This window comes from Strix uralensis, chromosome 1, assembly GCF_047716275.1.
Source record: "Strix uralensis isolate ZFMK-TIS-50842 chromosome 1, bStrUra1, whole genome shotgun sequence".
NCBI lineage: Eukaryota > Metazoa > Chordata > Aves > Strigiformes > Strigidae > Strix > Strix uralensis.
Window position 1 is genome coordinate 171,040,320 of NC_133972.1, and position 70,773 is coordinate 171,111,092.

General features: G+C 50.7%; 1 protein-coding gene across 2 annotated transcripts; it reads right to left on the minus strand.

Moving 5' to 3' along the window:
* Positions 1–6,756: 6,756 nt before the first annotated feature.
* On the minus strand, positions 6,757–51,999 carry PTP4A3 (protein tyrosine phosphatase 4A3). Of its 2 annotated transcripts, none has more exons than XM_074888947.1 (6): positions 51,867–51,999; positions 19,349–20,152; positions 17,559–17,651; positions 13,023–13,153; positions 12,296–12,370; positions 6,757–11,586 (listed from the first exon to the last, which is right to left on the minus strand). In XM_074888947.1, the coding sequence occupies exons 2-6, from the start codon at positions 19,451–19,453 to the stop codon at positions 11,469–11,471; spliced, it is 522 nt and encodes a 173-aa protein (XP_074745048.1). In that variant the 5' UTR covers positions 19,454–20,152; positions 51,867–51,999; the 3' UTR covers positions 6,757–11,468. The 2 variants fall into 2 exon arrangements, with proteins under 2 accessions (XP_074745048.1, XP_074745060.1); XM_074888959.1 differs by lacking the exon at positions 51,867–51,999 and adding an exon at positions 20,528–20,622.
* Between the last annotated feature and the right edge of the window lie 18,774 nt (positions 52,000–70,773).

A 70,773-nucleotide genomic window follows, 5' to 3' on the forward strand; every position in this document is an offset into this window, starting at 1 on the left:
GGGCTTTGTGTTTGGTAAATCTGTGTCCCATGATAGAAACACTCTCAATAGAAAACAGATGACAGGTTGAGCAAAGGGTGCATGAGCAAAGGGAAGTGATTTAACTGCTTTAGATGGAGTCTGTAATTGGGTACATCATATAGTTCTGGTATCCACAGAGGAGGATACTGAATTGTCTGTGTGGGGAGCATGCAGTCTGGACATAATTCCCCCTACAGCTATGGACACCTTAACCCTAACAGAAGAAGGTGGAGGAGATGCAGTGTCAGGAGAAGGTGCATGTCCCAAGGGGAGTCTCCCTCTGGAGTCTTTTTCAGTGACACAGTTTTGCACCATATGAGCTATAACATATTATTTTCTTCTCTGGGATCATCATAGGACTACAGGATAATTCAGGCTGGAAGGGACCTCAGGAGGTCTCCTGCTCAAAGTAGAGTCAGCTATGGAGGTCAGCCCAGTTGCTCATGACTTTATCCTGAAACCCTCCCAGGATGGAGACTGCAGATATAACAAGCTGGGGAGCTGTAGCCAGAAGGACTCCACTTCACTTCCCCAGACGTGTCACTTGGCGACAGCTGGGATAGTTACAGACATGTGTGTCTCTGCACTACTGAGCTGTGTCGTGTCCCTCAACCTAGCAGATTTGCAACCCAGAAAGAGCCCCAAGATATTTGGCCCCGGTATTTGGCAGAACCAAGTGAGTTTTCACGATAGCCCTTTATCAGAGCCCTTGTTCTCAGTGCTGAGCAACCATCCACCGAAAACGAGTGCCTTGAACTGGGGCACCCTGAAACCCATCTGGCCATCCTTCTCTGTCACCCGTGGCTGTCTGAGTGCTGCAAAACAAGCTGGTGTTGTTTGCCTTAAAGATCAAAGCTCATTTAAATGCATTGCTTCTCCCTGTCTCCACCTGATAGCCAGACGAGATGCCCTGGCTTAGGTGAGTCAGTCCCCAGCTGAAGTCAGCAGTGCTGCCAGCCTCACAGTTATCTCTGCGAGGCGGAGGCAGCTCTTGCGTTGTGCTTCTCCCAGCGCCAAGCCGTCAGGTCTCTAATCATCTCCCGCCCCCAGTCCTTGGACCGAGCCCCGGCTTGGCCGTGACATGTCCCTGGAGGCTGCCTGGTTGCTGTGGGAGAGCAACGCACCCTCCTCTGCTCTGAGAGCCCCAAGGGAGATGTTGCAACAGAAACCAGCACCTGCAGCCAGGGAAGGGCATTTTCCACAGCCACTGCTTTTGCAGGGAACTCCCTGGCTGTGCGCAGCACAAGTAGCTCTCCGGTGGGATGCGGGAGAGGCTGTCAGATGAGGTTTTTTTTCTTTTTTTATTTATTTTAAGGATGCGCTGACAAAGCTCCAGGTGGCTGTTTGGCAGCCACGCTTTCCCCTTGGCTGCTGATGCCGACAGCAAGTGACTCAACCCTTTCCAGGCTCTGTGCAAGCCTCTTCCCCTCCTGCCACTCAAATGTCTGCTTTCTCCGATGCTTAAAACAAATTCTGCCCCGAGGTCCTGCCCAGTGAGCGGCTCAGGCAGGGTAGCACAGCTCCTTGCTGTGGTCATGGCATGAAGCAGTGATTTGCAGAACCCCCTTTCCGAATCGTGGGGTGGTCGTATGAGTCTGGGAAAAGAGTTTCGCCTTCCCTTCTTTGCTCTGTTTTCAGGGAAAGCTCCCAGGGCAAAACCCACCCCTGGCACTCCGTGTTACTGTACCTTTGCCAAGCAGTGCCTAATTCCCCACTTGACTTTTCAGCTACGTTTATTGTGAACATTTTAATTTTCTTCCCAGCCCAAGCTCTGCCCTACATTTTCATACCTATAAGCATGGGTGTTTCCAGATACCACAGATGCAAGCAGGGCAGCACCTCCCACCCTCCAGTGCCTGGTGCCCAGACCCACAGGGTCCCCCAGATCCTGGGGGGAGGTGAGACCTTCACCCCTGCAGCCTCCCATCACTGCACAGCCTCTCCCTGACGGTGCATGTCTCCCTGGGCACAGAGGGAAGTTGGAAGACCCCTTTCAGACAGCACAATGTCCTCGTGTGGAGATGTTGCACAAGGATTGATCCCAAGCAGGTTGACAGGAGCAGTAATGAGAGCTGTGCTGTGCCCAAGAGCCAGTGTTGGCTGTGACAGCCAGCAGTGGTCCAAAACAAACAAGAAAAGGTTTCATCATGGCTCAGCACGTAGCAGAGAGGGAGGAAAGCAGCCCTAAAAAAGTATTTTTTATGCAGTCTTGTGAGCCTGGACCATGGCTGGTCTAGACTTTATGGAAGACCCTGCAAGCTTTGCCTCCATGGCTCTGCAGAAAGCTGTCTTTCTGAGATGGATTAGTAACATTGACAGGGTGAGCTCTGAGCCATGGGTCATCTCCCAAGGCTTTGGGTGTCTCTATTTGTCCCTCTGTGGTGGTGGAGCTCTGAAAGAAGTGTCCATGCCAGGATGAGATCGTTCCATCCCAGATCTCCAGTACTGGTGCTGTACTTGATCTCTGGTGACTGGAAAGGGAGCCAGGGATGAGAGCATGTTGTGGACACCCACCTTGAGCTGATGGATCTCACTGCATTGGCAGGACTGAAGGCACTGCAATACATGGCTGTGCTGGGGCTTGCAGGCTGAGAATGGGCTAAGGCACTGCAGACCACAGCACGAGTTGGGAAGAGATCCCAGGACCTGTGAGTGGCAAACTTAAATCTTTCCAGAAAATCCCAATTTGATGGACTTTCATAGTGTTCCTCTTAGGGAGGCTTAAGGTTTCATGTTTTTAAAAACAAGAAGTTTTTTGATGGTTGGACTGGATGATCTTCAAGGTCTTTTCCAATCTAGACAATTCTGTGATTCTGTGGGAGGGCAGGAATGTGTGCATGGAGTGGCAACAGCCCAACACAGAGATTCGAGGTCTCACCTGCAAAGGGGCGCACGTTTTTCGGTGACGGAGAGCAAGGAGGAATGCAGGCAGGTAGGAGACAGCGTGTACAGGCAGGAGTGCGGGCGGGTGTTTCTCCAGCACGCGCGCCCATGTTCAGAAGTCCCCCTGGCCCTCCTGGTTGGGAGGCGAGGCAGCAATTAGGCTGATTTAAGGCCCAGTTGCTTATTGCACAACCGTGGAGGCAGTGCCCCTTGCAGCTGCGTGGTTCAAAGCCTGCGAGGAGATAAGAATCTGCCTTGCAGAGCTCTTGGGGAGTGCTGGGGCGATTCAAGGACAGCTCTGGCCACGCCACCCTGCTGCAGCCCTCCCCTCTTCCAAGCTGGCATCTCAATGAAAAGCCTTCCTGAGCCTACAGCAGCATGAGGGGAGTTTCCTTCCCCCTTCTCCACTTACCTCACCCAACCCCTTGTAATTACTCAGGAGCTCACACAATTAGTGTCATCTTTCCTTTCTTACTGGCCTGTTCATGCAAGCTCCTGCTCCTCAGCCTCCATGGAGACTCTGGTCTTTGCCTTCCTGCCTTGGTCATGGAGGACAGAGTTCAAAACCTGACTGGTTTCATGAGAAAAGGCTGTTTTCATGTCCGATGGGTGGTCTCTGCCAGTGGTGAAGCACTGAGCAGATCTCCAATGGGTGGGGTGTGTGTAATGTCTCCTCTGGGTGGACTCTTGGGTATCTAACCAAGATTAGGCCATGCTCTACTGGACATACCACTTGGATCTTTTACCTGCCACTTTCATTGGTTTTGTAGGAACACGGTGTTGTTGGGAGCTCTCATGCTCTGCAGAGTTAAATCAGTCATTGGATTCAAATTCTTGGGGTAGAGAGGCAGACAAACGGGCCTTACAAGCTCTGTTGCAAATAGTTTAATCATCGAGACTAATACTGAACCATCAAGTCTGGCAGTGGAAGTGTAAGGAAACCTGATCACATTCCTGAATTTGAAGCAGTAACATCCGTGCCCACCTTGCAGAAGCCTTGAATCACAGAATCACAGAATTGTCTAGGTTGGAAAAGACCTTGAAGATCATCTAGTCCAACTATTAACCTCACACTGACCGTTCTCAACTCCACCAGATCCCTCAGCGCTGGGTCAACCCGACTCTTCAACCCCTCCAGGGATGGGGACTCCACCCCTGCCCTGGGCAGCCCATTCCAATGCCCAACAACCCCTTCTGGAAAGAAATGCTTCCTAATATCTAGTCTAACCCTGCCCTGGCACAACTTGAGGCCATTCCCTCTTGTCCTATCACTGGTTACTTGAGGTCTCCCCTCAGCCTCCTCTTTTCCAGACTAAACCCCCCCAGTTCCCTCAGCCGCTCCCCATCAGACCTGTGCTCCAGACCCTGCACCAGCTTCGCTGCCCTTCTCTGGACACGCTCGAGTCATTCAATGGCCTTTTTGGAGTGAGGGGCCCAAAACTGAACACAGTAATCAAGGTGTGGCCTCACCAGTGCCGAGCACAGGGGTGAGATCCCTTCCCTTTCTCTGCTGGCCACACTAGTGCTGATACAAGCCAGGATGCCATTGGCCTTCTTGGCCACCTGGGCACACTGCTGGCTCATGTTCAGCCAGCTGTCAATCAACACCCCCAGGTCCCTCTCTGACCGGCAGCTCTCCAGCCACTCCTCCCCAAGCCTGTAGCGCTGCTGGGGGTTGTTGTGGTTGAAGTGCAGAACCCGGAATTTGGCCTTATTGAAACTGATACAGTTAATAACAGGCCATAGAGCAACCCACTGGCCTGTGCCCCCTGCCCTAACCTGGGGCTGAGCTGGTTGAATGTTTTTCACTGGAAGAGCTTTGCTATGGACAACACTCACTGGAGAGGGTCAAAAGCTCCCCAAGATCTGCTGGCTCTGTTGAGCCATGGTGATTCCCAAGAGCCCACCTCTTCAGCAGCCTGGCTGGTATGTTACAGTGTCTGGTTCCTCCAGGAGTCCCAGCTATAGGGACCGAGGGGTCTGGAGTTGGAACTGGATGGTGAGGGTGGATAAGTAAAACCCATCTCTCATCTTCCAAATCAGACCTCTTTTCCTAGCAGGACATTTCTGCAGAAAACATTGAGTCCAGGTCATTTCAGCCTTCCCCCTCTCCCAGGCAAGGGAAGATATCCCATAGATGATGTGCCAGTTCCTGCAGAAATATTGAGATACCTGCCATGTCTCTGAGTGTCCCATGTCCTGCCTAGGTCAGTTGCCTCCAGAGTTTTAACTTGCTCAGTTGGTTCTGAGCCTGAGGAAGAGCTAGGCTGGACCACAGCTGACCACAAAGCGTTAGTGGGGTTAGGGATAAAAATCATGTTACAGAGGTCATCCTCCCATCCTGACCTTGGCTGGCATAAAACGTCTCTCCTGGTCTCAGAAGTCCTCCAAGGGCCTGAACACCACATCCTCCCGCCAAACGTTCATTTCACCAGCAGAAAGTCTACCCTAATATTCAATGTGGTTTCTCCTTGCTGGTGTGCTGACCAGTCCACCCAGTCTACCTTCCTGGGTGGACTGAGGTCAACATGTCTCATGTTTCTCAACTGGGAGACGGCTGCCCTAAGACCTCAGTCACTGAGCAGCTGCTCCCCACCCAGTTCATTTAGCTGTTAAACTGGTCTATAATAAGAGAAGCAGCAAGGGAGGGAGAAGCAGCCATCAGATCTCCAGCTACAAGATCTTCCTTATCCAGGCATTCCTGGCAGGTGTGTTTGTGCCAGCGGACAATGCATATTTAGGAGCTGGTTCCTCCCATTGCTGCTTCATGCCAGAGCCTGGAGAGGCTGGTCATAGTTGATCCAGGTATTTGGTGTGTTTCTGGCACAAAGGCTGCCCACTGCGTAATTGACCTCAAGTGGTCAGACTCTTGCATGCTATGATTTATTAGCCATGGCCTCTTGAGGACCCAACAGGGATCCTCATTTGGACAGCCTGTCCAACAGCACCCTACAGCCTTGCTATGGGGTCAGCTCTTTCCATGCAGGATAAAAGGCATCTCTGAGCCTTACAACATCTTTTATCCAACTGTATCAGTTGACACATGCTGGACACAGGATCAGGGTGTGTATGGGCTCTGCTTATGCCAATTATTTGATGATGAGGTGGGTACTTAAAAACCATGACACAAATTGGTAAGTGAGCAATGTAATTAGTCAATCTCAGTCAAGGCAAGTCCACTGCTGCAGAACAGCTCCTAGGTCTCCCCGCTGCCAGACCCTCCTCTGGAGAAGACCTTGCTTGGATTGGAAGTAAATGCTGTGATGGTTGGACTCTCTCTAGCAAGGTGCTGGCTCCTGCCCCTGCTGTGATCATGGCGGCTATGCTGGGGGCCTGCTGGAAGTGGAGGCTGTCTGGATCACTGCTGAACACCTGCATGACGTTTTTATAAGGAAGGGCTGGAGATGGAACATGCAGTGATGATGCTGGATGGGACAGAGAGCAGCCCATGGGGAAAATGGAATTATATGAGGACCTGGAGCCCTGGGTGCACCCCTAGCACCTGCCTTGGCACTGGGCAAATCACTTCTCTCTGCCCTGGGCTCTGCTTTAAGCTGGCTGCAACCCATCATCTAATTGCAGTAGGTCCAACCCTTTCCCAGCCATCTCTGTTGCCTGTCCTGGGAGCAACCAGGAAAGGGGAATGAGAGGAGGAAAATAACTTGGGGAACGGCTGGGACACATTTGGGATGGGACGGGAGTGGGCTGAGGTCTCCAGCCAAAGGGAGGCAGCAGGACCCCAACCCCCCCGCAGTGCACCCCTCCACTATCCCTTGGCCAGAGCTCGGCTCTGCCTTTGCCTCCCCCATCTTGGCAACTCCCCCATTAGCAGCACCGCAGCACACAGGGATGTACAAAACAGTGAATGCTTTTTATTTTGCTGCTGGAGTGTAACCACCGTAATTTCATAAAACTCAAAAAAAGAGTGATTACTAAAAGGCATACATTTTTTTTTTCCTTTTTACACAAGACGTAAGTAAACAGACAAGTTTCTTTTTAAAAAGGTTATAAAGTGTCAAGATCCTATACCTCATCTGCATATTCAAAGTGATGCTGTCTGATACAAAAAGCATTGGGTATAATAATTTAGCTATGGCTCAGACCGAAAAAAAAAAAAAAAAAAAGTCATCTGGGCTTAATCTACATACTACTACGATTGCCCATGGAGTTAAAAAGGAAAATATGCAGTTCTTTGTTGCACAGAAAGAAACAGCAGGGAAGTCGAGAGTTCACTGGGAGATCATCGTCTAAAGGGAAGCCGAGCGCGGCGAAATGCACCCCCCCTCCCCGGGAATGTCTGCTAGAGCCTGCGAGCAGGACCACAGCCGGCCCGTGACCCCCCCGCTGCGCAAAGAAACCAGCCACATTTTTCTCCCACCAGACACTATCCCATCCAAATCCACCCGCCAAACTGCACCTACCCAGCCCGCTGGAAGCAAATAAGATATAAGACCCTGGAAACTGCATGGAAGTCACGAATCTCCCTGTGCGCTTTCCCACTGGGACTAATAAAAAACAAACAAACCCAATAAAAAAAAAAAAAAAAAGAAAACTACTCGTTCTATTGTAGATAGAGCAAGATTCTTTGCTTCCTCGGGAAATCTGTTACTCATAAACCTCCTCATCCGAAGCTCTCAGCCCAAGCACCACAGTGTCAGCCTTATTGCAAGACTCACAATGTGAATTTACAAATGTGAAGTCTTTAAATACATGTCACCAGACCTTTCTTATATAAAGAGCTGGCCATTTGTGATGGCTGTGTTGCCCTCCTTCCCACCGCTGCCCCACCACATGCTCCATCCGACTGGCAAACATGGAGAACAGAAGGGACACACGAGCCTCTTAACCGAAATGCAGATAAGAGCACACGTGTGCCACCGGTGAGAGGACACAACTACGAATTCCTGCTCAGATGTATTCCCCCATGTGAGGTTCAGCCATAGTTGATTCCTGGGCAAACCCTACCAGCTCTTGGTTTGATGGTCAGGGCATCTCTGCTTTGCTGTCCCTTGCGTCTCCAAAGCTCTGGCTACCAGTTTGGAGCCCTGTCCCTGCAAACTGTGGAAGGATGGTGGGTTTCCATCGAGTGCGTGAGGGAGGTGGATAGGGAGAGGAGGCATAAAATCCAGTTTGTGCCTTTGCTTCTGCAGAAAAGGGCAGGATGAGGTGGTAAATTTGTAGCCAAAGCCATGGGGGTGTCTGTTCCCCATGACATCTGACAAAACCCAATAGAGAGAAGCAGTAACAAAATTGGCAAATATGTCAGATTTTTAAGGCTCCCCTTTCAACGTCTTGGCATCTGGGGCAAAACAAGGATTAGCGTACAAGGACAGACCCCAAAACCAGCCCAAACCATGAGCCTTTGGTCTCTTAAGCCGCACTCTGGTGCCATGTGTCTACTGAGCTCCAACTTTTCCTCTTCCCCAACTGTCCCAAGATTTTTACAAGGGAACTGCGCTCTTTGTGATTTCTAACCCAAAACCTGGTTGGAAGACCCCTCAATTTCCCCAGCCTGTTATGTTTCTACAATCCTCTCTAGGCTGAAACATCGAGGAGCTGGTACCTCAGAGTTAGGAGCCAAATCCATATCAAAAAAATCCCAAGTATTTGTCAGTCCAACCCAGAGAAACCTTGGAGCAGGTTCAAGTCCTCCATGCAAGGACGGCAGCTCCTGGGCTGCCAAGGTGTCCTGTCCATGGAGCAGCACATCAGAGGTGACAGCAAGTTCCAGGGCAGGGTGGACATATCCATTAAAAAAAAGGAAAAAAGTAGGACAATTAAACCAGCACGGTTTGGGGCTTTTTTTTGCACTGACTCATAAAACTGAAGAGTATTAAGATGCTGCTCTGCCAGCCAGAGGTGCTCAGGATTTGGCCACATGGATTGTACCTGGTCAAGGACCGCTCTTACCCTAGAAGCTCCCTATTTTTAAGGTGGTTGGGTTGATGCTACATAAAGCGAAGGAGCACTGCAAAGCCTGTCCCACTCGTGTTCCCCAAAAACAAGCCCACCAAACTGAGATTTGAGTGTACTCTCATCAGAGGTCAGCACTGAGCACTTCCACCAACCCTGCATGGAGGAGGTGTAGAGTTCTGATGGTGAAAGGAGGCTGAGTTCAAGCCCCTCTGTCCCCATTCTGACCCCAACTCAAAAGCATCATGGCTGAAGCCCTGGACCGCTTGCCCTGGGCAATCTATCATCTGCCATGTGATGCTCCCATGAGCATGGGTGAGGAAAACATTTCTCCTCCTCTTGCCAGGGCAGAAACATCTCCAAGCCTGCAAAGCAACGATTCCCACTGCTTTGTCCTAAACTCTTCCCAAGTCATGGCACAGCCTGTTGTGACCGGGGAGCACATGGGACTGTGAGGTCTCCTAGCTAAGAGGGATTGGGGCTGTCCCCGTCCCAATGCCAAGCCACCTCCCACTGCCCTTGGGGACGAAGCAGCACCTATTTTAGCAGCAGGAGGATGCACCCAGGCAGGAAGGGGATGGTGACCCACCCAGCAGGACTGCTGTAAATACAGGATCAGGCTTTTTTATCAGCCCAATTTCTCACCCTTCCCAACCAATGCAGACCCCTTGAGCATTGCTGCCTTCTCCATGAGACATCGGAATCAACAGCCTGGAATGGGGCAGGAGAAACTCAAGGGACTGAGGGCTGTCCCACAGTGTGGAGGCTTGGACAGGCCAGAGGCGTGCAGTATGACGACTGGAGGGTCCCTACCCCACTCAGCACCACAGCCCATCCCAGAGGATGGCCACCCCTGCCGTGCAGTGGGACTGGCTCCCATGGGGAGAGGAGTGGTGCTGGAAACAGCTCCAAGCTCCTCCTCTGCCCACATTGTGGTGACATGAAGCTGTCCCCTACCCTTCTGCAGGTACCGAAAGTGTCTAACCAGCCATCCTCACCACTTATCCCAAGAGATGAACCCTCTGAAGCAAATCGCTGGAAAATCTACCCTTTGGAAGGCACACAAACCTTTGGAGATGCCCAACACGGGGCACTGAAGGCATCTCAAGTTGGGCAACCTAAAACCACGAGATGCTGGATGACTAGCCCTCTTTGCCCCAACAACTGCAATCCTCTGCATCTGAGGCAGCGAGCAGCAGTGAGCCCAAAGGATCCCTGGAGCATCCCTTGGGCCACACGTATGCCCTGGTGACAGTGGATGGCAGCCAGCTGTGACCCAGTGCCGGGGATCGGTCTGGGGGGACATGGGTCACCTCCCGGGCTCCACTGGGCAGCGATGGGAGAAAGAAAGGCCAGAGGACATGCGGAAGACAAACAGTTTAGTTTTTTTTAAGTTTTTTTTTTTTTCCTTTAATTAGCAAATTTCTTCTTATCCTCATCAAAAGAAAAAACACCCCCATGCCCCCTACGTGCCCACCGCTCCAGCTGCTGCAAGCATTCAAAGGCAGAAAGTTGTGAGATGTTTAATGTCCCAGCTCAGGGGTAGCTCTGAGTCCACCCCACCAGGGCACGCGCCGGGGGGGTTTCAGGGTGCCAGGCGCCATATTACAGATGTGGGAAAGGCAGGTGCAAAATTTGGTGACGTGCTCTTGCCAGGAGCACCCAAAATCCCTAGGAAAGCTGCAGCCCAGCCCCTCAGCCAGCAAATGCAGCGGTGGAGGAGACAGATGTGCCCTGAGATGCACATTGTGTCCCCAGGGCACCGCAGCCAGAATTGGGGTTTGCACCACAGCTCAGTGACGGGGACATGACAGGAAAGAACCCACCACCCTGTGCATTGAAATTGGAAGCTATAAATAAGAGCACCCCACACTTTGGGGGACCCAGTGCAGACCCTGCACCCTGGCAAAGCTGGGTGCCTCAAAGCCCTGCCAAGGTCCTCAGGTTTCCCAGCAAGCCCCCAACACACCCCATCTGCAGCATCCCGGCTGGCATCGAGGCAAAGGGGAGATGGTGAAGTGGCAGAAGGGCCAGGAGAAAGGGAATGGTGTTGGGGGGACTTAGCTCAGCCCTTCCTGTGGCCACAAGGCAGCACCAAGCTATGAGCCCCCTTCACCTCTCCCTGCTATCACCATCTTCCCCACTCCAAGGCCATTGCACCATCCCCACCTCTGTCCCTGCTGCTGCAGCCCTTATTTATAGGGAGGAGGTGGGAAAGGGTTTTTCTGGGGGTGCTCCAGCCCTCCTGCTCCCCATCCCTTCTCAGCTGGCACACCCCTGCCTGCATCACCCCAAACCAAGCACCCTTCGCCCATCCCTCTCAGTGCAACAGGAGGGAAAAGGGAGGAGGAGGAAGGTGATGAAGAACCGTCACGTGAACTCATTGCCTGCTAACGCCAAGAGTCAAAGGGCAGCTCTGCCTTCCCTCTTCGGGGCTGTAGCTGGAGAGAGCAGCCTTTTTCAGGGGTCCGGCAAGACGACCGTGCTGTGGGTGCTGGAACATGTTGGTGGTGCTCCATGTCCCCCCACCCCAGCCCTGGCAGTGGGGCGGCATGTGGGGTGCGTGGGGCTGGGTGAGGAGGTGAGGGGGTGGGATGCGTGCGAGTGCCCGGGTGTCTGTGTGCACGGATTTTGGCAAGAGGTCATTGAGGTTACATGATGCAGCATTTGTTCTTGTGGTTATGAGGGTCCTTAAAACGGAGTCTCTGCTTTGGTCGGTATTTTTCCAAGTACGTCAGCTGCTTGCTGTTGATGGCTCCTCTACGCTTCCTGTCGAGACAGAGAAGGGCCGGCGCAGTCAGCAGTGTGGCCAGAGAAGACTCCCCCCACCATGAACCCAACCCCATTGGGGTGCTGAACCCCCCTGCCTGGAGCAGGAAGGGAATTTGGAGGCTGTGGCTGTGTGCATCCTCCACCCACCCCAGCAGCACTTCCTTCTCATCCGCCCTGCGTGTCTCAGGGCATGGAGCTGGGGAGAAAACATGTGGGGTGGCTGCCAGAAGCAGGGTGCCTGCCAGAAGCCTCCCAGGGATGCTCCCAGCTGCTGGTCCAGCCTCCTGCAGCCCTGATGCAAAGGTACAGGGTGCTTGATGCCAGCCATGCCTGCAACAGGGGAGATTCAGACTGGACATCAAGAAAAAATCTTTCCCAGAAAGAGTGGTCAGACAGTGGAATAGGCTGCCCAGGGAGGGGGTGGAGTCACCATCCCTGGATGTGTTTAAGGGTCGTTTAGACGAGATGTTGGGGGATGTGGGGTAGGGGAGAACTTTGTAGAGTTGGGCTGATGGTTGGACTCGATGATCCCAAGGGTCTTTTCCAACCTGAATGATTCTGTGATTCTGTGATCTCTCTTTTCCTCTGCCAAAGGAGAGAAAAGCAACTCCAATGCCCTCAAAAGACCCCGTGACAAGCCAGATCTCTTCATTCCCTCAGAGCGGGGCAGTCTTCTTCCCCAACACCGAAACGCTGCTCAACTTACTGTCGTATGAACTGGATGGCGTCTTCGTACTTCATCCCGCTCTCAATCAAGGCCAGTGCGACGAGGACGGGAGCGCTGCAAGGCAATGGCAGTGGCTGTCACTCCCCAAGTCATGCAGCCCAGAGGCTGACATCCTGTCCCGGGGCAGGGGACTGTAATGGTGGCATCACGGGCAGTTATCAGCCTTGGCTTTTACGTTTGTAATTTCTTGCCATTTGGCTGCCAGCCACTGCCCCAAGGAGCATTTTGGGGTAAGACCCCTAGGACGGGGCTGGCAGCTGTTTGCTGCTCTTCTAATGAGCATTTGGAGGCAAATCTATCGGAAAAGTGGATGTAAATACACATGCAAAACCTGACCCGTGGCAGGGGGAGCAGCAAAATGCAGCAGCTCTCAGAAAGCGTCAGCTCCCGGTTGTAGCAGGAGGCATTTTGCAATATTTCCACGATGAGCTCTTAGCAAAACAGCCGCAGGGCAGTGGCAGCACAGCACCGAGCAAGGCGGGTGTGTCCCCCCCCACCCCGGTGCCCAGGATTTGGCCATAAGAACTGCGAGGAGAAGCTCAGGCAGCAGAGCCCCCCCTCAACACCTATTCCCACTAAGGTTTTACTGCATGCAAAAACCCTGCTCAAAGGGGGACTGGGGAAGGGAGGGAGGAGAGCCGGCATGGTTTTCTCTCTTCTCCCTTCATGGGCGGGGTGGCAGCTGGGGTGCTGGGCTCCAACTTACCGCCCCAGGCCAGCCACGCAGTGCACGGCCACGCAGCAGCCGGGATCTTCGCAGAACTTGGTCTTCAACAAGTTGAGCCAATCTTCCACTATCTTGCTGGGAGGAGGCGCTCCATCATCGAACGGCCAATCCTGCAAGGCCGGGGCAAGGTCAGGGGAGGGAAAAACTACTCTCAAGATACTGGGGAAAAACTCAGGGGATTGCTTTTTACTCAGGGCAATGGTGTTTGGGACCTTGGCAGCAGGGAGGTGGATGCGTGTGCCAGGAACAGGGCTCACAGAGCAGCTCTGTGAGGGATGTAGGGAGTTTTGTGGCACCATCCAGCATGCAGGAATCCCCTGGCCGCTTTGGCTCAGGGTTTGCAGCTGTACAAGTCTAGGTCTGAGGTCCTCCTGTCTCGTAAGGACAGGCTCAGCCTTCAGGAGCGCCTACAAGATCTGCAACATGGTCCCCATGTCCTCCTGTCTCTGCAGACCAGGGTGGCCATTGCCTGTCCCATTCAGATGACCACACTGAGCTTCAGGGCGATGCAATTCCCATCGTCCCCCCCGCCAGCTCCTGTTCTAAATCCAGTGCTTGGGAGCACAAAGACACTTTGCAGGAAGTTTGAGCAAAGGTGGCTTGGCAATGGCTGAAATCTCAGGGCCCAATGTGGTGATGAAATTCAGCTTGATGCAACACATGGAGGGGAAGGTGAACACACAAGGCCTGAAAAGATGCTCTGGGAACCCCCTAACACAGCCCTAGAGAGAGCTGAAGGGAGGGAAGGAGACAGACCCCTCCAAACGGGGCCGTTTAAGCAGAATCCTTCAGGAAAGGCTCTTAAGGGACAAAAAAAAAAGCCCATCTTCTTCCAAGCTTCATCCTCAAGCTGCAGGGTCTCACCATCAGAGCTCAGTGATGAAATGGGTAAAATGGGTGCTGCATTAAGCACCCCCTGGCCCTGGACTCTGCTACGGGCAAAAAGTGTGTCCCCCCTTGCCTGTGACTGCTGCAGCAGTTTGGGGAAAGGAAGGTCTCTCCCCATGGGCACTGGCAGGCAGTTGAGGCTGCACATCTCTCCCAAAATGGTGATTTCTCTCCCAAAATGGATTTGGCAGGAGGAGCATGGCCACTGGCTACGCAGCAGTGGGAGAGAGGGACAGGCAGGGGAGCATCACTTGGAGGGGATGTGGCGTGGTGAGCCCCGGTGGGTGGGAAGCACAGGGCCATAATCCTCGTGCTTGAGGAGTGAGTCACTAAGCTGCTGTGCTGGAGTCATCCTTGGTGTAAGATGGCAAAAGAAGCTGCTGCACTTCAGTGTCTGAACAGGTAACGTGATTTCAGTTGGGCTTTGCTAGGAAAGGAGCACGCTGGGCATCAGGGTATCCTAATGCTTGACCAGCCCACCCTGCACAGCCTGTTGTGTCCTGCAAGACCATCCCCTCCCCTCCCCGTGGTGCTCGGAAAGCACCACTTCAGCTATGAGCACAGGGCACTGTGCCTGCACTGGGGGTGACACACCATACCATAAAATCATCAATTCATAGAATGGTCTGAGGTGGAAGGGACCTTCAAATATCATCCAGTCCATCCCCCCTGCCATGGGCAGGGACATCTTTCACTAGACCAGGTTGCTCAGAGCCCCGTCCAACATGACCTGGAACACTTTCAATGATGGGGCATCCACAACTTCTCTGGGCAACCTGTTCCAGACTCACCACCCTCATCATAAAAACTTTCTTCCTTATGTCCAATCTAAACCTACCCTCTTTCAGTTTAAAACTGTTACCCCCTGTCTTGTCACTACAGGCCTTGGTAAAAAGTCTTTCACCCTTTCTTATAAGCCCCCTTTCCATATTAAAAGGTTGCAATAAGGTCTCCTCAGAACCTTCTCATCTCCAAGCTGAACAACACCTCTCTCAACCTTTCTCCACAGCAGAGGTGTTCCAGCTCTCCGACCATTTCCATGGCCTCCTCTGGACAGGCTCTAACAGGGCGGTGTCCTTCTTACGTTGGGGCCCCAGATCTGGACACAGCACTGCAGGGGGGTGTCTCACAAGTGCAGAGTTAAGAGGGGGAGAATCCCCTCCCTCGACCTGCTGGCCACACTGCTCTGGATGCAGCCCAGGACACGGTTGGCTTTATGAGCTGCAAGCACACATTGCCAGCTCATGTCCCATTTTTCATCTACCAGTATTCCCAAGTCCTTCTCCGCAGGGCTGCTCTCAATCTATTCATCACCCAGCCTGTACTGATACTGGGGATCACCATGACCCATGTGCAGGACCTTGCACTTGGCCTTCATAAACTTCACAAGGTTTGCACAGGCCCAGTCCTCAGGACTGTCCAGGTCCCTCTGGATGAGATCCTGTCCCTTTAGGGTATCAACTGCACCACTCAGCTTGGTGTCATCTGCCAACTTGCTGAGGGTGCACTCTATCCCACCGTCTACATCACTGATGAAGATATTAAACACTGTTGGTATATCCAATACAGTATATCCATCCTGCACCATAAACCTTCCTACGGTGAAAACCACCCAGTGTCGGCTCTCTGGCAGGATTTCTGCCCCATCTCCGAACTGCTGGAAGAGCTGACAAGCAGATGTCCATGGCACAGGACACCCATGTCTGGCACAACTTAGTAACTGCCATCAGCTTTAGAGATTGCTCGGGATCCCCCGCGGCACACAGAAGAGACGAAAGCAACGGAGGCACCCAAACCACCCAGGGAGCGTGTCCAGGACGGGACCACCGTACGTGTGGGCACTGTGGCTGCAGATGCTGGCACCCAGGCACACACCAGAGTCAGGCCTTGACTAGCTTGTGCCTATTCCCCAAAGAAAGGGATTAGGATATATAGTCTGTATATATAGATATATTTGATACAGGTATACATAGAGATACCTCCCCAGCTGCATGGATACATCGAGGTGCTGGAGCGAGTGCAGAGGAGGGCAATGAAGCTGGGGAAGGGCCTGGAGAATAAAGCCTGTGAGGAGTGATTGAAGGAGCTGGGACTGTTTAGTTTGCGGAGGAGAAGGCTGAGGGGAGACCTCATCACTCTCTACAGCTCCCTGAAAGGACATTGTAGAGAGGTTGGTGGTGGTCTCTTCTCACAGGTGATTAGTGACAGAACAAGGGGGAACGGCTTTAAACTGCAACAGGGGAGGTTTAGACTGAATATTAGGAAAAAATTCTTCACAGAAAGAGTGGTTAGAGAGTGGAATAGGCTGCCCAGGGAGCTGATGGAGTCACCATCCCTGGATGTGTTTAAGGGTTGTTTAGATGAGATGTTGGGGGATATGGTGTAGGGGAGAACTTTGTAGAGTAGGGCTGATGGTTGGACTCGATGATCCCAAGGGGCTTTTCCAACCTGAATGATTCTGTGATTCTGTGATCTATCCATAGATACACCGCATATAGATATCTCTCTATATGATATACCTTATACAGTTTCTATATAGTAATAGAAACTTATTATAGAAGCTATATAGTTTCTGTAGTGTCTTATATAGTTTATATATCTAGGATATTGGTATCTCCCTATGTAAAACATATCCTAGATATAGATATCTCTCTATATAATGTATGTAGAGAGGTATGTATATCCTAGATATAGAAACTCAGATGGGAGGACTCCAGTCAGAAACAGGGTAGAAGGCAGAATGCGATGTGTAAGCAAGCAGATATGATATCCTACATAGACTCTATATGTAAGATACAGCTATCTTTCTTTGTAAGATACATCCTATAGAGACACAGCATCTACATCGAAAGAGATCTGCATCTGGAGGATCTGAATCTAGAGGGAAAGCGGATCTATTACCTACCCATATCGCAGAGGATCTAGGATATAGCTCTCTTTATATATAGGATATACACTATACAGCAAGAGCTACATCGAGAGGACCTAAACACGGAGGACCACCCTAGGAGACACAAGGCACTTCCAAACCCTTTCCTAAATAACGAGCAGAGCCTCACTTTCCAGCTGGAACTGAACTCCCTGGCAGGGCAATCACGCCTGACATCATCTCCAATTACTTATCAGCCAAGATGCAGCCCAGGCAGCTGCCTGCTCTGCCTCCTTGCCTCTTCCTGCTTGCTGCCTCCTCCCTTTCATCCCCCAGAGCTGCACCAGCCAGCTGCTGGAAGAGCAAAAAACCCGAACTCCCCCCCTCAGCTCCCACCCCGGATAAGATAACGCTGGGGGTAACGGGAACCACGCGCATCTTCCACGTGGGATCAGGCGCTCTCATCCCCTGGATACTTTAAAGCCTGAGCGACAGGCAGGGAAGGCAGCTGCCGACTCAACCGTATGAGTCACAGTTTCGGGTGCGTGGGCAGCGCTTTCTTTTTTTAAAGCACCAGCCCCATCTCAGCCCAGGGAGCGGGGAGCTCGCCTGCCTCACCCCGAGGAGGATGTTGGGGTTTAAATCCTGCTCCCGGACAAGCGTGATGCTGCTTTGGCCCATCTGACCTGCACGGTGTGTAGCAGACCCCGGGGACAGGGGTATTTAAGCAGGGGGGGGCCATCCTGCCGCCCACCTACCATGACAGTGATGCCGTCCTTCTCCAGGGGGGTCTTGTCATATGTCACTTCGCACACTCGCACAACCGTGGTGGCACCATATTTCTTCAGGTCCTGGAGAGGGAAGGAGAAGGAGGGGTCTGAAAAAACCCTGCCAGTTGCACCCCAGAAAACTCCAACACATCCGAGCCCTACTACAACCACACAGACCACTATGGACCCTAAAACAGTACCATCCCACATCTCTGGACCCTCAAGCGAACCCCCTGTGGTCCATCCAGCCTGGGAAGCACAAGGAAACATGAAATCTCAGGGCACCAAAGCCGTGTGGCCACAGTAGGATTTTTACTCTCTCTTTTACTGTTTTTTTTAACTCTTTTACACAATAGGATTTACACTCCTTGGAGTCACTAGCGCCATTTATTTTTAAGCCCTGACAGCCACACCAGCAAGGACTTTACACCCCAGGCAAAGAAACATCCCCGACACGGGCACAAGTCCCCTGAAAGGAGAAATTATTTGTGCCCAGCGAGGTTGCAACTCCTGCTGCAGAAATGCACAGAGGCGGCTGGGGGGGGTGTCGTAGCGCATCCTGCCGACCGTGCTCAGCATCTTGCAGATGGCTCAGGGGCTCCTTCTTGACCTCATTGTCGTATCCCATCATCACTCCAACGCGCTGCAGGCCTGGGTGTGGGACTTGGTCTGCTTCCAGCGTGGCTTATCGCCCGCCGCAAGGATTGCTCCCGGATTACATGCCAGCGTACCAGCCCCGTCGAGCACCCTGTGAGATCATCCCCTTCAACGATCCATCTCCTTCGTTCCCCGTGTGCGCCTGCCAGACCATGGCAAACCCCCACACACTTGGCAGTTTGTCCAAAAATTCAAAAGGTTGGAGGAAAGGGGAATTTCTCCCCCTTCCCACTGGTGCTGTCCCCATCACCTCGCACACAGCGTGCAGGGTATGGGGGGTGGCTGTCCCCAGATTGCAATCACCTTCCTGCAGCTCTCCGAGCCGGTGGTGCTCACGTGTTTTTTTGGGTGTGGACTGGGCTGGGGGGGTTTCCTTGAGCTCGGAGGATGCCTCTGATGCCAGCACATTGGACCTCAACGTGGTTTAAGTCTAAGGCAAAAACCCTTTGCCAGGCTCATGCGCAGCCCCAGGTCCACTCGCGAAGGCAGTAACATCCCAAACCAACTCCTTGTAAACAGAAGCCGCTTGTGCTGGCTCGACTGAACCTGCAGGACATGGTGTTTCCCCCAGGCATTGACAAAAAGAGCAAGTAGAAGCCTTTTTCCCCGGACCATGGACACGCATCCATTAATCCCCCACTACCTCCCAGCTGCTGCCAAGGCTGGAGGCAGCGCTCCCACGCAGGGCAGCATTGCTGGCTCATGCAACACAGAGCCCTCCAACTCCTTGTGCACCGCCTAACACACTCCGGGCATTGGAAAGATGCTGGGACCTAATTGAGGTGCAGGGAGATGCGTGCATCCATGTGCATCACTGCAAAGCCCCTTGACGTGATGTGTTGGTGGAGCTGGCAGGGGATGCAACAGCAATGGGGAAACTCTGTTCCATCTCTGCTGTGCCCAAACACCATACTTGGGGTCCTCCAAAACAACCTACCCCAAAAAATTGTCGGTGATTGTACCCACTGCCCTGGGAAGCCACGGGGAGCTGTGGTACCAAAGAGGATGTGCCACTGCCTCAACCGACACAGGACTGATCCCTGTTGCACCTCAACATCATCTTTTAGCCCCAAAACACACATCTGGGTCCCAGTCCCCCACTTCCAGCCTCCCCTCCTTACCTCCAAGAAAGTACTGAGCGTGGCATTGGTGGGGTTGTGGGTGATCAGGAACCTCATGTTTTTGTAGCAGACCTCCACCGGCGCAGGGCGGTTCATCCGGGCCATGGTGGGATGGGAGGAGGGTGAGGTGGTGTTGACAGCAGTGGGGGGAAAAAACCCAAGGAAAGTGTGGTGTGGAGGGGGAAAAAAAACCAACAACAACCCCTCTGCGCTTAAAAAATAAAAATAAAACGGGATCGAGAACTCAATATACAGACTTGTGCAAATAATCCCAGCTCCTGGGAGCGCGCTGGCTTCCTCGACACACCGCAAGCCCCCCGGGGGAAAAAGCCAGATGGGAAAAAATAATATTAATGATAATAATAATAATAATATTAATAATAATAATAATTAAAAAAAAAATCCCTTTGCTGTAGTGTCGGTGTCCTCGGCGTGTGTGCGGCGGCGAGTGGCTGCTGCCTCCGGTGCCGCACGCTCCCTGGCTCTCTAGAAAGGCCTCTGCATATGGGGGGGTGGTGGTGGCGGGAGGGTGACCCCCGTCACGTTACCCCATCGGGGTATGTGGAGTACTTGGGGGCGGCACGGGGGGCCGGGAGCCTACGGGGCGGCGTCGGCGGCGTCCGGCAGCGGTCCCTCGCTGGGGCGATCCATGCACGGGAGCCTTGAATGGTTGAGTCGGAGGGTTGGGATGCCGGGCGAGATGAGACGAGGCGGCCGGGCGCTGCTTCACGGGGCGGGCTGCCGGGGGCTGTGGGGCTCAGAGCTGCTCCTCAGCACCTCCATAAATCCCAGCGGAGAGCGAGGCTGCAGGGGAGGGAAAGGGAAACAGGGCGATGAGGATGGCCTCCTCGCCAGGCTGGTTCAGGGGGGGACACGGTGCCCCCGAATGCACCAGCACTCACTGCTTCTCATACAAACATCCCTGACCACGCTCATCTTCGCAGGAGACTGTAGATTAGAAAGTGAGGTGGTATTTAAAGAAAAAGCTGAAATATCATCCAAAATATTACTGGAAAGCCAGGGGGGCAACTAACATTTACCCCGCAAAAGGAAAACAAACATAGCAGGGAAGGAGTCTGCTGTCATGCCACCCATCATCAGCACCCAGCTGGTGTATTTAAGCTCCCAAGCCACGCCAGCTGACCCTCCTAGCACCCATCCTGTCCCCCCAGACCTCACCTTTGTGTCCTCGAAACACACAGCGAATATTTCTGCCCCAAATGCAGCGCTCTGCCCAAAACCAGCTGCTGCTGCCCCTAATCGGCCACATGCTCCCGGCGCTGCTGGAGCGGCTAATGTTCACCAAATGCACCTCTAATGCTCTTAGGCAAACTAAGCCGCCCGCAAATGAGCTTTCTTGGGGAGGGGGGGAGCAGAGGAGGGGGTTGTGGGTGTGCAGTTTTGCCAGTGTTAGTGATGGATGTGTCTCCCTGCTCGCTCATCTGCGTCCCCATCGCTGCCAGCACATCACTCCCTATGAAGTACCCTGGCCTTGCAACCTGGGGCATCTTTGCAATGGGAAGAATTAAAAAAGAAAATCGATTCCCACTGTGGAAGTGCCAAAACCCAAGAAAGGATGGCCCCGGGGGAAGGCAAGGGTGCTGCCAGCCCCTCTCGGAGATGAGGGAAATGCAGCACTTCCCAGGGTCGTTACCCGCCGGACTCTTGTTTTGAAGCTGGTCCCTTCCCTGGGTCAGCAGCTGCTTAGCGCCACACGGCCGGAGCCTCAAAATAGACCATAAGCACATAAGTAACCCGAGCTGGGCCAGCATGCAACCCCTCACCTCTCCTCCTGATGCCCCAGAGCCCAGAAAATTCCCCCTCCGGGTCGTTTTATCCTGATGCAACAAGACAAGGTGGGAGTAGGGAGGTGCACTGAGCACTGACCAGCTCATCACACCAGCTGGATGCTGTTGCTGGGCTCCTCCATGTTTGAGCAACATTTACAACCCGCTCGCCAGCTCCTGCTTCACCAGCAGTCCCCAAGAATGAAAAAATCAAATAGCAAAAATTCAAATAGCAAAGGGGAAAAAAAGCCAGGCAAGTTGGCAAGGGGATGTGTGGCAAGGGGACATGGGGCCACTCTCTTAAACGTGCCCAGCTTGGCTGCTAAATTCATGGACTTTCCTGCTGGCAGGGCACTAATTATTTATTATTGGCAGCACGTGCGAGTCCTGGTGCACACTGAATCTCCATGCCCGTGGTTTTACAGCCAAGATTGTGGAAAGGAGCTTAGAGGGGGCTAGGTGCTGGAAAAGGGCCAAAACTCAAGGGGATTCCAGCACTGAGCCCTCCCCAGCTCCTCTGCAGACCCTTGTATGTTCCTGTCCCCCTGAGTTGCCCCAAACTCCCTTGCAAATCATGTCTCATCGCTCCTGACTTTTTTTTTTTTTTCCCCCATAAAAACATCAGGTAATGCTACCCCAGAGACCTGCAAGGATGCTCTGCGAAGGGACATCCCAGGGGGGAATTTCCAGCCCTCATTGAGAAAATCAGATTTTACCACCCAATGGAGCCTGGAAGCTTGGCTGAGGGATGGGAGCGAGGCGAGAGCAGCCTCACAGCAGCATTTTGGGTCTGATTCAGAGTAGCTCCGGCCCCAGGTGATGCTGACCCCCCCCCCCCCCCCAGGGCAGCTCACCCTCCCCAGCTGGACCATGGCAGCTGGGACCTTTGCTCAAAGCTTGCAATGTTCCTGCAAGATGGAATGAGAAACCTGCTCTCCCCCTGGGCTTGATATGCTTTTCCAGAGGCGTTCCCACCCACCTCTTTGCTTGTGGGGTCTGCTCACCCCTGAGATGAGCTCACCATGGCTGGGCAACAAATGGTATTCCTGGAGGATAATTTTGGGCTGGTTTTGGCTATGTGGCTCCTACAGGTCCAGCCACTGAGATGCAGGCCAGTATGGCCACGAAAAGAGCAAGCAACCCAGCGAGTGAAAGAAAAACCTGCTAGCAACCTCCTCAGAAAGCTTCTTCCTTCCTTCTTTATTCACTTTAAGGAAAAAAGAGGTTAAAACCCTCTAAAGGGGTGGGAGGTGGGAGGGATGGGCAGCCACACATGCCTGCTCGAAGAGAAGAGCTGTTGGAAAGCAGGTATTGCCTCAAATCATCCCTTTGCAAACCCAATTTCTCTGAAGTGAAGGACCTGAGGATCTTCTGCTTTTAACGACTTCAGCTCTTGGCTTTTTCAGCTTCAACCATGTTTAACGACATCATTCCTTCTGCCCCTTTGGGCTCGACGCACTAGCATGAGAGGTGCTTGCAGTGCACAATGAAAAGCAGCAAAAAATAACTTTTTCCCCTCCAAACAACCTCATACCCCGTTTTAACTGGCCGTAGGGTCATATTAATACAAACTGTGCCCATGTTTAACCATGTCCTGGATTAAAGCCACCCGCTGAGCAACCCTGCGGGACTGTGAGCCACTGTGAGCACCACCACCAGCATCGCACGCCGGGAGCGCTGCTTGCTCCCCATCGTCATCTGACACACGGTTCATGCTCCATTGGCACTTTGGATCCCATATAATTTTTTATTGGCTTGGGTGTGTTCGCTGCCAGTAACGGAGGTTCACTGGGAACTGCCTGTGTACGAGAACAGCGACTTTCCCACAAGGTCTCCTCTGCAGTGGAAGCATTTCAAGTATTTTGGCAATTGCACGTCCCGGCAATTCAGCCCCGAAGCCCATAAATCCCTAATGGATATTCAATCACAAATCATCCCCAGCTTTAGAGGCTGTGATGCTGATCACCATATTAAGCATGGCAGAACAATGTGGAAAAGGGTATTTCGGCTAGTATTAATAACCTGCCAAGTGATAAACATCCTTTTGACTTGAGTGCTACAGGGGATTTGGATGAAGCACCTGAGGACACAGTAGGAAGCCCTGGATGAGGATGCTCAGCAGTGCAGGGCTGGTATTTCAGGCTCAAACCCATCAGGGTGAAGCCTGGTGAAGGAAATCCAGCATGGAAGAGCTGGGTACCCTGCTGCCACCATACCCCTGCCATGCCCAAGGCCAGGGAGGGGTGGGGACCACCTCCCCACAACGTGCCTATCACCACCACCCCAACACCTGCAAGCTCATCTCAAAGCTTCTCCGGCAACACTTGCCTTTGAATTTCCACAAGTATTAATGCAACATTATGAGCTTCTTCCTTGCAAAGCCCCCAAAAGACACACATACCATGCAAGTCACAACGATGTTTTTCACCGTGATTGTGGAAATTTCTGGTTCTTCCACAAGAAGTTTTGCAGCCAAGAGCCCAACAAGGATGCAGGGCGAAGGCACTCTGGTGTGACAAGAGAGTGATGGAGGATGCTAGTCTTGGGGATGGAGACCACCGAGCCATCACCTCCCTGCCTACACTCCAAAGTGGAGGGGATCACGGGGCTCTCCTAATGATTCCTCTGCAGCACGGCAGCTCCGTTACACATACCCTGGCCTCATCCCAGCCGTCCAGGGACAGAGCCTGCAACAGCACGGATGAGGCTACTCTTCCTCCCGGCACATTCATGCAAAATAAAGGCCAGGTCTTCTTCACTGCAGTTAATGAAAGGGCTTGGCTGGAGCAGTGAGCAGATGCCAGACCTGACGGCTATACTGCTGGTACTCGGGCTAGCGGGACGCAGCTTGTGAAGTCAGGTTTTCCTAAACACAGCAGCTCCCAAAGCAAAGGAAAAGGAAGCTTGCAGAGCCAAATTGTCGCTCCATGTGGGCTTTAGCAGCGGGACTTGGAACAAAGGCTCTTACTCACCCAAACAATATGTATCTTACCCGTATATAAATATAGCTATCTCCTGAGTGAGCACATCTCACGTTCAAAGTTCACCTTCAGAAAAATCTAACAAAACAACCATCTGTGTTACATTTGCTTGACCTCTCTCCTGGTTTCAGCCCACGCAGCAAGACACCGGCCAGCTCTTCCCCCTGATGGCTACTCAAGTCCTACTCCCCCTGCTCCCAACCCCACAACAAGTATTTCCATCACCCTGAAAACTAGTAGTCCCAGTTATTACCACGTAGCAGTTGTGCACACACCTACTACCACTGCCATGTCTGACCACAGCAAGCAGGTCCACGAGGCTTGCTTGCACACGTGGGGACGCCCACCAGCACCACCACTGCTGTCACCACTGCCACCAGCACCACTGCCAGGAAGGACAGGTCCCAGGACACAGAGAGCCACAGTGCCATCCCCAGCCTGCGACCGCAGCCAGGACCCGGCCAGAGGAAAGCCAACACACTGAGATTTCCTCCGGCTGCATCCGTGCGGAAGGAAACAGGAAAGGTCCAGGAGAGCGATGGAAACAAAACACACCGCAGGAGCTGGTGTCTGGAGGCGAGAGGTGTAAGCGGCCACCAGCACGTCCTGCTCCAGGTGCAGAGCTGGAAAGAGCAGACAGGGATGCCCTGAAAAAGCCGTGCCGGGTACGGTGGGAGGTGGTGGTGGCTACGGTGTATCTGCTGCTGGGAGCAGAGCAGCGCCCAGTACTGTCTGCTGGGAAGCATTGTAGGGTTTTTCCTCCAAGGGGTTATTTTTTTGTTTGTTTCTTTTGCCGCAGGGGATGTTTTCTGAGCAAAATGTCGAGGAGGATTAAGATTGCATGGGTGCAGAGCAAGAGCAACGGGGAGCTCTCAGCAGACCGCCAAAATGCACCTGCAAGATAAACCAGGTCGTGCATCTTCTGCCACATCCTTTCTGGTGCGTGGTAAACGCTGGCTAACGCATAAATTGGCAGAAAAGAGCCATATGGCCCCTGGTTTTATAGCTCCGGTCAGCTTTAAGGAGTTTGGTGGTATTTGGGCAGTGGGGAAAGACGCTGGCATGATGTTGGCATGGAGATTTGCAAGCAGGAGGCACTCAGGAAAGAGGGAGGAATGGGGGAGATGAGGCAGCCAGAAAGATGGATAGAAAGACAAGTACAGTCTTCCCAGCACTGTGCAAAATGGGAATGCACCGGAGGCCCTGGTAACATGATCGCCCCCTTTTTATCTTTTATTTGTACCTTTTTTCTTTGAAGAGAGGCTGAGGTGCAGTGTGGAAAGTGCCTAAAACAGCCCTGTGGAAGTTGGTTTTCCCTCTTGCCCGCTTTGGTGCCGGTCCACAACCCCGATGGGACATGGACCCTGTGCTGACACAAGGATGCCTGTGATGGCCACTGGTGCCAGGGCTGCCTCTCCGGTCCAGTGCTCGTGGGGCAATGCCGTGGAGGAAATGCAAGATGCTCCAGGCACCCCTTGAACAGCCCTTTAGCTGCAATTTCAGGTCTTCCCCTCATATGCAACCCCCAAGCAGCTCGAATTCAAGGTGTGCACAGATCGCATTTTTTTTTAACCTAACTCCTTCTTGCACTGTAAGAGATTCAGCCACCAGAATAAGCTCATAAAAAACACAAAAAAGCACCAAACGTTCAGCACAGGGAGGAAAAGGACCCTCCCCAGCCAAACACAGTCCCCCACCCATTCCTCCCACCCTGTCCCCAGCAGCAGACAACTCACAGGCAGCCGGCAGCAGCCCCGCTCACAGAGAGATCCTGGTTTTATGATCCGGGATATCCCCTCTGCCGCCTTCCCCCAGCAGCCACAAGGAGCTCGCAGCCGTGGTGCCGACGTCAGAAGCTTTTCCTGGCTTGGATTTGAAGGGAAAGGAGGAAAAAAAAAAAAAAGAGGGGGGTGGAAGAGAGGCCAACTCCACGGGGAGAAATAATAGCAGGCTTTGGGCTGGCTGCCTCCCAAATCTGCAGAGGGTGTGCCCCAGAGGGGGTTTTTTGAGGGGGTGAAAGCCTCGGTCGTTTGGGGACGGCCAGTCCCCACGCTCTGGTGCCCAACGCACAGGGAAGTCAGGCACCCCAAATACTGGGGGTCAGCTCGCCCCTATCCTTCAGGGATTTCTTTTAGCCAGAGGAATCAGGAAAGAAAAGCAATTCTGCATCTGATGGGGCATTTCCAGGCTTCCTGCCTTGCTCAAAAGCATCCTTGGAAAGAATAAAATCCCAAAGCAGCATTCTCACCCCAAAACACACATAGGGGGGTCAACTGAGCCCAGTGGTCCCCCCCAACAACTGCCACCACCACGTGCCTCTCCCACCCCGAATCTCTGGCTCAACCGAACATCTGCTCATCTTTTCTTGTGGTTTCTCGCACCATTTTGAGAGAATTTAATACTCGTGGCAGGTGTCTGAATGGCAAAATGCAGGGCAGGGTGTGGGGGGGGATGCTTCTTATGGGGGATGCACCAGGAGCATGGGCAGTGGCAGCTCCCTGGCAAGGGCATGGTGGGGCTGTTGTCACCTCCCTTTCAAAGTACAGTTTGAGCCTGTGCCGGGGAGGCTATTTCTGGGAGAGGTGCAGCCTGCATTTAGATTTTCCACTGCCTCCCCCAGCACTGGTGTTTTGGCCCCTGGTCTTCAACTGCCCCTTTTTCCACCGGACCTGAACTTTGTTATTTCACATGTCCCCAGTGAGTGGTGGCATCCCGATGTGAAGATGTCCCTATGCCATGGGGTCCTACCTCCTCGTCAAACAAACAGCAGCCCTGACCAAAGGGCACTGCCAGCCTTCTCTGCGTCATCGCCGTGTCTTGCACAACTCCCAACGCCAACTGCCTGCGGTGGCTTTGATGGACAATTGCTGACAAAGAAGGGGGCTCGAGGGGACTCAGTCTATCTAGCGGGTGGATTTCGATCTGCATAGTGTTGAAAGTACTCCCTGCTCCATGACATGCTGGGGATGGCAACACAGGAGAGAAGAAAACATGCTCTGGCTGTGATGAGCTCCATGGAAAGGTCTTCTCTGGTGGCATCAAGCTATATCCAGCATTGATCAGAGAAGCCAAGCTCTGGAGAAAGGCAAGTCTTCCACAGCAATGGCACCAGGTTGAGATGTGGTTTGTGGGTCCCTGAGCTTCCTTCACAATCCACACCCTGAGCTCTGAGGGGCTGTCTTCCCAAACCACCTCACCTTTGCTCCCCAGTATTGGGTCTACACATTTCACCCCATGGAGACAGAGCCACACATATTGTGATGGGCTGCTGGGGTGTGGCAACACCACTGTCCCTCTCCCTCGTAGTAGCCACTGAAGCACTTTTGAAGGCAGCCACCAGCCCATGCTCCTCCTTGTCCTCACCAGCCCTGACCACTGTCACCTCCCATCAGAAAGCACCCCTTGAAAAAGCCCTTCCAGGGCTGTCCCCTTTCCAGCAGGATGGGGCAGAGATGCTGCATGCAGGTAATAAGTGCTCCCCTGGGGCTACTAATAATATGGAAAGACACCAGGGGAAACATGATGGGTGTCAGCCAGGATAATTAAAAGCCGTGGAGCAAGCAAAGGGAGATGGGAAAATGCCCTGCTCCTGCACGGGATGCTGTAAGGTCTGGCAGTGCCCAGCCATGCTGCAGACCCCTGGCATGCCAAGCTCCTGTCTTACCCGAGCCCAGGTCCTGCAGAGGTTTTCCCTGTAACCCCCTTCCAGAAACCTCCTTAGCTCCAGCAAAGTCACAGCAGAGCTCCCTGGTTGCTGTGGGACCACTGCACTGCAAAGGCAGCATGTCAGCAAAATTCTGGGGATAAAAGCAGGTACCTCCAGGCTGCCAGTTTCAGATGCACGGCTTTTGGCACGGCCTGATCCTGTACCCTCTCCTACCCTGTACCTGGTCACTGCCAGCAACAGGGACAAAACCCTTTGGTCTGAGCCGCAGCCACTCTTGCACAAAATCCCAGCACCAAGGGACACTGTGCTGGCAGTTGCCAAGAGGTGTCCCCACCTGCAGGAGCTTGCAGAACAAATAAAGGTGGTTTTCTTTCAAATAAAAGACCAAAGGGGACGGAACGCCAAAAATTGCAGCTGTTCTTGCTGGCAGGGCATCGGTGTCTCTGCTTGCTGTGCAGAGCCTGCCTGTTGCTGAGCCCAGGCATGTAAAGCATTGCCCCTCATCCTTGGCCCAATTTACACCCTATCAACATGGGAGATGGGGGAACAAACTGGAAGGAGAAGGGAAGATTGAGCATCACTTCAGAGAAAGAACATTGAGCCAGTGCAGAGACTTTTTGCTGTGGCCTGTAGTGATAGGACAAGGAGGCAACGGTTTTAAACTAAGAGGGTAAATTTAGATTGGACATAAGGAAGAAATTCTTTAAGGTGAAGGTGATGAGACACTGGAACAGGTTGCTCAGAGAAGCTGTGCCCTCCCTTGGCAGTGTTCAAGGCCAGGTTGGATGGGGCTTTGAGCAACCTGGGCTAGTGGAAGGTGTCCCTGCCCACGGCAGGGGGGTTGGGACTTGATGATCTTTAAGGTCCCTTCCAACCAAACCATTCTGTGATTCTATGATTTCCAGCAGTGGCTTTATAAAAGCCAGAAAACGCCCTGGCATCTCAGAAAGAGAAACTGCAATGATCTGCATCAGCAAAAAACCTGCTCCAAACTGGAGATGTTTGGATGCTGCCATGGGATTCCGCTACTCGCTCCTCTCCCCATCCCAGCAGGGAAAGCAAGGAGATGGTTGTGCAGCACAGCCCAGCTGGCTGCGATGGACCGTGCCCAGGTGATTTTGGAGAGCACTGAAGGAGAAGGACTGTGTCCTCAGGGGAATGGCAGGTAGAGGAGGAAACCCATCCTGCCTACAGTGCTGCTGTGGAGCATCACGTGAACACTGCAACAAGCAGGGATGCCACGTCCCGTGGAACGGTGCACCCAGGAAAAGCAAATCCAACAGTGGGACACTGCAACCTCAAAGCACCTTTCCAGACTGATACTGTTCTTGGAACAATGTGGAGGTGAAGGGGCCATCGCACAGCACTTTTCAGGCTGGAGGAGCCCACAGTCGGCAACGTCATGCTGCTTCTCCCCGGAAACGCCAAAAGGTTTGCAAGAGATTGTCTGACTGCTCAAGAAATGCCCAGGAACACTTACTCATCAGCACACCTTGGTTTTGACTTTCTTTCATCAAGGTATTTGCATAAAAACGGTGCTGCCTTTAGGGAAATGCAAATTCCCTGCAGAAAGGGAAGCATTTGAACGTGCTGGCTGCTCAGACGCGCCGGGCAGGGAAGCAATGCTTTTATCACCTGAAAATTAAATAAAGGCTGAGATGTGAAGCCTCCCCACCCTGCTCAGCAGGAAAACTTCCCCAGCTCCTACAGCCGGATCCAGCAGGGATGGGACAGGCAGGACGCGGCGTTTCATCCGTGCTCTGCACATCCTCCCCGGCCCCAGGGGTAAGCTTTAATGGCCTGGAGACACGCAAGCTGCTCTGGCTCTGCTCAGCTCCCCATCCCCGGGTGGTTTCAGAGGCATTTTGACACCCTGGTGTGGGTGGCATTTCCCGGCCACCCTTGCTGCACTGGTGCAGGCTCTAATCAAGTTGAAAGCAAATGAGTTTCCCTGGATAAATTAAGCTGCAACCCCAAATTCATCATTTATGATGAAGCCAGCAGCCAGCTACTAAAGATAATAAATTTTGGGGGATGCACATGCATATGCTCTGCCTTTCAGTGAGAGGAATGGCAAAGGAGGTGAATGAAAAAGCAACCCTAATAACAAGCAAAAAGCCAAAGCTGCTGTGTAGGGGAAAATCCAGGCTGCCCCACCACCATCCTTACTCCTCTCTGGACCCACTGCACTCACCAGGCACCACCGATCCCTTCCCTGGATTCCTTGCTAAGGCGGCACCGGGCACTCCTGCACGTATGGGCTCTGTAGGGGAGCCATGCGACCTACCCTGGGTGTTCCCGGTCTGCCAGAAACAGAGGTCATCAGGAGCAGCTCAAGTGACTGGGTTAAATACTTGCTTTGAGATCCGGCCAGAGTGGTCCCTGCCTCTCTGCTCCTAGGGGCACACAAGATGGTTTCAGCCTGGGGAGAGACGCTGACAGCCATTCCCAATCCTGCCTGTCACAGGCGTACTCCAAGGGAGAGTTTTTCTCCATCTCCTCTTCATGCTGCTTCCTAAAGAGCCAGGCTGCAGTGAACAGAAAATGCAACATCGAGGGAAATCTATGGAGACCTTGCAGGAGTGCAGAAATTCCCAGTGCTGACTTAGGGCTGGATCAATTCCACCATTACAAGCTCTCGTGGTACAGAGAAGCAGCTAAATGAGGGCATTCCGATTAATATACCTGGCTCCATGCTGAAATCTCTACTATCTTTGCAGAAAAAACACACTACAGTGCCCTACGGGAGGTGTGCACAGAGTACTCACAGCAGCCAGCACACAGGACGTTTTGCTGTTTTACAAATAATTTAAATTTGGCCTCGCACATGGCAACCAACAGCAAACCCAGCCCCAGGACGGGCTGTCTTACTGCAGTCCAGCGCAAGGGAGCAGAGACAAGGGGCACCAAAGATGTCCCCTCTGGCCATGGGGCATAAGGCTCATCTGCTCCAGCGCAGTCAGTGGCCACCCAGCTTGGCTCAGCTCTGCCCGCACGAGGGCATCGAGATGTCAACAGCTGCCTTGGTGAAGACACCTGGGAGCTGATCTCACCTTGGGGGAATTACTAAAAAAAAATAAATTTTTTTTCTGCTTCATCCGTTCCCAGCCCATCTCCCTGAAAACAGGCAGCTGTACTGGCATGGCACTGTGGGCTGCACGGGGACAGGGATGAGCAGCCAAGGGCTGCTAAATGAGCACTGTAATTAAACACCAAGGCATGGTGTGAAACTCCCCTGCACGTTCCCAGGTGGGAATTTCCCCGGTATTTTCTTTTATCAGTTGGTCAATAGAACACCCCCGCCCCATTTCCAGATCTACAGTAAGTGTCATTCATCAAACTGATGGAGGACATCCTCTCCGCTGTCATTAGCACGCCCTGGGCAGGCATTTACTAGAAACACAGCAGAAGGACTTCCCTCCAGCTCTACTTGTGTGCTGTATTTGCTCCAACTGATGGTGGCACCTGAAGGACTTTGGGGACCTCTCCAAGAGGTTTCCCTGCAGGGTCTGGAAACGCTGACCGACCTCTCCGGTGAAGCTGGCCCTGCAGCCACCAGCATCTGGATGGATGCACCCATGATGCCTTCACCTAACTCAACCGCAGAGGGGCACCTGCCCTAAATCTGCTTCCAGGAGACCGGGGCAGTGCCCAAGTCTTGCACAGGGGTAGGAATAGGAGATTTTGGTTAACGCCAGGGAGCTCACCCGCTTCACTGGCACAACTGCAGGCAGGAGCTGGGCAGAAGCATCACTGTGGGCACTGCTGCCTCCAAAGCTGGTGACAGCATAACCAACTCCTCAGCAGCAGCACATCCTGGCCGTCCTCCCGGCTTACAGCCACAGCCCCAAGGACAAGGATGATTCCCAGCAGCTGGGACCATGGGTGCATCCCTTTGATGTCAGGGAGCTGATAAAACCCTGGTCCTTGACCTGTCCACTTCAATAAAACAAACAAGGGCTCAACGAAATCTCCGCTAACTTTAGCAGATGCCAATTTTAGCAGCTCGCGGGAGGAACTGCTGCCCAGCTGTGTGCATGACGCCTCTTCTGCATTTTTATCCCTAGCAGAGCTTCAGGCGTATATTCTTATTTTCTTAATGCCTGAAGACAGTTCTGGGGAATATACAGCCATTTTGAGAAAGAGAAAAGAAATCAGTATTTTAAAGGGAAACAGAGGGAAAAAAGCCTTATTCTGGAACACCATCTGCAACAATCCCCACAGTACTAAGATTTGCTGACAAAAACTGTACCCACATGTGGGACATCCCAATTCTAACCCCCACCCCAAAGCTGTGCCATGAAATAGCAAAGCTGGGCCATGGGCTGCCCCGCTGTCCCCCGTTCACTGCCAGCCTGGGCTTGTTATCTCAGGATGAAATGAGTAAGCTTACATGGATGTCCTGTGCAAAATCTTTCTGCACATTTGCCATGATTGAGATGGGCTTAAAAAGTGGTATTTTTTTCAACTTTCATTTTTGGAAGTGATTTATCATGCCCCTACATTTTAGCAAAGAGCAGTAAAGGGATGGAGGATGCTTGAGAGCAGCTCTGGGATCCACAGCAAGATAACTTCGTGTAAAATTAAGCCAGCTTTTTAAAATACAAAATTTTGAGTCAAACTTTTAGTCTCCAAATCACGCCTTTTTCAATGAGTTCATTTTCAGGAAGCTGTCCCATACACTTGCCTTGAAAAATGTTTGTCTCTGGCTTGCGTCCATTAAACCAGATAATTGGGAGTTTATAAGTTCATAACTTGAACTGAAGTCAGAAAGTTTCGTCTTTCATTTTCCAGAAGTGATTCACAGCCAGCCTGGCCCGAAACGTGGGCTTGCTTCAAGTTCGCTGTCATTTCAGGGTTCATTTGCAGTTTGAAGCAATGCTCTGCTCCTGCCTGAAGTCTCCTGCGCTCTCGTCCCAGCTCAGTACTGGTATGTACCCGCACGGCTTGTATCTGCACTCCCCAGTGCCTGCATGGACCCACCTTGTTGACCTTGATTGAAAGAAATGCCCCTGGATTTGCTTCTTTGCTAGAAATTCAGAGGGATGTCAAACAAAGATTTTGGTCCTATGGCTAGATACTGTGGGCTGCCCCATGCCCAAGCAATCACCCTTGATGCTGAGCGCAGGCAGCAGAGCCGGGGCACACGACTTGGACTTTTATTTTTATCTCTGAAGTGGACATTTGAGCTTTCCCAAATTGAGCTTTTTCCCTCTGCTACACCAGCACAAGAATTCAAGCTTCCTTATTTCACTGAACCCGGCTGTATTTCTGGTCTGCAAAGTCAACAAGAAGAGCAGCCAGCTTTTTGGCTCCCTTGGAAACTTTGCAGTCCAAGAAAATCAGACGAAACATTTGAATACGCTCAAGCTTGTTCGTCAACAGTCTGATTTCTTAGGGACCTGACCCTGCGTTCAGGCCGACCGATGCTGCACCAACAGCAATATTTTTGGGTCCTGTGTGAAATACTCCTGCAATGGCCCTGCTGCCAAGTCTTGCAAAAGTTCCCAGGCTGAGGGGCTGCCACTGAATGTGAGGAAGAAGCATCCATCGCAAGGTTCATGAGTGTTGCTGCAACATCTCAGGTCACCAGGGGAGGGTCAGAAGCGGGGAGAGACATGCACCACGTTAAATACAACTCAATAAAAGCACCAAAATGCATACAGGCGAGTGCCTGACATTTCACATCGACTGTCACAGAAGGGTTGAGGTTGGAAGGGACCACCTTCAACCTCCCCAACTGATCAAGCATCACCACGGGCATCTCACCATTGATGCTTGGCACTTCATGGACACCCTGCAGATGAGACAGTCACCACGCTCACACGTCCCCGACATGCCTTGATGGACAGATGAAATTCCTGGTCCTGGACACTTGGATTGTGCTCCTCTCAGGGAATTTAGCATCTAAAGTACATGTCTAGTATTAAAGGATATAATTTCCTCTCTCTTTGCCTTGCCCAAGGTCACTGAAGGACATGGACCCACACATCCCAGCCCATTCTGGAGACACAGATCTCCCTTCCCAGATGCCCACGCTCAGCTCCAAACAGCACCAAACTCTTCCCTTGGGGTCCTTCACGCAAAGGGAAAAGCACCCATCAACCCCAAAACGTGGTCATCACCCTGAATCCTCCAAGGAGGCTTGTCTGCAAAGCCTGTCCAAGGCGCAGAGCTGGCTGCGGCCTGGGGATGAGGCATCTGGCCGAGCCCGCAAGGTGGAAAGTTCAAGTGGCTGCTGTTTATTTGGCTTTGCAGAGAGCAGTCGCCCAGCCTGAACGTAGGCCAAGCACCTTCCCATCACAGGAAGCGCCGTGGGAGTCTTTAAATAACCACCAGTGGTCAGGGCTTTGGTTTACAGCTTTGCTGGATGGAAAACCATCCCTCACACCATGTCTGCTTCAGCTCTTTCCTGGGTATAAATGGCATTTGCTCACCTAGGTCTTCATGTTCATACCCACCAGGTGCACGTGCCTCATGGAAGCTTGCTAGAAGCAGAAAAATATCTCTGAGCATAGGCATAAAAACACATGCGGGCTTTCCGTCTCTTGTGCAAGATGAATTGCACGTTCTACAGTCAAAGCTCTTCTCTGCTTTCGTGTAAATTAGCGGCTCCTTGGGGTTCTCCTCACCCTCCCCATCTTGCCATTAAGGTCCATATGTAACATCTCATCATGCTTCGGCACTGACCTGCAGCCTTTCAGCACCACCATAAGGTGCTTCTCACCTTCCTGCCACTGGGCTGGTGTGCTGCCAGTTCATATGGTTAAAACCACGAATAAAGAATAAAATCCTTCCCCTGGGTAAGCAGAAAATGCCAAGATCTTCCCCAAAATGCTTTCTCATGTATTTCCCTGAGGGACTTGAAAACAGAAACCTTGCCAAGAACCTGGACTGAATGGGTCACCCAGTAAATCCTGCTTTACCAATGGAAAGTTCCCAAATGCTGTTTGCTGGGAAGCCTGGCTAGTCTGGGATTTTGGCAGTGCAAGCTTGCCAGGAGTCTGGGGGATAGAAATGAGGTTTTTTTACCTATAGCTGTCATTAACAGATTAACCTAAAATGATGGCTGGCAAGAGGAAGCTCCGTAAACAAGCAAAATAGCTTTTTACAGTCGGAAAACAAGACCTTGCCCTGACCTCCTCTTGGGCAGATTCACTGGCGCACAGCAAACCAGTATTTTATTTTAAACTGCGCTTGTAAAAAGTAAAAAAAAGCTGCTTCCTTGACACTTAAGTCAGGTAAGGACACAGCGGGCTATTCTGCCTTATAAATAAGCCTGCTCTTGTATACACATGCGTTTTAAAATAAGCTTTTGAAATGTAAACACACAGGCTTTTACAAAAAATAATTCAGTCTCGCTGAAACCATTTAATCGGGGCTGAGCCAGGCTTCCTTTGCCGCTTCAGAAATCTGTGCAGGGGCTGCTACCTTAGACCCAAAAAACCCCTTAGAGACGGATATAACACTCTCACAAACATGCAATTCCATTTCCAATTTTTGCAGCCCTCCTAGCCCTTGAAGGGGCATTTAAAAAAATGCAAAAAGGAGCAAAATCTGGTATTTTTCCTACACACCACCCCTGGAGCTGCATTTCTGCCTTGGTTTCGAAGCATGACGTTATAGGTAGGAGAGGTTAAGGTGGGAAGGGTTTCTTCCAACCCAGGTGTGAGCACTTTCCATGCTGCCTACCTTCTTTGTACCGTTGAGACTGCTAATTTTAATGTTTGTCCCTGTCCTCTATGCCCCAGGAGAGGAGCCAACCACCAGGAAATCTGGGCTCTAAAAATAAAACACATTCTTGGCTTTGGAGGGGCAGGTGCATGGGGAGAAACTATTTTTAACACCATGCAAGAGGGTATGCTGGGACCCCTCTGAGCAGGGCTTGCCTGAGTTTAGTAGATTTATTTGGAGGCGGTAGAGGGGTCTGACTGGTGGTTAATCCTGGTGCTGGGTGCTCAGGGCCGGGGGAGCGGACATCAAAGCATTCCTGCATGTTCTGGGGAAACGGGAAAGGCGGCAGACAGCGGCTCTGTCTCCTCCCTGCACGGCTGCTGGGGCAACAGGCGGCACAGACCTGACACTTGCAGCTCCCCATGACCCAGGGAAGCTGTTGAGATGTCTGAGCAAACTCCTGGGGCTGGATCTTCCCGCTTGATTTGTTGGGTTTCCATCCTGCCGCAAGCGCAAGCCAGGTAAACCATGAGGAAAGGAGCTGGGGATGCCCAATGGGCAATAATATGACCCCAGTGGAGACCCATCACTGCCACCAGCCAGAGAAGGTGTGTGTGACTTTCTTCCACACCAGCTAGACCCAGACAAGCATCCTTCAGGCTTTGCACTTTGTTCCTTCTTTAATTAACAGAGAGAGAAAGGGCAGTGGGCATGTCTGTGGAGCAAACCAACTTCTGGAGGTATCTCCCCATCCCTTATACTACAGTGGGAGCATGGGGCAGTCATCTCCTTAATTTAAGAGGTATGGTAAGATAACTCCCAGCCTTGGTGTGCATACATCTGTTGCACTGGAAATAGGTTATTTTGATCTGTTTCTGCTGAGACCATTCTTACGCCTTAGGACCTTTCCAAACACCCCTTGGCACCATAGTGTTAAAGTCCTAGCCATGAGGATGGAGGACAGCAACCTTGAAGAACCAGAGCTTTGGCAGGACCCTACCAGCTGAAGGAGACAGGCACAAGGAGCACACCCCAATCATGGAGATGGCAGAGCACTGCAAGCATAGTTTCATCTCAAGTTTGACTGAGTATTGGTTTGGGGCGGATACTGCAAGGCAAATACTCTAATTTGAATAAAAGCTAGAAAATCAGTTTGCACTGAGGGCTGCTTAAAGTCTTCTGCCATTTGTTGGGGACTCTTTGTTCCCCTGTGGCAGGAACACACTGGTAAATGCAACAGCCTGGCCATCACAGACAAACCACCCAGGAGTCAAACAGCTGGTCCATCAGCCCCAGGGGAGATTCAGGAAAGACCAGCTTCCTTGATGGAGGAGGCAAAAAGAAAACTTTAGGTATTTGCCCACCATGATCGAATGCCAAGTGTTGATGCGTCAGGGAAGCTGCAAGATGAGCTCCCAGCAAGCTCACGATACCAGTGGCTGCTCTCCCTGTGTCCATCCTGAGATCCGCAGTAGAGGCTTTTCCTGCTACAGATAGAGGATGATTCAAACCTCTCGCGAGAGGGTTCTGCAGCAATCCAAGAGTTAATATCTGGCCTCGGAGATGAAGAGCAGATGAAGAATTTAGCAGGGCCTGATATCTCATCAAGGGTGGCTAACGTAACTTTCTCAAAGGCTGGCATTCAAGACTTCTTCATCCAAGGAGCCAAATGGCCCCAGGCAGGCTGCTCCGGGGGACTTCTGGGTATACTGAATAAATCTCCAACCTCATTAAAGCTCCGAAGACCACAGAATCCAGCTCCTGACCTTCTCCGGAGCAGAAAACGACAAAACATTTCCTGTTATTTATAGCAGCTGGAGAGCCTGATGGGAAAACCCCACTTGTGAAATGCGGGCTGCTTGCCATGGTTGCTCTGCAGAGAACGGTCAAGCTGCTCCGAACTCCTTCCCGATGGACTGCTCCACCCCTGCGGCCACTTCACCCTGGGCAAGACTGCACTGAGAGGCTGCACAAGAGGAACAGGCATATGGATCTTGCTCCTGTTGGCTCTCCCAGGTCACGTTCACATGGCACAACTTGAATTAGGCAAGGCTGAGCATCCCAGGAGAGGGGGCTTCAAGCTGTGGGGCTACAGAGATGGGGCAACCTTTGAGAAGCACTTTTCACCCGTATGCGGCTCCATCTAAATGTGGCCGACCTTACCTTGGAGGTGATTGTAAACTTCTTAGGGAAACTAAGGAGAGGTTACAGCCCCTTTGCCCAACTCCATTAGGTGCTACCCACCTCCTCAAAAGCATGGTGGGACATGCACTGGCATGTTTGCTACTGGCAGCTGAATTTCCACCACCCTGGCACACACCAAAGGTGCTTTCCAGTGTGCTTAGTCACGCAGGTGCAGGAAACCTTGCAGCCCAAGGCAAACTTGCTGCAACAGGATGGGCTTTGCTGCAGGCTCATCGGGCAAGAGCCTCCCAGTGCCGGCCCCTCTCAAGATGAGCGTTTGCTGTCATGCTGTCGAGGAGGATTCCCATAGCTTCTGTCTTGGGCCAGCGCCAGCGCGGGTTTTCTGCTCCCTTCCAGGCTGAGGGAAGCAAGCTGTTCATCACGCGCTGCCGTGAGATGCTGTGAACAAACTTGCCAGCCGTGATAGAAGCAGCCGGCTCTGGAGCTCGCTGAGCTCGGCTGCCACGATGGTGGTTCCTCTCTGGTTGAAACGCAATAGCACCCAGGGCCACGTACCAATCAACACCCTGCCCCAGTCTAAAATAAGTCACTGGGCTGGGGGAATGGCAGGGAGACAGTGAGCATCTCCCAGAGCAACACACCCATCAGCAGCTGCTGTGATTTAGGACCACGCTGGGAGAAGCACAGGTCACAGTCCTGAATTTCACCTTCACCATGAAGCTGTTGCTCCTGCCCAGGCAATGATGCCATGGGTAGGATTCAGCTTGAGAGCAGAAACCTCAATTTAGGGACCCAGGAATCTCATTACAGTCATCATAGTATCATAGAATGCTTTGGGTTGGAAGGGACTTTGAAGGTTATCTAGTGCAACCCCCCTGCCACGAGCAGGGACATCCAGAGACCACTTCAGCTCACTCTAAAAGAGTCACCCAGTGCCTAGCTTCTTGGTGGGCTCCTCCTGTCCTCTGCTGCAGCTCCACTGTGGTGAATCCCCATGCTCCCATGGCCACTGTGGGAGACTGAGACCCCTACACACCTCATCCTCAGCAACAAAACCCCAAACCAGAGCCATGGCCAAGACCCTAAGTGCATCTCTGAAGAGCCCAGCCAGTTTTTCTCCTAGGGAGATCTCTGCCCTTGTGATGGACAAGCTCCTTCTAAATATCCCCAGGCAGTTTGCCTGCAACTCCAATTAATAACACCGTATTTTGTCAACAAAGTCGGGTCAGCAGCAATTCACAGACTTCACGCTGGTTAACCTTTTTCCACCAAACAAGCCCAGGGATATTTTGACTCCCTGCCCTTGAGAAGTTTATTTGTGTAGGACTCGTCCACTTACCAGCTTCTGGCAATGAAAAGACACACAAGGAGTGTAACTGCTTTCTAATAGCTGGGGAAAGACTTTATGGTTGTGGCCGGGGCTCCCTGGCACTGGAGCTAGGAAAGCAGGTGCTCCCTGCCAAAGCCACCTGAGAGAGTCCAAGAGGCTTGTAACTAGCCAGGGCAAGTGCAACGGCCCAGCCACCACCCCCAGATGCCACGAGATCTGCGGAGAACTTCGAGGGTGTTCTTGGTGGAGGCATAACACATGGACTGGGGTTGTGGAGCTCCGAAAGAAGACCCAACAGAGAAGACACATCAAAGAAAGCCATCCCCACTTCCAGCCTTTTCCACATCTCATCACCCCAGAGATGAGCCAACACCAAGCCAGTTCAAGCCTCCTTAGTGCCCTCCACTGCCCAGGACCACATCTCATCATCTGATGCTCCCAGCACTTTGAAGCAACAGTAGACGCAGAGTGGGATCAAGAAAATGGACTACCTTAGGCTTCACCTAGCAAAGATTTCATACCTTTCAGAAGTAGCAGGACCAAGGAGGAAGATTTCTCCACCTTCCTCCCAAGACGCGTGGGATGCATCTTTCACCCTGGGACCATGGGCTGCCACGGGTCACAGGTGTTTCCACTCCAGGTAACCCAGAAACCTTCACTGTGATTTCAAAGGGTTGGCCAAAAGGGATTCGACTGAGACTCCCACGCTGCCTCGGCTCTCCTGGCAAATGATTTACAGATGCTGCAACTGGCTGGCATGCTCTTCACCCAGACAGAACAAGCATCTGGCAGGCCCATTATTTAAGAGGCATTACTGCCTTGCATGGAGGGTGTGTCCTGGAGATTTATTGTCCAGATATAAAGTGACTGAGCTCTGTCCCAGGAGCATCGAGGGGGAAAAGCAAAGAGTTTCTTCATAAAAGACCCTGCTTATCACAATTGCAATTATTTGCACATGAAGGGGAAGCCAGGAGGGCAAAGGCACCCCAGGGTGACACGGGGAGGTGACACAGGGCTGGCTCCAGAGGGCACTGCCAGCTGGAGGAGGGTGTCTGGTGCGGTAGAGGAATGGCTGTCCCAGAAAGGGGCAGAGAAAGCTGTGCCTTTTAACAGCAGTTGGGATATTTTCTCCGGCACATTCCTCACCCTCCAGTAATCTTGTGGGAGCCTGGAAAGATGTGTTGTGAAACCCAATTCCTCCCCGCTGGCAGCTCTGTGGGGACGCCAGCAGCCAGAGCAGCCTTACATGGGGGCAGAACCAGCATCCATCACATTGCAACTACCAAGACACTGATAATTAAACTGGGTGGTGAGGAGAAAGCCTTTCCCACCACATACCTCCTCCCTGGCCTAGCTTGTCCCTGCAGTAGGGTGGACTTGGGCAGAGCTGCTCAGACTGGGGCAAAGGATACAGAACGCTCAGCGTGATGCAATATTTACCTCTTCTTGAGATTCGGGCGAGGTCACGCATTTGCATCACTTTGGGCTGTATTTGCTCAGGAATAGAAAGTTAAATCCTCCGGGTTTCGGAGTAAATCCCAGTTCAGAGCAGTAGCTGGAAGAAAAGCCCAGTGGGATGCACTGGCTCCTGGGTGGCTCCCTCCAGGCCAAGCGGGGCCTTGCGTGGTGTCTGACATCGTCCATCCCACTGATGGGCAGGACATCAGGTTGCATCTGGCAGCGGTTTGTAAGGACGCTGGTCATAACCACGCGTCAGGCTGAGCTGTGCGTGCCTGCTGGCAGTGCACGTCTGCATGACGTGCCTTCGCCCGCCTCTGGTTTCAATTAAAGCCGCTAATAATTTTAGCAAGAAAACCCTGAACCAAGTGCATTCAGTGGCGGACTCGCTAACGCTGGCCAGATGTGCCACTCCTGGCAGGTGCTGTAGTGGCCACAAGCGTGCAGGTGGCTTTGCAGGGGGAAACTAAGAAAAAAAATAAAGTTATGGGTCACTGCCATCAAACTAAGTCTTCCGGACTCAGGAAGACTGAACCGAGCTGGTGTCCTGGATGCTTTGCGGACAGGGCTTGGGTAAGGCCCTGGGGCTGTAATGGTTTTATTTAGGGTTTGCAATAGCCTTTGGCTCCTATTGTATTTGCGTTTGCCAGAAAGACAGTTGGTCTGGCTGGATTAAAGCTGGTGGTAATTACATGCCAATGCCTCCTCTGTAGCGAGGACAGGCAAAACACAAAAAGAAAACTGTGTGGGTATCTCCTCGCTTGCCACTTTGTGCAGAGACAGCCCCTTGCCCTCCTGTGAGCAAAAATCCAGCTCGTGGCCGGTGTTAGTGCTTTTTAAAGTTATTGACAATGCAGCCCGAAAAGGAGAAGAGATGTGGAAATCGCTCCCGGTGTCAAAACGCATTTCGTAAGCAACAAGCCATATTCCCTGAAGGATACCCTCTGCCTTGCCCAGCCACCAACCCAGCTAGCAGCCTTCCGCACTTCCCCAAACAAATGCGCAAAATTCAAAACAGATGCTCCAGAACGACTGTTCAAAGACATTCCCTTTCATCTAGTAATTGCTGCTTCCGAGGGAGAAGATCTTAAGCAGTCCTCAAACCCTCCTGAATGATCTAGACACCTATTTTTGTCTTTTTGGGGCTTCAGAACATCTTTGACTTTGCAATCTGAGTCACCCTGCTGTTCCTCATCCCCTCTCCCCAGCAGTTAATGGGTGGCCTCAGCCTTCTCGCTGGCATTTGCACCCCTGGGGCTGGTTTACAGTCACCCATTTGTCACCATCCACGTGCAATCCCACTGCAAGGGATGTCATGACGCCACCAAGATGGGCACCACTGCTCCACCAGTGCCAGTCAGGCATGGTGAAGGAAAGCCAGGCTGGGGGGTGCAAAAATTAGATGCAAAAGGCAAAAAAATGATGTTATTTGCAGTAATGGCAGTGCTAACACCTCCATCTAAAACTGCATTAGGAGGAAATCCCCCCACTCCAGCTGCTACTGCTATGCCCACCCCCCAGTTTTGACTTATGCAAGCTTGAATTCAATTGAGGTACATCTGCAGTGAGGATTTCCTCTTGTCCTTTTCAGTCACTGCATTTCTAGCTTTGACAAATAAACAGCCAGTCCTCAAACCTCGGGATCTTTATTGCTTGTGGTTCTTCACCCTTCGTTTCTAAGAAATGAGTAACAGGAGCAGAAGGCTGCAAAACACACACTGACCACCCCGGCTTTAAATACAGTGAGAAATCAAATAAACGGGAAGAAAAGAATGAGGAAGATCAACTAAAGGGAGAAAATGCCCAGCTGCACCCCACCATGAGTGGCTGGAATCCGTGGATGCTAATTTAGGCAGTGAGAAAACATGAAACAAAAAGCAAAACCAGCGATATGAGCGCACGATGCGATACACTCCCATGCTGGAGCTGTGAAGGAGCCCACGGGCTGCTTGGAAAAGACTTGGGGTGGAAAGTTAACGCCTGATGTGATGTACTAAACAACCATGGCCTGAAGAAGAGGAGCTTGGGGTCAAAAAAATCACTTAACGTGGAAAGATGCAATAAGGTCTGGTGATTTCCTCCCAGGAATCTGCTGCTGATCCTCAGTGATGGAGTACCATCGCTCCCCCTGACAGTGGAGATGAGTGTTAGGGGGAATTGAGTTATACCAGCCAAGCAGCTTTGCTGGAAAACACAAGGTATGAGAATAATCCTGCTAGTAACTGCAGAGCCCAGCTCCTCCCCAATGATGCCAATTTACACGTAGCTTAATGAGGGCATGGCATGAAGGAAGGACACTGCAGGGGATTATAAAATCCTGCCTCAAATGGACACACGCTGATGCAGTTTAGATTAGGCAGCATGAAAAAATAAACAAAAATAGGTTCCTAACTAAAGGAAAAATTCAAGGAGGTAAAGAACTGGTGAGTGATGGCACCTGGAGCATCTTTCTTTCCATCAACGGTGCCAACCAAGCTGCACCTGCCAAGGAGAAGGCAGCGGTCCAAATCGGAATGGGCAAACCAGCGTCTCGGCACCACCAGGAATAAGCACAGAGCTTCCAAAGAAAGTGCAAAAAGGCATCCACGTGCAAAGAAAATCCTCAGCAAAGATGCTGAATGTGGCAGGGAAAAGAACGGGTGGGGGAGATGAGACTCCAAGGTGAGAAATTACCACTGTTGGGGGGAAAGCAAACACCTCACAGCTCTTCCTATATCTGAGCAAGCTCCCAGTCATCACCCTGAGCACAGTTTTGTAAGGTGTTGTGCACAAAGCCTCAAACCCCCTCAGTAGGGTTTTTATCAAAATGTATTGCATACCGGATGGTCCAACACAACCGAAAGGGAACCAGTGGTAAGGAGCCACATGCTTATTTTGCTCTGATGAACTCTGACGTGGTAAATCCACTTCAGCTTTGAGCAAAGCGCCTGGCACAGCCGTGCACAGAAAACTTCTGCTTCAGAAGACCAGGGCTGAAATTAGCATGGCTGGGAGCGTGAGCGGTTGTGCTGTTACCCGAGGTTGCCAACCAAAAGGAGAGGGAAGGGTGTTACTGAAGGCTGCATTAGGAAAAAAACCCTCACCCTCTCCAAAATGGCTTTTGCATTGCAAAAGACAAGTACGCTAATGAAATTAGATGACAGATTTGAATCAGAGAAGATGGTTGGGGTGTCCTTCTGCATGCTGGGACCATCCCTGGTGAGGATGTCGAGAGGTGGCACGGGGGATTCTTCTCCGTCAATGGGAGGATGAGCTGCAGATGTGAGTCACTGGGGCTGTCTCCACCACAGGGATGAGGAAACCTTGATGCCCTCATGCCCCCTCCATGCCTTCTCAACCAGGAACACTGGGCTTATTTAGGTTGGCAGACCCACCACTTGGTACAGCCTGCCAGAGGATAAATACCAGAGCAGGGAAAAGAGCAATCCGAGCTAAAAGCCAGTGCGGGTACAAGAAGAACAAGGCCAAATGGGTACAAGTCATCCACAAATAAATTTAAGCTGGAAACGAGAGCAGTTTGTATCCGTGTGAGCAGCGAGGCTCTGGCGCGGCTTTCCCGGAGGACTTCCCAGGGTCAAACGGCTCATTAGTTTTAAGAAGGAAGCTGGCAGGGGGTTTGCGTTGCAGCTGCCTATAACGGCAGGGGGGACCCGTCTCCAGAGCAGCCAAAAACTGGTGGTGGCCCTGGGGCTGGCTTCGGCGGGATGTGAGTCTTCTGCCACAGCCCGCATCCTGTCCGGCAGCGGTACCTGCGCCGGTGGGGTATGGAGGGATGCAAACCACATCCGCTTCTCTTGGAGAGAGGAAGCCGCACGGGGAGAAAAATAAAAAGGCACAGCTCCGTTTTTCCAGTTGACAGGAGCTTAAACACCGGCTGGGAATTGGGCTCAGGGCCCTCCGTGAAATTCAACTTGGCTTGTCTTGAGACAGCGTCTCTACTCCCCAAGCACTCTACAAGCATTTCAGTAATAGCAGGGGGAATCAGACCTACTTGTCAAGCGTGTTGCTATTTGTGCAAATGCTGTGTACCGGAGGGAAGCTTGAAGAACAAGTCCCCTTTTTATAGCGCGTTGTATGCTGGCAGTGAGCCTGCAAATTAGAAGGAATTCAGAGAGGAGCAACAACAACAACAACAAAAAAGCCTAAGGGGCTGGAGGGATTAGTTTTGGAGGGGAAAAAAAAAAAAAAAAAGAGAACTAAGTGTGTGGTCCAGTGGATGCGACTTTGGGCTGGGACTGCACCCACTGCAATCCCATCCACAGCAAACCTCCATGTGCAATTTGCAGGTTTCCCTACCTGTCCTTAAGAATCAAGATGTGTTTTCTCCCACTTCAGGAGACAGCTCCACCATGTCCACGTAGAAAAAAAAATTAAAAAAATTAAATACGTGATAGAAAGTTAATTAAGAAGTTGCCAGAGCAAATGACAACACATGATCACAATTGTTTTGAGCTGGGAGTGGCTGAGCCATGGCAATGAAGGGTGCACAGGCAGGAAACCCCCACTACAATGGGGTTTCTAGGGTGGTTTTACCCTGAAATGGATCGGTTCATCCCAGTCCCTTCGAACGGGCACGCAGAAGTGCAAGCTCCTTACCTGGATGCGGCCCTGCTATCAGCATCCCTATCATTTGGGGCACCAAGAGGGGTAGGAGGTGACCTGGATCACTGGTTTAATCACCAGCCTTCAGCCTGGCTGCGCTTGTACTGGTGGCAGGGCCCCAGAAAGGGGACTTTGGCAGGAGCAGAGCACTGTTCCTGCAGGGAAAAGCTTGGCTGTCCCCAGCTCGGGGTACCCAGCCTCATGGGGACATCCCCATGACCAGCAGGTTGCACCCCCTGAGGATGTATCACCCCATCCACCTGAGGAGCACGAGTGCAGGGAGTTCAAGAGCCTTTCGGGGTGGGCAAGTACGGATGAGACAAATTTTCCTGTTCATTGACCAAAACCCCTGGTTTTTGCCTGCCACACAAGCAAGCATGAAGCTGTAATTTGCCACTGACGGGGTGTAGGAGAGGAGAGGACGCAGAGGCTAGGACAAGTCTTCTCTTAAATACTCCCTAACACCACCTTAAAAAATAATGAACCAGGGGCAGCGGAGGTTACTGGTTTGGTATGAGAATTTTCATGAGCATGAGAAAAAAAAAAGACCACAGTGCTCCAAAGTATTTTTTTTTTTTTTTGTAAAGAAAGCTTCAGGGGCTCTGGGAGAACAAGGCTTACTGCAAAGTTTGTTTTCTGTTGTGCCCACGTTACCAAGCAGAGCTGGCCGAGGAATGTGCGGCAAGGGGCGCCTGGTCGGGCTGCGTCCCTGGGTAAGTGCTGGTGGCCAGGTACGATGGCACAGTGAGGGTCACCAAGCCTGGGCATTGCCTGCAGCCCAGGACACTGCTCAGCAACCCATCTTCCCAGTTTAATGCAAGCCTTTCTTTCAGCAGCGCTCCATTTCTGACTGCTGTGTTGCACATACAGCTAGTAAATAAGCATAATATATACATTAAAAAAGTGTTTTCTAGAGGTTAGGATAATCAGAGCAATTCCCCCAGTGCCTTTCCCCGGCGTGCCAGGGTGCAGTGCGCACGCCGGCAGCTCCCAAACCCTTCTCCGGAAAAGTTCAAACCCTCAAATACTTGGAATTGCTCTTTGAGGGAATTTATTTTAAAGCCGCTTTAACGGCAGCTGGGAATTACCAGGGAGGCACTTTGCTCTGCAATTTCCCAGCTGCTGACCCCGTTCGCATGAAGGGGGCCTTGGGCGGTCGCTCCGCTCGGGAACATGTGCTGAGCCGGCACCGCCCAGTGTTGCACCCGAATTTCCCCTCGCTCGGAGCTGCAGGAGCAGCACAGAGAGGGACGTTGTGCATGGCAGAGCAAGAAAAATTAACTCCCGCATCCAGCAATGAGGGCGTGAACTTGCTTAGCTCAGATGTGGCAGGGTTACTTAAGACCCTGTTCCTATTAGGGCTGAAAATCGCACCCAACTGTGTTGCTTCTTCCCTGGAGCGAGAGGAGAGCTGGGAGGCTGTGACCCTCCAAAAAACCAAGCCAATGTCCCAGTGTGCTGGTGGCACGTTGCTTTTTAGGAAGCATTTTTGTTTTAAGTTAAAAAAAAAAAAAAGGGTTATTGAGCAAAATCACTGATGAAAGTCTGCGGCGGAGCACTGGCAGGACTGTGAGTGACAGGTCCTGCTTGAAGACTGGAAGATGCCACCACTGGAGCAGTGGTTGTTCCTTTTGCAAAAGCCCTGTGCCCCTGTGACCACCCTGTTCCCCTGAGAGGGTTATGGAGCCCTTCTCTGCTCCACAGCTACCTGGGGACATCCTGGTCACCCTGGTCAGGCTGACTGAAACCCTAGAGAAGAGGTGCAGGTAGGTGGGACGGGTCTGGTGGCAGGCAGAAGCAGCCCCATGCCCAACCGCTGCTGGATGCGGACCCACCTGTGTCATACAGCCACCTGGCAGCCACCAAGTCACCCAGAGTGAAGGGGGGGGGGGCCCAAAGCCACAGGCAAGGGTTGGGCTGATAGGCATCAGCCCCCTGTGTCGTGGCGCCCGTGGCCCCGCACCGGCTTTCCTCTCCCTGCTGTCATGCTCGAAAGACACTTGTGGAAAAACACAGCAAAAAGGAGAGGGTTTGAGTGGCAGGTTGGAGAAGGAGGCGGGGAAGAAAACAACTTGGCAAGGAGGGAAGGGCTGAAGGACACAGGCATTTCCATTTTGGTGCAAAACTCCCAAGGGTGCCACTTGGAGTGTCTATTGACCAACTCGCCCGCTCTCAACAAGCTGGCTGGGTAAACTGTGGCAGGGAGGGATGCTATTTCTGGTCAAGATGCATACAATGGCAATGCTTTTTTAACTCTAAAATCAACCGGTGACATGCACGGGAATCAAAACACACAGTCAACAACCCTCCTGGAGAGGACTCTGGCTCTGCAGGCACCGCACCTGCATTGTCTACCCAACATCACCACAAAAAAAGCCATCAACTGGTCCTGTGCAATGCTTCGGGGGACCACAAAAAGGAGGGAAAAAAACGTCAAAGTCCAGCCAGACAGGTACAATCTGCTTAAAAAAAATATCAAGGGGTGCGCCCTTGACTCCTGGCAATGCAGCAGATACAGAGGACTGAGTTGCTTCTCTCAGTATTAGAAGGCAAAATAATCACTGTCATAATAAAATCAAAAAATTAGATGCTGCCAGGTCAAGTTCATTAAGGGTGAAAGGCAACGGTTTGACTCCAAACCCAGCTGTTCTCCCCAGCCTGAAAGCATCGATACAATCTTCCCCAGCACAAGTCTGTGCGGGAACTCGTCACCCCCCCTCCCGCTTCCTTGCAACATGATAACACACCACATCGCCCCCAGCTCTCAAGTTAAACATCTTATTAACGACAGTGACGTACAGAGAGGAAATCTCCAACAACTATCACAGAGATGAGAGGGAACACATCTACTATCGATCAGCTATGATACCGCTGCAGAGAGATCTGCATGTAAGAAAGCATTCAGCCCCTTCTCTCCACCACCCTCCTCTAATCGCTCGATGTCATGGGAAACTAAACCTGACATCCAAACAGCCCAGATATAAAAGACTCGCAGAAAAATATTAAGATAAAAAAACAAAACAAAAAACCCCCTTGCCTTCCAGGAAACCATTTGGATACAGACCCTGTGCAGCTGCAGCCACCCTCCGTGTCATATTCATCCCTCCTGCTTCGAATTGGAAATCAGGCAGGGTGGGGAAGGGGAAAGGAAAAAAAAAAAAAAAGGGAAAAAAGGAAGCGATGTTGCAGCTGATGAGTCGCGAGAGGCTGTTGGCAAAGTGGTCCAGCAATCATCTGAAATTCAGACGGTCACGTGAGGAGCCTGTCTGCAGCTCCCGCGCAGCCCAGGCTCAGCACTTCGCCGAACTGCACACGCAGCAATTTGCTGCGTCGAGATCTCCCGCCCCACTCTCACCCATTTTCCAGCCCGTGCCCCATCCCAAGACCCCCAGCAGGTTTTTGCGCTGCAAGGTGACCGAGGGCTTCACGCCGAAGCAGCTCCAGCCACAAAGGTGGATTTCTGCCGTGCAAGTGCACCGCACGCAGAAAAGCATCGCTAAGCTGCAAAACCACCCTCCCTTTTACATTTTCCACCTAAATCCCAGCCCTGCGCACAGCGCTGCCTTCTCCACCATCACCCCACCGCATCATGTGGGGCTGGCTGGGGGTCCCATCGGTGCAGAGCAGCACCCGGGAGAACATGCTGTACCTGCTCCAGGAGCCAACCTGTCCCTGGGCAACCCTGGGCATGCCAAAAACCAGCCCCCAAGCTCCCCAGGCAGCCGTGGTTGCATCAGAGAGCAGCCGGGTGAGCCCAGACACCTCCGGGGCGAGGTGGCTGCTGGCTTTTTTCTTGATTTATTTTTTTTTTTTGGCCCCCTCTTTAATTTTCACATTGTTCACACCCAAGGGATGCTTCAGGCTCCTTCCCTTCCTGTCCTACATGGCCCTGTGGTGCAGCAGCTCCCGGGGATCCACCCGGACCAAGCAATCAGCAAAGGTCCCTCTGCAAAAGCCATGTGGCTTCACAGAGACAGCCTCACCATACCACCCCCTAACAACGAAAATGATTTTTTTTTTCCTCTTCTTGCACCCATTCTCCACATAAACCAGCAAGAGGAATTAAGAGACTCAGTGCTCCATGCTGCCTTGCCTTCACCACCCAGTCCAAGATGCATTACATTGCACTAAAGTCAGGCAGATACAGTGGGACTAAAAAAAGAGTGTGGCTTTTTTTTTTTTTTTTTTTTAAAGCTGGATTGCCTTTCACGGCGACTATATTTATAGGTAGAGCTGTTGAAATTTTAAGGGCTCCTTGCCACAGGAATCCGGTCCCATCTCGTGCTCACAAAGTGGTGTAACTTGGCAAAAATGAACATTTAACGGGCTGAGGGGTGCTGTCCCCCTCCCTTAATTTTTGATAAAATCAGAGTGGAAAGAGAAAAGATGCAAAACGCATGGGGGAGCTGTGCACGCCCAGACCACGTGCTGCGATAGCCTAGCGAAGGCGGCACTTCATACCCCACCCCTGGACCAGCACTTTGCTGTCAATGACCAAAAACCCCCCACCTTTCGAGGGTGTTTATTTTTGCTTTCGGTTTGGCTATCAGTGGCACACACACAGTTTCCCCTGCACTTTGTTTTATGGTTGAAAATCCCCAGCGGGGTTCAGCTCCGGAGCGGTAAAACTCGCTCTCCACATCCACAGCCGCCCGGGAACACCATCCGCCAACACGCCGCAGCACACGATGCCCAGAAACCACACAGTCTCAGCCCAAAAGTTTCCAATTTTCTTACACAACAGCACGCTATGCTGCTAGAACCCTATTTTATTTTAATTTGTGCTATAAAAGCACGTTACGCCACGTCCAAAGACGCTACCACCCCACTGAGCACGTCTGGATGCTAAACTTTTATTTCCTTATGGCAACGTGTGCCTATTTAAGACAAAACCGAAACCATAATTAAAGTTATTGATAGGAGCCAATGTTTACTGTTTGCTATTTTAATATCGAGTGCTGTTGGATTTCAAGCCACTGATTTCCATCGCTTGCAGGGGATGATTAAGCTGGAAACATGCCTAAATGCTGGGTTTCTTTGACGTTTCTACGGGCACTTCTGCTGTCAAATCAAAGAAATGCACTTAAGAGGCCGATCCCAGCGGATGCTTCTCATCAAGGACCACCTTGACTGGAAGCCGGCAAGTGATTTTTGAGCTATCAAGGCACACATGAAAATAAAACTAAAATAGCTGTAACGAAAGCTTTTTGCTTCTGCAAGCAGCCTTCTCTGTAAGCAGAGCCAACAGGGTGAAGGCTCGTGGGGCTCCGGTAACGCAACTATTTTCAGCCTCGTGAAAGTTAACAGGAGTATCGCTTTCCCAAAGGAACAAATTTCAGGTTGGAGTGCTTACCAAAGGTTAAAAGTCTCTTCCTTCATTTGCCCACATGTCAAATTTGGCAGCCGCTACTAACATCTGACATCCCCAAAAAGTGGCTGTGTCGGCGACTGTGCTGCAACAGTCCCCACTAGCCAGCATCTGGATGGTTAACTCTGAAGCCTAGTGACAACACACTGTTAAGTTCCTGGATGTATATAAATATTGGTGCAGAATATTGGTGGGTGTACAAAGCCCCCAGCATTTTCAACATACGCTATTAGCAATGATACAATCACAAACTTAGCAATCAGTGGAATTTAAATCCAGATTACAACAGGAGATTCATGACATTTAGTATACAAGTCACCAGCTTCATTTATCCACACTAGTCTTTTTCCACTGCTACCAATAAACACATGACTTCATTAAGGCTCGGTTTTCTTGCTGATCCTCCTTCAGCGAGAAGGATGCACACAACACAAACCCAGCAGCTCCAGACGCTCAGTCGCCCCGTTTACGTTTCAGCTCCTTTGAGCAGAGAGATGAAGCCGTAACCGAATTAACTGGGAATTGGCAGCAGCGCAAACTTGCCAGATTCTAGCTAATTGCTTGGATTAGTAATTCCAGTCGCATGCAAAATCCACCTTACCTACGGCAGAGAAAGGCATTACGTGGGGTGTCCTCCTGCTACATGACCCGCCTGCTCGTGCAGTGGGGCCCACCAGCCTCCCCAAGCCCCCCGGCCGTGGCTAGGCCACCGAAAGGCTCACTAGCCTAACAGAAACATGCTCAAATATGGCCCAGGAGTAGCCATCACTGCTGCAAGTGCTGATGCGGTGAGCACAGCCCCATACATTTGACGCCGTTTTCTTGCAAAGAGATGGGAAACGTCCACTGGGATGGCAAGACCGGACAGCACCAAGTACGCGTTTCCCCCCAGGCCCTTCGCCACACCGAGCCCGGCACCTCCTGAGGGTGGCGAGGCCCCTCGGAGCCTGTGAGCGTTCGTGCGCGCTGATTTGCGCCCTGCATCACCCCCAGAGCGTGAGCCGTGTCCCTGGCAGGGTGCTCCGCTGCCGGCTGCCGCCGTGCCGGTGCGCAGCGCCGTGCACAGTCCCCTGACGGGGCGGGTGCCTGCAGCGCCCAGACCCCACACGGCAAGGCCCCCTCTTACTGCCACCGGGGTTACTGCACCGGGCAGCCCCGCGCACGGGCCCCTCCGGTTCCGCGGACACCGCAGCTCCGCGCACGGCGCCCACCCCCGCCGGGCCAGCAGCGTGCAGCGCCCTGCGCGGCCTCCCCCGCACTCCGCGATCGCCCCCCCGCGCACGGCCCCCCCCCGCCGCCATCGCAACCCTCCCCCGCCGCCATCGCCCCGCTCCCGCGGCCTCCCCCGGCGCGGCGGGGGGGAACAGAAATCACCCCGCGTCCGGCGGCCTCCCCCCGCGCGCTGCAGCACATGGCCCCCCCCTCTTTTCCCCGACCGCATTGTTGCGCGGGCGGCCCCACGTGCCGCCACCTCCCCGCGCCGCCGCGCCCGCCCCGCGCACTGACCTGCTTCGCCGGCTCCGGCCGCGCCGCCCCGCTCCGCGCCGCTCCGCGCCTCCCGCCCGGCCCCGCTCGCCGCCCCGCGCCCGCACATGCAGCCGCCGCCGCCGCTGCTGGCCCGCGCGCGCACCGCCCCCCCCCGCCACCCCGCCCCTGCCCCGCCCACGCCGGGCCCCGCCCACGCCGGGGCGTCACGTGGCAGCGGGGAGCCAATGGGGAGGGGAAGGGAGCGACGGGAGGGCGGGGCTAAGGGCGGGGCGGGGCTAGAAGGGAGGAGCGGTGTGGTGGGCGGGGCTAAGAGGAGGGGCGTGTCCAACGGGGATTGGGCGGGGCCAGGTGAGGGGGCGCAGTGAGGCGCTGGGCGTGAGGTGAAGGAGGCAGGAGGAGGAAGAGGAGGAGGAAGAGGAAGAAGAAAAAGAAGAAAAAGAAGAAGAAGAAAAAGAAGAAGAAAAAGAAAAAGAAAAAGAAAAAGAAAAAGAAAAAGAAAAAGAAAAAGAAAAAGAAAAAGAAAAAGAAAAAGAAAAAGAAGAAGAGGAGGAGGAAGAGGAAGAAGGAGAAAAAGGAGAAGAAGAAGAGGAGGAAGAGTAAGAAGGAGAAAAAGAAAAAGAAAAAGAAAAAGAAAAAAGAAAAAGAAAAAAGAAAAAGAAAAAGAAAAAGAAAAAGAAAAAGAAAAAGAAAAAGAAAAAGAAAAAGAAAAAGAGAAAAAGAGGAAGAAGGAGAAAAAGGAGAAGAAGAAGAGGGGGAGGAGGAAGAGGAAGAAGAGGAAGAGGGAGAAGAAGAAGAATAAAAAGAAAAATAGAAGAGGAGAAGAAAGAGGAAGAGGGAGAAGAAGAAAAAGAAAAAGAAGAAAAATAAGAAAAAGGAGAAGAAGAAGAGGAGGAGGAGGAAGAGGAAGAGGAAGAAGAGCAGGAAGGAGAAGAAGAAAAAGAAGAAGAGAAGGAGGAAGGTGAAGAAGGCAAGGAGGGAGTCCTGGAGGCAGGGGCAGGCAGCACAAGCCTGGGCTGGGTGCAGCGGTGCCCCCCTGCCCCCAGGCAGCACAGGCTGGGCAGAGGCCCACGAGGGCCCCGGCCGGGGGCGGGGAGGAGGCCGCTCCTTCCTGAGGCGCTCTGGAGGTGATATTGAACATCTTCCCGTCAGCGGCGCTGGGTCCGTGCGAGGCCCAGCGGGTCACTGCCCAGGAACTGGCGTGATTCAGGAGCTGCCATCACTCAGCCCTTCCGACCACGGGTCTCCCCTCAGGTTGTCGGCCTTTGTGGCTATAAATCCCTGTCTAGATCTGTGGTGTGAAGGACCACCATAAATTCAGAGGAATAGGAACAGAGCACCTGACAGCGCAAATTCATTTATTTCTGATTTATTGAGGACTCTTTAGCAGAAGTCACCATGGAGGCAGCCAAGGGCTAAAGGAGTAGTAGGACAGGGCTTTTTGGGGTAACAAACAGGCACACAGGGGTGAGACGATTCCTCAGGCATCATACACAGATACGTAGAGATGAAGGGACAGCCGCTGAATATCGGGAGATCCTCAGCTGTGCTTGCATTTCAAGAATGTTTTTTCCTCTTTCCTGAAAGGCACTAAAACGGTGCCCTCTAAACCAGAACCATCTGACAGTGCTTTATGTTTCTGAGAACATACTTTGTTAAAAGGGCCAGGAGGCCTCTTTGGTTAAGGGCCGACCTGTCACGACCTACAGCAAGTCCTCCAGCAGAACCTGAGAAAGGCTGATTTGGCACAGTGAGTTTTCCAACAGAAAAAAAGAGGGGAAAAGAAGGAAAGAAAAGGTTCAGAATTTCTTGATGCATCATACGAAAAAATTAGTAAAGCAAACAAGTCAATTTTACCAAGGTTTCTTGATGCGATGAATCTTATGCAACTACAGTGTATATGTGTAAATATATAAAATTTTTGCTAAAACTGTTGAATCTGTTGACCAGTTTCAAAGGATATTAGAGATGTTCAGTTTCTGATAACAGGGAGGTGGATAAAAGGGATAACCATCAACATGGCCTAGCTCTCTCCTTCCCCTTCCCCTCTCAAGGCAGAAGCATAGCATAAGCTTAACCTTAGTTAGACATCAGCAAATTCACACCTCGCAATAGACGTCTGCTGAAAACAGAAAGAAAACTGTTACTTCCCTTGCCATTGACATTTAGGTTTTGCTGTTTGACTCCCTGCTACTTTTTCTAAGTGAGAAAATTATCTGTTATTCACATCAACTTTTTTAATTAAATACTCAGAGCGTGACTTTCAGTGGTGCTAGAATCAGTCTGGCAGAGCTTAGCGAAAGCTCTGGAGGGCAGAAGTCCTCCTGCTATTGCTGGTGATGGTAGGACCGACTGAGAAACCCGCCTGCGAATGCTTTCTTTAAAAGCAAAAAATTGAAAACCGAAACAAACAAACAAAAAATCCAGCACAAAGAAAAACAACTTTACAGCTGCTCTAGTTGGTTGGGTATTTTTGGTCAAATCCTTTCTTGTTAAAACAGCATGACCCCTTTTCCTTCCATGGGGATTCCCAGGCATGATGAGGAGCTGTATTTGGCTCCGAGGGAATACGTTTGTTTTTCTGTATCCTTTACTGTTTGTGAATATGATAGACCCGCCTTTCTTTCAGATGCAGTAAATGCCAGTAATCTGTTTTTATTTAGTTGAGAACCTGAGAGTGGTGGTTGGCAAGCTGTTCTTTGCTTACCATTTGAAATGTCACATGGCAAATTCTAGTGCTTGAGCACAATCTCAGCTTGACAGCTCTGGCAAAAGAAAAAGGGGCAACAGTGTGAGCCTCCACCACATCGCCTCAGAAGTGCCGTCAAACCCAGCTTGATCCCTCTTGCATGGGTGAGGCTGAAGGCTTGCTGTGCCTGAGAGCGTAGCTTCTTGGCCGAAGGTGTAAATTCATGCCAATTTTGCTGCTGCTCTTCGGTAGGGGAACTTTTGTCCACTGTAAGCTGGAGGGAAAACGGAGGCATTAAAAATTGATATGCAACACAACTGAGGAACACCTTCAGGTCTCCTGGCAAGCCCGAATCCACCTTCAGTCAAGCCCTGCCTCATTTCTCTGTATTTTAGAGAGAGAAGCAGAGAGAAATGTTTCCACAATCAGGTCACTGCCTTAAGAGGATCAAACAGGCTTCACGTTAGCTGTAATTTCCTGAATTTGAATGGATTTTCAGCACAAATATCGACAATCTCCTGTGCATGTTAGCATCCTTGAGCATGTTTTTCAGCGTAATGCACTGAAAAGCAATGTGGAGGGATTGTAACCTCTGCGCAGATGCTAATCCCAGAGGGCTGTATTTGCCTTAGTGTTAGTGGAAAGCCTGGACATGTTTTAATGTGTGCCTGTCAAAGTGCTTTTATTACAGCTAAGACACTTTCCTGGACCAAGCCCTCGCAGCATCCATGTTTGCAGAAAGGATGGAAATGCGATCCATACACCTGCTTTGTCTGAGTTTCTGTAATCTTTTTTTCCATGGTCCTTCCCTGCCTTTTCTGTCATTTCCATTTCAGCCAAATGCAGCTTTCTTCAAGGAAGACACCATTAACACTGAACTGATGGAAAAAATTACTCTCCTTTTTGCCACCTGCAGACAACACTTCTCACAGCTGCTGTGTTGGAGAGGAAAGCACATAAATGTGATAATTCTGGGTAGGAAAGGTTGCAGAAAGAACTACTCCTCCAGGGTAGGAAGTGAAATGTGGATGCTTGATATGTCAGTGTTAATGTTTCAGCACTGATGCCTCCTTGCTATCCACTAAGTGTTTAAACTGAACAAGTCCTCCACGGAGTTTCTCAATCACTGGAGCTTGTGTCTTGACTCTCTGCACCTCTTCCTTTGGTGAAGCAGTTATGGCATCATGTTCCTCTGGGACTTCAACATCTGGATGAGGTTTCCAGTCACCAGTGCTGACACAGACACCATGTTCACCTGCACCACAAACAACCTGGGTTTCTCCAGCCTGCAGAGGTCCCAGAAGCTTCTGTGCGTTGACTAGTGGGTACTTTTTTTTTTTCTGGGAGAGATAAGAAAGTTAAAAAAAAAAGAAAAAAAAAAAGAAAACCTACGGAATAGTTCTGATTCAGATTTTATTTTTTAAGTTAGCTTTTCCTTCAGGAAAGGCTCAAAATGGAGCACTTATGTCTTCAAGAAGAGTCATTTAATAGCTGGACCAGCACTTAAAATTCACTTGAAGGCACTGACTAATTCAGCACATGAGCGAAACTGAAGTTCACTCATACGTGGTAACGCCTTTCTTTTTCCCACACTCATCAAAACCTTGCTTGCCTACTTCACAGATTCCCCAGGTATTAATAGCCAAGGAAGACTTCAGAACAGAAAGAGCTGGGCCCAGAGAATAAGAGGTTGTATTTGCATGTAAGAGGGATGGGGGAGGCTATAAAGGGATCACTACCGAGTGCTGCAGATAGCCTGGCTTCCTGCAGCTGCCCTCCTACACAGCTGAAGCTCAGTCCTGCTTTCTCAGGCACATGGCATAGTCCAGGGCTTTCGTCTGGGCTGAGAACGTGGTTAAATCCTTGCAGGCACCACAACGTGGAATGGTATTTCAACCACATCAGGGAAGGCAGGATCGGTCTCCTAGGGCAGGGCTTCTTCACATGCGGTCCCTGCACTACTGGTGGTCCCTAGCATGCCTGAAGGTGGTCTGCAAAATGATTGCAATTAGAAAACCAAAACCATACACACTGCATTCCCACGCCTGCAAGCCAGCAATCAGAAAGGAGATGAAGTAACAATAATAGATAAACATTTTGAGTTTTAGGTCCCAGTGTCAGTTCTTTCAGTATGGCCCTCAAGTTTTGTCCTTTTTTGTGAAAGAAGGTGAATTGTTCATTCAGTTTAAGGAGGTTGGTGGGGGGTGGATGGTTGCCCCACTCATCTGGCACTGGAAACCTGGGCTGGTACATGCTGCAAGAACCCAGCTCGCTGCCAGAATTTACCTGCAGCCAACCCTGCATACCTATTCAAAGAGCCTTCATTTTCCTCATTAAAGGACATACTTGCATAATCTTTCTTGTATGATAAGGAGCAGTGCCTACTTTCTATCTCACACCCAGGCCTCCAGACTTAGCCAGGCCTAAGGAAAGGACTATTCTGCGTAACTAGCTCTACCTGGGAGTGTAGACACATCCTTAGGACATGATACTATCAGTGGGGGGAGGAGAGGGTGTGCCCCAGGCGTCCAGCAAAGACAAGCACTGTGACTGACAGGCTGGTGTGGAGACAGCAATTGGAAAAGGGTGAGAAACACGGAACTCAGAAATGTCTCTGTGCATCAGAGGAGTTTCCTCCTTGGTCCCATGAGAAAAAAAAACAAACCAGGGCTTCATTTCTTTTGGTTGGGGTGACTTCGCAGTTTACCCTGGGAAGGATTTTTGAAAGGTGCTGCTGAAAATTGACTGAGGGAAGGGAGCTTTCCCACCTGCATTTTAACCTTGATAATGAAGTGTCTGGATTACCAGCTGGACCTTGAATAACTTGACCTGTCACCATTCAAAGGCAGCAGAGTCCTGAAGCTGTACGTGGGGCAGGTGTCTGTCCCCAGCTCTGACTTGTTCTCCTATGAGATCCACAGGATCTCACTCGGCTAGGCATGCATTCATCCTGTGTGGATGCTCTTAGTATAGATGAAAGCATCTTCTGGGGTTTAGCTTAGACCACTTCTGTGAAACGTAGAACTTTGGTAAAAAAACAAACACCTGGAGCAGGATCTGGCCTTTCCAAGGAGTTTTGGTCGCGTACAGTGATGGATGTGAAGGAAACTTGTAGTTCTTGGGATGTCAGAGGGAGGGGATGAATGAATTGGTTTGCAGTTGGGAGTGTGGGAGGTAACATGGCTGTTTTTCCTTTGCAGAAATGCTTCTGGCGATCCACCACAGGTCTGCACTGTTCCAGAAGACAACAGGGACTGCTCTTTAGGCTTGAACTCGAGACGTTCCTACTTTCAGTCCTCATGGGCCCTGCTGTAATACTGGTGGTGGCAGCAGGGTGAGCAAGCCTTCTGCTAGTTTCCTCTCCATTTCACGTGGAGTGGAGGCAGGCAAAGGTTCAGCAACTTTCCCAAGGTCATGTAGGAAATCACTAGGGCAGGAGGCTGGTCATTAGGACATCCTTTCTCCAGAATATAACAAGACATGGACCAGAGGTGCAGGGAAAGAACGGGACTTGCCCAAGTTTGCGGGATCATCCCACCTCCTGAGGCACTTTCCCTGGCAGCAAGATTATCACATACTTCCTGTATCTTCACTGCAAGAGGTGAATGGGAAGGGGTGTGTGGGGGAAGCAAGCCGGTTGCTATTAATTCAGTTGAGCTTGACTGGACATGCACAAGCAATCTGGAGAAGGAAATAGTTCTAGTTCTGTCTGGTTCAGCAGAAACTCCACCCACTGAAGCTTTCCGGCAGGAAATCAAGTTACAAACATTACATGATCTGAGCAAATTCTCATACACTGATCCTACCCTGGGGACAGGACACTTCTGCGAGCTGCTTATTGGGGCTGTAGTTTTAGATACCTTAACCCCTTCTGGAGTGTCACTTTGAGGGCATTATGGCTTCTTGTGCTGGCCAGGCTGTAGAGATCACGAGAGAAGAAAATGAATTTACAACTGTTGGGATCATTCTTCATCAATAAAGAAGTCCTGAAAGTTGTCTTTATGTGGAGGAAAGAAGGGAAAGGCTGAGGAGTCTTTCTTCTACTTGCTTTTCCTACTGAAAAATTGAGATCTGTCGACAATATGTTTCCTGGAACACCCTAAAAATGACCAAAAAACATGTGGTTTCTGGCACCAGCCTGACTGGGCAAGTGAAACCTCTCAATGGAGAAAGGAACCAAATTGTACTTGGACTGTTTCAGACCCATTGTTTTTTATTAGCAGAAATGCCTGAAAAACAATAGGAGAAAAGCTGCCATCATAAAAATTCAGACACCTACTGCTTCAGCTAAGGGTTAAGATAAATTATAGTCTCCATGTTTAAATGATATAATGAACCTTAAGGAAATAAACCTTGATGCTTGCTAATAGCTCTGAGAGTTAAAATGAAAAAGCGTAGAGAGGAAGGGAGCTTTTCTTTTCACAGAATAGGAAGCAAAAATGACCACAGCTCATATTTTTCTCTTTATCCAACTACCAGTAATGTAGACAAATGTCTGACACTAAGAAAAGAGGAAAGGTGGAAGCTGCCTGCAGTGATAGCAAGGCTGTTTTTCACATGACGACTGTTTCTGGGGACTTGTAGCCCCTCTGCACGCTGCTGGAGAGTGGGAAGGTGGGGATGGCCCCTGCTAGCAGTGCTTCCCACCAAAGCACGCAGCGTGCCGTGTCTCAGGTTTCCTTTTTGTTCATCTAAGAAACAGAGCATCTCCCGATGAAGGTCACAGCTTTGATCCCCACAGCTTGCTCTTGTGTTTATGGATGGCCATTATTAGTAACACAGGCTAGTGCATGCACTACTCCGTGCCTGCCCTTGTCTGACTGCAAGGGAGCAGGGGCAGGATAACAAAAGAAAGTATAAATAGAGTCTTTTTGAAAGCCTGTTAAATAGAAATAGACTTTTAGGGAGGAGAGAGAAAGAATGAGGCGTGTTACCATAGTAACTGCCAATGGTTTATTTAAGAAGGGCAAAGAAACAAACACCACAAAAAGGCTAAGTCAAGAGGAGTTGAAGATTGCTGAAGGAATCTGTCAGGATACGGACACAGAGGGGCCAGGTAAGAGCAGTGAGCTTCTACTAAAGCTGTGCTGAAAAATTTTATCCTGGTTTACCTCTTGCAAAGTGGTCTGGAAAATGTTACTATGAAATGTGTGTTTCCAGTTATGGAAAGTGTGTTTCTAGCTTTTTGGGGGTTGGAGGGTGGGGAAATGCATGAGAAGAAATATTAGATTGGTGAAATTGTGAGGAGCAAAGGGCCACGTTACCTCTGCCCAACCTGAACCCACTTAGTGCAAAGCCCTTGCTTTTGCTCATTTTGATGTTAGAGGAATAGCAGAGGACATTCCCTCGTGTTGACGTTGGAGGAATATTTTTTTCTTAATTATTTCTGTAGGTCCAGAACCAAATTCAGTCTCGACTTAGGTACATCTGAGAAGTAGGCACTATTATGATCTTGATCTTGATCCCGCTCCTCCATCTGGATAAAATATTTTGAAGACTTTGCTTCTCTAAGTAGCTCTTGCATTTCTGTCTCCAAAGTCAGGTCGTTGCAGCAGACAGAAGCATTCAGGCTTCCTCAGTTCTTCCTCCAAGCTACCACTCCTTAAAGGAAGATCAAAGTAAGCTTTAATCATAGAATCAGGGACATTTTGGGCTGGAAGAGATCATCTGCAGCAGAAATAAGTAGCAAAACCATGCAGTTTGCAAGGCAATTTTGCAGGGTTCCTGGAAATGAGTAAGAGATCAATTGGTCAAACAGATCAGGGCTCGTGTCCTCTTTGTGTGTGTTGTAAGTGCAGGGCGAGGAGCAGAGCTGCAACTCCAGCTCAGAGTGACCTGACCTTGCAGAAGGCCAAGAGCTGAGACATCTGAGGGCTGGCTGGAGTAGGTCTGACTGGATTTAGTGGTTGGATGCAGTGCTGAGCAAGTATGGCTGCACTGCTCTGGCCCCTGGGAGTAAGAGCTGCTCCTGATGTGGGCAGAGCTTGCCTGTGTCTCAGTCAGCCACACAGCTCTGGCTCCATTTCTGACCTTTCCGTAGCATAGTGCTGTCAAACCTCGTGTCTCTTCACTGGATCTGCTTTTCCCAGCTGTAGAGGCAGGGACCGTGTTTCTGGTTTGGTGCCCCACCTCAGAGGAGTGTAGTCTGTAAACTGGAAGTGGAAATATCTTCCTGTTTGTTGGTACAGCCCTGATCAAAGTGGGAACCTGATCAGGAGAGGGCTTTCAGGGGCTCCCACATTGTCAGCTATTAAAAACTGGATCCGAATGTCCTTTTCTGCGTGAACCAACAACATGAGAATCATCCTTATTGTTTGTTCTTTTTGCCCCCACATGAAAGCTCTCACCAGGTCAGGAGCAAATGCCAAAGACTGAAAATGCTGGCAACTGTGGTGAACAATGGTGCTGTCTGCCTTCCCTTATCCCATCTGCTCTCTTGATTTCTCCCCAAATTTTTTCGCTCAGATTATATATTTTGTAGATAAAATGTCTGATCATAACCATTTGCATTCATTCTCCCTGTGCCCAGGAGTCTGCATCCTGCCTGAAGACAGTCTTGTGCTAAATGCTGCACGTTCACAGGATAGAAAGATGTTTTCTGCCCTGGAGAGCTCTTATCGGAAGAAAAGAAACAGCAGATAGAAAAGCAGGTGTGATGGTACCCGGAAACACCGCAACAGGACTGTTCCACTCTTGACCTTAAAAGCTCAAAGACCAGAAGCAACTCGAAAGTCCCTGTGGTTGGGGTGTCTTTTGCTGTTTTGTTTTTAATCTTTAGTTTCTAAATCAGTGTAAGGATTTCCCAGTTCTTGACTCATAATTTTGAAAACCTCAGGGCTGGTGCTACTGGAAGAGTTCAAACGGCAGAGAAGCCACAATGAGAGAACAACCTTCCCTGTGAGGAGAGCTAAGAATTGCAAAAAATGTTAGTTTCTTCTAAAAACTGCACCAGCAACTTTATCAGGAAAAGGGAAACAATTGCAAAAGTCTCCTGCCTCTGCGATGGAGGGCAGACACCATGGACTTTCCCATCCTGTTTGGCTTCATGGTACACTGTAAAGCAATAATGTGTAGTCACACAACAGAGCAGCAGACTTTCTGTTGGGTTTCTATCAAGAGGCTCCTTCCTCTCACCAAGAGGGAGGCAGATCTTTTTAAAACTCTGGAGTATGAGCTGAAGGCCCTATATGTCCTTAGAGTATTCCAAAATGTTGTCCTCAATGTCCTTCTCCAAAACATCTCTGCTCAATGAGTGCATTGCAGCAGCAGTACCACAGCTCCTACACATTACTGATCCCCTGGATGAAATCTGATGCACAGCTTGAAAGGCTGATGCCTCTGTGAGCCCATTAACACAGACATGTTTGCCAGGGGATGGAAATGATTTAATCCAAAAAAGGCCCTAGGTTACCTAACTCAGGCGAATTTTTGTGCAAAACCAAACCTACGGGTGGCATGTTTATTTTTAGGTTTTGAGCTAAATTCTCTTCATTTTCTCCCCCAGAGCAAGAGGCGAATCAGAATCTGACTGCGCCACTTTCTACATTTCCCTGACCCTATGGAGAGTTATCCCATATGCCCACCCATGCATGAGAAATTCAGAGTGAGCATTTTCGGAAGGTTTCACACAGCCTTTGATGTCTCCTAGCCTGGGAAATTGGTCCTCGTCCTGCTTCCCAGCTTGGAAGGTCTCACTGTGGTATCTGCAAGAGATAACGCACCCTTTCGCTGTCTGCACTCTGGGCCAGTCTGACTGTTTCCCTCTTTGCTGCGGGACTGCAAAAGGGATATTTCCCTCCCAATATTGCAGAAGGGCCCTCTTGGAGAGGCTGGCCTGCCTGCAGAGCTGGGCAGTCCACGCCGCTCCTCTCTTCTCACAGAGATTGAGTTATACCAGTCTTTGACCTAAGTGAAACTGCTGACGGTCACAGGGATTTGACTGATCTCCCTAGGTCGCTGTGAAATTTGTGATTCCTTTTAGGGAATAGAATTTTTTTATGATTTTTTTTTCCCTTTGGACTAACTTGCAATGTAAAAATAAACTGAAGCCCACGGTGGGAGATTAATTTCCTCCCGAACTCAGGAAGGGCAGTCAGTCAACACAAGATCCTCCTGGCCCATCCCAGGAGGACGCTGCTCCTGGATTCATTCCTGGAGACAGCTGCTGTCCGACCTTGCTGTAAGACTTCCTTCCCCAGTGCTCTCCTTCTGGCCCTGCCATAGCCCCGTGGGGTTTGAGTGCAGCCCGTGGGCACAGCCCAAGACATTTCCTTCCCTCCTGGCTCTGCTCTACCTCAGAACCCCCTGCTAGCAATACTTCTGGTGGTGGGGAGCTGAAATGATAAAGTCCTCATTTCTAGTCATATTTGACCTACCTCCTAATGAAGGGAGAAACCCCATCTCCCCAGGTATCCGACCTCCAGGGGCTTATGAGTAATTTTGCCTTCATCTTCACGGCTCAGAGAGCCTCTTTGCAGCCTCACCCTGTAGCCTCCTCCCAGGGTAATTGTTTCCTTTCCATGCAGAAAACACCACTCCTGTGGTTTTCCCCATCACTTCTGCTTCCAGCGTGCTCCAGCCCTTTCCAGAATGTAGGAGGATTTGCACCATGCCCATGATACATCTCCTAGTTAACCAGAATTGGCCCACCTTTCCTGGCTCTCTGATGCTTCCTGACCCAAATGACATTTAAGAGCAGATTCATTATACCTTATAAACTCCTGAAACATCCTGAAAAGACTTGCAGTTTGGCATTGTGCTCTTGCACCTGAAACACTGCAGAAACACTAGACCCACCTTCCATGTGGAGGTTTGTACGTGGATCTTTATGGCAAAGAAACTTCAGACCCCTTGGTGCATATGGTTGCTGCACAATGCTGGTATTAGTCAAATAATTAAGAACTGGTTGCTCACACAAATGCCAAAGCCTGGCTCATTTTTGCTGTGCTCCAGGGGTTCCCATTTCTAGACATTCCCATGAATTAAGCTGAGCAAGCTGGCAGGGGAGAAACAGTCTCTGAATGTTGGCATGAAAAGCCCCACCACAAATTCAGCTGTCATTGTCCTTCTGCTTTGAAAGTTTTAAGCCCTTCAATTAGGGGGAAATGACAATACCCAGAGTGGGATTCCTTTGCTCTTATTTTGGCATGTAACATTGAGATGTCTGACTTCAGATGAACTAGTCACCGTCAGTTCCCTTTATTGCCGATGCAGAGAAATAGGAAGAACCAGAGTGTGATTCAATCTACGACAGTATCTCAGAGAGGTCAGATGAATCATAGACTGCAAAAGAAGCTGAAGCTGTGTGGCCAGACGTAAGATTCTATGTTTTAGACATCTAAATTTAAGTGACATGAATTCCACTCCTCTGACTCAGGTGGTCGATCGCACAATGCAATGACATGCTGACCATGCTGAGTAATGTGGCTCTGATTTCATGACTTACCTTCACCCCTGCCTCTTTTTCCTGCCTGTGTAAAGGTGTAGCACTGTCCTGTTGATTCATTTCTTAGCCCTCACTGGCAGGACTATGCAAGGCAACATCTAGCTGGCCACTGAGCATGTGCTTTTCTTCTGGGGGAGCAATCATGTGGCCTTACCTTGTGCTTCCAGGTTGCTGTATTTTCTCTCCTCCAAGACAAGACATCTTTGAATTAATAAAAGTGCTAATGGGTAAAGCCACAGGCAAAGTCTAAAGAGCTCAAGACTGCAATACTGAGAGGTCAAGAACAGGCTGAAGGCTCATGCTGTTTAGGGAAGCTGGGGAAGAAGGCCTGAGATAAGGGCAAGGAGGGGAATGCGGTGGGTATGAACATGTGAACATGAGTCATTTCAAAGATGAAAAGCACCTAGCACAAGATAACATGACAAAACCCTAGAATCATGGAAAATGGGGCTGAAAGGTGGACTTGGAGGCACCATGTAATCTACCCCAACACAGGAGGTCATATCTAGTTTTCTAATGCTGATCAATGAAAGAGAGAGGTGATTTTGCTAGAAGGGCGTAGAGACTCCCTGCTTGTTTCCTGATGCCTTGGATCGGTGTCCAGTGGTTCACATGGTTTATTGTGCAATGAGCAGCATTGCCTCCCTGTGAGCTGCAATGCTGGGGATTTTATTCTCACAGTGCATTACTAGAAGTTCTTTTAAAGTTTTCCCTAGAATTCACTGGTTAGGTTATCCCTAGAAATCACCAGCTGGGAAGCAGGATTAACAAGCAGTCAGGTCCTCCTTCTCTGAACCTCAAGGGCATGTTATTGACGCCACACTGCTCTAGGATCCTGCTTCCCCAGTGGGAATCTCTTTCTCATTCCCTGTGATATGTGGCAATCCTTTGCATTTGAGATCTGAAATAGATGTGCCAGACTGTGACAGGGAAAAGTGCCTTGGGCAGGGCAGATTAGAGAGAGCTGGCAGGGACCAGAGTCACAGGATGGCTCTTGGGTGCATCTCTGCCTCTCTGCTTCTTCTGACAGGGAGAGGAGGACATGGCTCAGGGCTGTGCTTCTCCCTCTGAGCTAAGGACTTGGAGAAGCTGTGCACATGCCACTGATGATGCAGTTCCAGCTGTGCAGTTAACATCAGTGTACAGAGCAGGCACACGATGGTGTTTGCTGTAGAGGAGAGGGCAACAGAACCTGGCTAGGTGATGGTAGGGGCAGGTAGTACTGTCCAGGAAGGGAAGGTGGCTTTGCAACCAGTACTAACCCTGACTGATGGGCTCAAATTCAGATGTAACCTGCCCAGTGAGAAGTCTCTGGTAGGACAGAGATCCCTTGGTGCTGAGCAGTATGCAGATACATACAGGTTTTCAGATGCAATTGGAAGTGGCTTCTCTAGTAACTGAGTCCTCTCCTGGCCAGTGCTGGCACTGTCTGTGGGTCCTTGAGGTGCACCTGAACTTCTTTGCCCATGGTCTGGTCCTGCCTGGAAGTCATATAGCCAAGTAAGTGCAGCCATTTGCCTTAAGTGCTCAGTGCTTAGAGACAGGGTCTGCTGGGCTAGGAGCCTGCTACACCCATCTCCTATTTTGAGGTCCTTAAAAACCACAAAAGGCTTGCTTCTTTCACAAAGCCTAAGAGACCTTGAATACTTTGAATCTTACTAGCTATTAGTACAGCAATAATTAAATAATGATGAATGCTCCAGAGGGATGTTCTCAGTAGCTCCATGACCTTGCTGCTAGAAATTGTCCCCTCCTTTCTGCTCATAACCCTGGTGTTGCTCCAATTAACCTTTGAACTACTGAACAGATCCTCATAATCCCAAAGAGATTTCCATGCCAATCTGATGGAGACTTATGGGAAAGAGCGTGCCTTAAATTGCAAGCTGTTTGGGATGGGAAAAACTCCTTTCCATTTCCGCATACTTTGTAGCTTTGAGATGCCGAGTGTTTGGTCTAAACGTATGTTAGGTGGTGCGTTAGCCTGTGGTGGTGCCTGAACTTTATCCTGAAATACATATGGGGTGAGAGGAGCATTATTCATCCCTACATGCCATACCTGCTCATGTGGGCACACCTAGTTTTGTCAGTGGGTGCTGAAGGCACATAGCAGTGAAGAAATTTGGATCCTGGAGGAATGGGTCAATCTCGCCTGAAGTGCCGATGATTTGTGGTACTCCACACTATCAGTTTAACTTCAGTCACCTGAAATGCACTCTGTTCTCAGGGTGCTGAGATGCTGAGTGCATCTAGAAGTCAAGTGCTTTTATCACATCTCGTGGTAGGCAGCAAAAGGACCAAGGTTCTCTGGAGGTCTGGGCTCTGTGTCCAACTGCTCTACTGTGGGCTAGGTGATGTGTCTTTAAAAAGCATCAAGATCCTGGTCCAAAAGTTCTTGTCTCACACCAGTAAAATTTGAGTGACTATTGCTAAGATTGTTTTGCTGTCTAAGGGAGAACAAGGTCTGGCCCACAGGGAAGGCTGAGATAACCATCTCCACCTGAAGGTGTCAACATAGGCAGAGGAGTTAAGCTGGCAGGAGAATCGCCTTGACAGAGGCAGTGAGTCGCACATAGAGGTTTGGAGCAGTTCAGACCGTGCTCTTGTGTGTTTGTGTCTCCCCTCAGTTCCCACGCCTCTGCACTTCCTTGTTTAGCCCAGGCCCGGAAGCAATACTGCTGAAATGCAAGGAGGAAAGTTATTCTCATGGTGTTTCCAGCCCAAACAGAACCAGGAGGGAGAGAGGAAATCTCATGAGAAAGCTTGACAGATTTCTAGCCCAGTCCCACTCAGGGCCATGGAGCTTCTGGTGTTTCATCTGGGTCCGGGGCTCTCACCACATTTCCGTGCACCTGGAAGTCCTGCAGCACCAGAGCGACAGCAATACTGGTGTCCAGGACCTTCCTGCAGCCCCATGGATCTCAGCTTTACTCTGCTCCAGTGCAGATTCAGTGAGGAGCAGAGTATTTGCTGCTTGTTCCCACCATGGACAAGGATGGTGAGGCTGTGGGTGACTTCTGCAAGCCAGAGGTATTTCTGGTGGAGATGAAGCTCCTGCTTTCTTCACACACAGGCAGGGTATTCAGGAGATAACCAGAGACTTCGAGCTGGAAAGCAAGCTCAAAGTCCAGTCCTCTGCACTGAAACAGGCAATAGCACCAGAATTCCAGGTGTCTTCTCTCCTCGGATATCTCCACATTTTCCCATGTGAGACGTGTGGACCATCAGGGAAAGAGGTTGGATGGGGGGGACTGTCCTGGAGCTGCTCTTTTGAATGCAGAGTCCTAGGAGCTGGCATCAATGCAGCCTCTCCTGTCTCCATCAGCCGTGCATCGCAGCTGAGGCCTTGCAACTGCGTGGGAGCTGAGGGTGTCAGGGGATAAGATGGATGCTGCACCCAGGCACTGTCAAACATCATGGTAGGATGTGGTAAGAGCAAGAAGCACCTGCTGGTCCTTGGATGGTGCCTGGTGATGCCAGGATAGTCAGCTCTGGGCATGGCTATCTCACCCAGTGCAACCCTACTATCCATCCTTGTTCAGGCCCTCTGGATGCCTGGTCCCATTTGTCTTGATTCCCTTCCCAGCAGCAGTCTGTGCTGGTTAATTGCAAACTATGTTAAAACAAAAATTGTTTCCTCATGTATTTGGCTTTAAATTTATCACCCCTTGCTGCCACTGAATGATGGTGGTAATTAGGAGTTTGCTGTGTCCCCAGCTTTTATTCTGCAGTGCAGCCAATGCAGCAGCAATTAATCCCCCGGCAAACACAGAGGAGGTGAATACAGCAGTGCTGGGGACAGAGATAATCTTGGGATAATTTATAATTGCAAAGCCATGCTCAGAGCGGGAGAGACCTCCGGGAGTTGCTCTGCTTTTTGTTTCAGAGGAAAGGCTGACTGACAGAGGGCTGGCATTGGCTCGCTTATTTGTCCTGTTGTTTGCATTGGACCATTTCCATTTTCGGGCACTGAGGGACTGGCTTTGGGATGAATTTTATCTCACTTTAGGAGAGCTGAGCAGCCTGAAGCAGGTCTCAGCTGAGCAGTGGGAGAAATGCAAGCTCTGATTCCTCCCTGTTGTAACTGTGAACAACTTGCCCCAAAGCGGTAGAGAAAAAAAACCCACAACAGGGGGGGCTGGGATTCATGCTTCCTATCTTACAGATCCCCAGAGAAGCTCCAGAAATGATGCTCTGCCTTTTCTTTGGTTGTATAAGGACCCTAGGGAACCAGATTTTAATGTAGATGCTTCAGTCTTGTGTGTTTGAAATTCCCCCGAGGCTACCTTGGCACAGGTCTCAGTCATGACCAGGTACAAAGCAGTTTGTACACATAAACCCTGTGGGCTGCTGCTGGAGGGAGACAGTGGCACCCTCAGCTCATTCTTCATTGCAGTCGCATTTTCTCCCTGCTCTTCAGCCTAGCCTTCGTGGGAATGGTTGCCCTTCCAGGAGGACAGGGGTATGGGTTTAGAAGTGCTGAAGAAATCCTGGGTTCCCATTTCTCCAATGAGATGAACACAAATTTTTTCAAATGTGGTTAGAGCACCATAACCTATTCTCATTGATTTTTTCCTCCTGGGGGCTGACCTTGCAAGGAATGATGGAATTTTCTTTGGGTTAGAAAGGAGACTTCTGTCAGTACTCATCCAACTTTCATTAACCACCTTGAGAATGGCTTTCTGTACATCACACCTCCGGTTTGGTCAGGTGCTTACCACTGCTACTGGGTGATCCTGGGAGAACAGACAGTGTCCACTATAATCCAGTTAGGTTCAGCCTTGTTCCTTACTCTTTAACTTTTTAATTGTTGGGGAGGAGGTGTTTCCAAGAGAATCTTAGTGAGGAGAAAACCGGGAGGATGCTTTGCTCTCAGCCATCACAACTCATCACAGCTGACAGCTCCAAGCCTGCCTGGGCAGTGGCACCTGCCGTTGCTGTGGGCTGACTGACCATCCTGAGCGTGAGACCAGGTTTGGCTCTCAAGTTTTCCCTTCGAGACTTGGAAGACCTTAGTCATATGTGAATCTGGAATAGATAAGCATCACGGGCTATTTTTTAACCCATTGATGGAGACATTTAGGCTTGACAGTGTTATGAGCCAGAGCCAAGGCTATGCGGACCAGTAGTGAAGATGGTGATGTGTTACTTGCATGCTTAAAGTTAAGTGTTATCTTAGGCTCTGATGGATTAGGGTTAGAAGTGACACCCCAATGCTCACTGAAGGCAGTGGGAATGTTTAGCAGATATGTTTTGGAGAGTTTTTTTTTCCCTGGTGACCTGTAACAGGGCTATTTCATGCTGAGGATCAGGGATGATGAGGCAGAGTCCAATTAAAATAGGGTGTATGGAGTCTGTACAGTAAAATGGAATTAACAGAGCCAACAGGGGCAATATTGTAGCGAACATTTAGTCTTACAAAGAACAATCAAAGTACAGGCAATCAAATGACCATTTTACAAACACGTGATAGGTACCAAGGAGATGGGTAGCACTCATTAGGGACTGGTCAAGAAGAAACTTTCAGATCAGTCAAATTCTCTTTGGGGAGATGCAGTATCTGCCATGTGCCTTGCTCCAGCAGGGTTTTCATCACTGATCTTCTCCTAAAACAGCTAAAGCACGTGACTCAGATGCTTGTTAATGTGGCTTCCAAGATGGGAAGGTGATGGTGAGCATGGGTCTGCAGGGTGGATGATGGAAAACAGAGGACAATTATTCAATCTGCAGAGTCAGGAAGGACCAAGAATGGCACTGGAAGATGAAATTGGGATGAAGGGTGGCCTCAACTTGATGGAGGAACAGCCTTTCAAAATTAGCATGAGATTCAGTTGGGAAATGTGTGAGGTGCAATAAGGCAGGAACATCCAGCTGCACAAATACAGAATGGGGAACAACCGGTTTGGGCAATGGGTTACCAGGGAATGTGAGTCAGGAAATCCACCCTCTTCTGGAGAGAGCAAAGAGCATTCTGAAAGGTGTAAACAAGCATATAGTTTAGCCTGAAACTCAAAGTTTAGTACTCAGAAGTGGGGCAATGTGTTTCTGGATTTAAATCTAGAATAGTGTGATAGAAAGACCTGGGAAATCTGACCTAGGAGGACAGGTTTAAAGAACTGGGGTTTTTAGCTTAAAGAGGAGAAGCACAATCTCCCTGGGTCATCACAATGTTTTTTGTGATGTAAAAAGCTGCTGTAAACCAAAAAGAAACATCAATACTGTCTGTTGAATTTCTATTAAAAATGTATGCTGAATTCTCCTGAGTTTAAATATAGCTCAGTTAATAGAAGAGGACATTCTTCTGGGAACTGGAATTGTATACGCTTAATTAATGATAATGAACACTGGCAGGATATAAGAGCCTGTGCAAAGATTTTGACTGCAAGGTGTTCCAGCAACACTTAACTCAGTACGGACATCTGCGATTTGATAAAGCGGTTGCCAAACAGGGGTGGAGAGAAGTACTAATTATACAGACTACAATAACTTCTATTCCTGCCTATGTTCAATATGATATTCATTGTCAGCTGAAACCTCTTGGGAACTTTGCTCTTCTATTGAATCAGGCCATTTAATGGCTATTAAAACAGAGCTATATTATTCATTCTGAAATAGCATGTCCAGTAAATGAACTTATATTTTTCTTTAGGTCTTAAATTCAGTCTGTTATGAATTAATTTGCAGTTCTGAATGGCTTGAGCAATATGAGGCAATGTCTCAGTAGCTGGGTTGTTTTTCCGCCTGTCTGTGCCCCTACAGATGTGAATAGATAAATCAGGGTGTGGAGTGTCTGTCCT

What these genes read in the sequence shown, in the direction of transcription:
- PTP4A3 (XM_074888947.1), bottom strand. Translation starts at nt 19,453, where the DNA reads ATGGCCCGGATGAACCGCCCTGCGCCGGTGGAGGTCTGCTACAAAAAC. An exon ending in TGCGTGGCTGGCCTGGGGCG is followed by an intron (nt 12,371 to 13,022) that starts GTAAGTTGGAGC and finishes ATTGCCTTGCAG; the next exon opens with CGCTCCCGTCCTCGTCGCAC. An exon ending in GCCATCCAGTTCATACGACA is followed by an intron (nt 11,587 to 12,295) that starts GTAAGTTGAGCA and finishes CTGTCTCGACAG; the next exon opens with GAAGCGTAGAGGAGCCATCA.